The sequence below is a fragment of the Henckelia pumila genome, chromosome 2 (genome assembly GCF_033568475.1).
Source record: "Henckelia pumila isolate YLH828 chromosome 2, ASM3356847v2, whole genome shotgun sequence".
NCBI classification, from domain to species: domain Eukaryota; kingdom Viridiplantae; phylum Streptophyta; class Magnoliopsida; order Lamiales; family Gesneriaceae; genus Henckelia; species Henckelia pumila.
In genome coordinates this window covers 182443842-182515930 of record NC_133121.1, presented here as the reverse complement: position 1 = coordinate 182515930, position 72089 = coordinate 182443842, and the positions used below count along the sequence as shown (strand labels likewise).

Here is a 72089-nt window from a genome sequence, read left to right as displayed (position 1 = left end):
CTACGGGCACTTTGTTGAATTTCAAAAGTTAAACTGCATTATTAAGGATGCCTCTGGTAACATTATTTTGACAGGAAATCGATATGGAAACACTTATAAAGTATGCTGGAATATTTAGTCTAGCAAATCAGTTTGCCTCGTAGCTTCCAATTCTAAGCGCAACTAGATTTGGCACAAGCGACTGAATCATCTTAACTTCAAATCAATTGCCAGTCTGAGTAAGCTCGAGCTAGTAATAGGACTGCCTAAAATTGATTTTTCAAAAGACAAAGTTTGCTCAGCTTGTCAATATGGGAAGCAAGTTAGGTCATCCTTTAAAAACAAAGGTTATAACTCATCTTCCCGATGCTTGGAACTTTTACAAATGGACTTATTTGGTCCAATCCTAGTAACAAGCTTAGGGGGAATGAGGTATACACTTGTCATCATTGATGATTACTCACGTTTTACCTGGGTCATTTTCTTGAAATCAAAAGACCAAACTGCTTCTCAACTCATAAAAATCTTTAAAAAACTATTTAACAAAAAATCAAGCAGAATCAGGAGTGACAGAGAAACTGAATTTGTCAATCAAAATTTATCTTCATTTTTAGAGCATTATGGAATCAAACATGAATTCTCAGCAGCTTATACACCACAACAAAATGGTGTTGCAGAAAGAAAAAATCGTACTCTTAAAGAAGCCGCGAGAACCATGTTAGTTACTCCAAGATTTCTCAAAAATTTTGGGCAGAAGCTGTGAACACTGCTTGCTACACTCAGAACAGATCAATGATATGCAAGAAATTTTTTAAAACCCCATATGAGATCTAGAATGGCAGACAACCAAATGTATCATACTTTAAGATCTTCGGGAGTAAATGCTTCATCCACAACAATGGTAAAAATCATCTGACTGCATTTGATGCAAAGTCAGATGAGGGTATTTTTCTGGGATATTCCTCAATCAGTAAAGCTTACAGAGTCTTCAACAAAAGAACTCTAAATGTTGAAGAATCAATCCATGTTATTTTTTATGAAGATCTTACTATTGATGTTGCAACTAATACTCATCAACTCTCAGATATATTTCAAGAAATACAATTGGACAACGATAATCAGGACAAAAGTGAAGACGAAGCTTCACCACCCACAAGAACTCAATCTCCTGAACCGAAACTAGTTGATCCAGTAGTTGAGGATCTTAACATTGATCAATCAGTTGATACTCACCAAACTCACACAATTGAGGATATTGAAGAACAGCACCATGAGACCACAGAGCTTGACCAAAATAACGTAACTAGTCAAGATCCAGAAGCACAAGTGATCAGTGGAAATCAGTCTAATACTAGACTGAAATGGTCCAAAAAGCATCCACTCAATTCTGTTATTGGTAATCCTTTAGCACCTCTAAGGACTCGAGGACAAATGATTAAAGAACTTCTTCACGCAGCCTTTATATCTCAAGAAGAGCCAAAGAAAATTGAAGAAGCATTGGCTGACAGTTTTTGGATAGATGCAATGCAAGAAGAGCTAAATCAGTTTACTAGAAATGCAGTCTGGGATCTCGTTCCAAGACCAACACATCAATCAGTCATTGGCACTCGATGTGTCTTTAGAAACAAGCTCAATGAAGAAGGAACTGTGGTTAGAAATAAGGCAAGATTAGTAGCTCAAGGATACAGACAAGAAGAAGGAATTGACTATGACGAAACTTATGCACCAGTAGCTAGACTGGAAGCAATAAGAATATTTCTTGCGTATGCTTCATTCAAGAACTTCAAAGTTTATCAAATGGACGTTAAAAGTTCTTTCTTGAATGGAAAACTCCAAGAAGAAGTATTTGTTGAACAACCACCAGGATTCACAAATCATCAATTCCCAGATCATGTGTATCATTTAAATAAAGCTCTTTATGGACTGAAATAGGCTCCTAGAGCTTGGTATGACACTCTAACCAAATTTCTTCTTGAACACGAATTTACTATAGGCACAGTTGACAAAACATTGTTCAAATTTACGAAAGGCGATCACACTCTATTAGTTCAAATATATGTTGATGATATCATCTTTGGGTCAACTAACCCCAAATTATGCACTAGATTCTCAAAGCTAATGCAGGAAAAATTCGAGATGAGCATGATGGGTGAACTGAATTTTTTTCTTGGATTACAAGTTCGACAAATGGACAATGGAACATTCATAAGCCAAACTAAGTATACCAAAGAATTAATCAAAAATTTTGGTATGGAAAACTGCATGGTTGAAACAACTCCCATGGGTGCATCAATCAAACTTGACAAAGATGAAGGGGGAATATCAGTTGATGCTACAATGTATCGAGGTCTAATATGGTCATTGCTTTATTTAACAGCCAGTATACCTGACATTGTTTTTGCAGTATGTTTATGTGCAAGATTTCAATCAAATCATAAGCAATCCCACTTCATAGCTGGAAAAAGGATACTGAGGTATCTAAAGGGAACTCAAAATGTTGGCCTATGGTATGCTAAGCACAACTCCTTCAATCTAGTTGGATACTCAGATGCTGATTATGCTGGATGTAAACTGGATAGAAAAAGTACTAGTGGATCATGTCAATTCCTTGGGGATAGACTGATTTCATGGTTTAGCAAGAAACAGACATCCATTGCTACATCTACAACAGAAGCTGAATACTTAGCCGCAGGAAGTTGCTGTGCTCAACTGCGCTGGATTCAACAACAATTGAGAGATTATGGAATTGAAGAACATGACTCCCCAATCTTTTGTAATAACACCAGCACAATTGCAATTACTTACAACCCCATTCTTCACTCGAGAACGAAGCATATCAAAGTTAGGCATCATTTTATCCGAGATCATACACTCAAGAAGAACATTCGACTGGAGTACATTTCCACAGAGCAACAGACAACAGACATCTTCACAAAACCTCTCCCAGAGTCTAAGTTTTCTTTCTTTCGAAATATTTTAGGACTTATTAATTTAGATTAAAATTAGTTTATCCATTGCAACTTGTCTACACAGTTTAGTATGATCTAAACTGAATTCTCCTCAAGGTCTTTAAACTAACTCTCTGGTGTTATTTTAATTGTTGATAATTCTTTTTTACGCATATTTTAAGGGGGAATTTCTTTTGCAGGTTATAATATAGACTCACATCAAACAAAATAAATTATAAACAACACATTCAAAATAAAAATGTACTTTATTAATAAAATCCTTTTACAATATCTATTTCTATATCCACAACCATTTTCAGAAGGCGAAGATGCTCCTCCAAAGGGTCATCTTCCACTTTTTCCAGGCCATGGAGAAGGGTTACCACCCTTAACTCCTTCTTCAAGAGCAGGAGTTGTATGCCCTCACGACCAAGGACATACGCAGTATTGTTGATTCCAAGCACTTGTTTGTATTTCTCTAGACGTCGCACCTCCTCAGGATCAAGTGCATCGGGACCTCTAAACTGCATCCGAATCAATTTTGCTCGAAAACGAGCAACTTTCTCCTCGACAAAACTCTCATGAGCAACCCTCCAACTATCCATTTCTTTTGCTTAAATTTATGTTTATTTGCACTTCACTATTTTTCTGTCTTATAGAAACTGATAGTCCGGATATCGAAGAGTCTTTCGCATTTATTATATTCAGAATATAAAAAGTCTCTTACATATAAACTTTCACGAAATAGGAACTATTTATGACAAGAAAATATCTGAAATACTGATTGCATGTAATCATTACCTGATAACATAGTTTCTCATGCCCTTTAGTAGTTCAGTTTACCTTCACTTAGTTAACTACATTACACAATATCAGTTTAGGAAAAATCAGTTTATACACCATATCAATTTAGGAACAATCAGTGAATGAACAAATTAAGTCTAGTTAAATTTACTTATTTTATTAAAACTTCAGAATCAAAAAGGTTACAATCACACACTTTTTATCTCCCTCATCTTGAGAAAAACTTCATAACTCCAGCTTGTCACCCATGCTCGAAGAGGAACAACAGTAGGATCAGTTAGCTCATCAGTTGCAATGCGAACCAATGTGATGTACTCTTTACTAAGCATCATATAGAGAATATTTTTATCCTTAAAATATCTCTGGGTGTAAAAGTATCCAGTGATATTGTAGGGACCTCGGGTTGCTAATCTTGTCTTAGGGCAGCTAATGATTAATTAAACAATTAATCAAACAATTAAAGAATAATAAATCAAGTGCAGAAAAAAATTTATTTATTTATTTTTTTTAAAAATCTCCGAGCCTCGCTCGATCGGGCAAAGTCAGCCGATCGAGCGAGAAAAATATCAAATTCTCGGGTCTGCACATATATTGGCCTCGCTCGATCCGGCAAAGTTAGCTGATCGAGCGAGCAATAAAATCGAATTCTCTGCCCATGAAAAACAGGCCTCGCTCGATCGGTAACTTTTACCCGATCGAGCGAGCCGTCTTTTGCTCAAATTCTGCTGCTGATCTATTGCTATCAAAACTGTAGTACAAGGTATAAATTCTCATCCAAATCAATTCTAAGCATGTTATAAAATCTGAGAACATGCATATAATCATTTACAACAACTTGAGCATCTAATCATGCGATTCTTACATCAAACAAATAACGTAAAAGGCATTAAATTGTAAGCTACACTAAAGTCATAAGTGAGCTTCCAGTCTATAAGTTCATATCAAGTTTGATGCTATCTAACTACCATTATTCTGCTTAAAACCCGAGTCCACACTTGCTACATCTCTCTCCCGAGCTATCAAAGTCGTCTCAACAAAGCTCCTGCCCCTCCTGTTGCAATGCACACATACAAAACAAAGCAATAGCCGGATACACTCCGGTGAGAAATCATTCTCGATATAATCGACATATAAATACGTTAAATAAATTCATATCAACTCTAAACATATCAACTCAAGAATAGAGTAAAGATAACGCATATATCGACTCAACTTCAAATCAAAACTCATTTATATAGCGCGCTTATCTCAAGAATTGATTCTTATCACTTCGTTGCCATCAAAATTCGTATCCGATCTTGACATGGATATCTATCTATCGTAGCCATTCCGGGCTAGAAAATAAGGTCACCCTCCAACCTTGGCATCGAATCAATTTATATCATCATCGTATCAAAATCATATCGACTCAAAATCAAAGATCCACTACCTGGGATGGATCGACAACATCAAAATCAAATCGAAACATAAACAAGTATGTGGTTTTGGCGGAAGAACTCAAGAAGAATCGATCTTGAGTTTCAAACTTCCTGACTCTCGATGTAGTCATTATACCTTTCATTCTCGAGTTGACGATGTTCCACATCTGGATAGAAAGTACCACAACTCATAGCAAATCTGCTCATTCAAATAACATTCGATCTTCAAGGTAGAACAACTTCAACTATCAGCATTTCTTCTTCGGTTTCAAGTTGAGGTTCTTGAGTCAATAGTCTCTTATTAAACTCTGAAACATATAATCAAAACATGTATATCAAACCTCATTCTATTCAATCATTTCAGAATTGAATCAAAATCATCAATATAGATTCAATCAACATCATTTCAAACTTCAACTCCTTTTTATTCGATACAACTCGGAGTCATGAATCATTAGCCTTAGAAACTCAACTGAAATCGAGAAATACAAATGCCATAACATTCATAACATCTAAACAACTATCTCAACTCAGTTATAGGCTATCAAAACGATGTCAAAACATCAACCGGTGGCGTAGCGATTGAAAATCGGGAACCGACTCGATATCGAATTCATTATAAACTTCTTATCAACTTCTAATCACTTCATATCATTCATACTTCACATATCAGCAGCTATAATCACATGTTAACAAGTCAAAAACATGCTGAAACCATGACAAGTTCGTTTCTTAATTCATTTCCAATCCGACTGCGATATCGAACGACATACGAACTCAAAAACACAACATAGTTTCATAATCTGATCTCTACCATATTTCGTTCTTCAAAACATGCCGAGATAACAAAATACTTACATCAAATCGAAGCTCTCATTGCAAGGATTCCAGAACATCTTTCGGAATTAAAATCGGACGAGCGAAACAAAAGTTATCGACGTTTGAAAATCGAAAAGCAAAGGAAATGGAAGAGGGTTCGAGCTCCTCTGTTCTACCTTCTCAAATTCTGAAGTTTTCTGAAGAATACACGTTTCAAGCTGATAATCAACTTAAAATCAGATATGTATTGCATAAATTACAATTTAATCCCTCAAGTCTTTAATAATTGCAATTCGGTCCTCGGCCTTCGTTTTAATTCAATTTCAATCCAAAATAATTTCAGAATATTAGAATTAAAATCAAAACTCTAAATATTCCCAAATTAAATATACTCGGATTAAAATTAAATAAATTCGTATTAATTAAATAATCCCGACCTTTTGCATTTCACCCCTTCAAACTCCGATAATTTCAAATCAGTCTCTGATCGGGTTTCATCTTCAAAATTAATCTTCGTTAATTCCCAAAACATGGAATTTAATCTTAAATCCCATAAATATTCAAATCGAATATTTATTCTATTAATTTAAGAATTCTCGGAATTTAATTCTCAAAATCCGTAAATTCTCAAATTAAATATTTTGGCTCGGAAATTAAATCTATCATTTCCATAAATGCTCAAATCAATATTAGCCCATAATATGGAATTTAATTCTCAAATCCCATAATTAATAATTTAATATTTTCGGGTCTTACAATTCCTCCCCTCTAAGAAATGATTTCATCCTCGAAATCGTATTCATCCAGAATATCAAATCTAATAGACTGAATGATTATCTGAAGTGATTCTCACTTCAATCATCCACTCTGTATTTCATATCTCACTTCATCTTTCAGTCTCTTGTCAGATTATTACTTCGAATCTGCTTCTATTCTCTTGTAATCAGTATCTATTCAGTTGTATTTTAAGTCATTGAAATGACTTTGTTCTGAGCTGTTTCTTTCTTCAATCCAGGATTTGTCGAATAATCGACTTAACTCAGAATCTCGTCAATATCTATCTCATTAAATGAAAGTACATCGGAAGAATCTACTGATACTTCTTTCACTCTCACTTAGATACTGAACTTATTCAGTTGAAAAGAATACATTCAGTCAATACAATCAACAATTCCGTCTGACATGTCATTCAATGCAATTAAGCTTTGGTGACGCCTTGATTCTTTCTCTATATCATTCTATACAGAGTATAGAACATAAATCAAGTCTACACTGTCATTCAGTTCATCGCTTCTAAATCAGTATTCTCATTCATATTCTGAATCTGTAAAACAACTCTGCTCTGTCTCTATTCTGAATTGAATGATGTTTCAAGAATAACTTTTCCACTTAACGAATCAGTTTCAGCTTCAAAAGTTATATCTATCATTCAATTACTAATTCTAATTCTTCTTCTCTGTTTTCATTTCATACAGATTCATCTTCAACATCTTTGTGTCTCTCAAATCAAATCTGATCTAATATGAACAATCATGTCTGATCTGATGTCATATACTTCAGTAGTATCATTTCAACACAAAGAAATCGGATTTTCTTTCATTATATCATCATAACATTATCTCATTATATCATCATAACATTATAATTCACATAAACTGTTTCATCATGGTAGTTGCGCAAAATATTCTTTCAAATCACAATCTCATAACAATTATGGAGTTTCTAAACTATCACTGAACTCATCTGGTCAACGATTTTCAAATTCATCGGAAACTCTCTGTACGTTTAACTTCGAAAACGTACTAATTCGGTTACTTCTATTTGCTTTATCTTCTGATAAAACAATTATTGAATGAATATTGAATTCATTATTGTGCAATTCTTCAAATTTTGATATTTCTTGTCGAAAATATCAAACACAATCATATTATCTGTCACAATAAAAATTCATCTATTCTGATCTGAGGCTTCAATTCATATTTCTATATGACATTCTATACTGAATTCTCATCACTTCAGTTTACTTTCTGTGTTTCTTTCATCTTCTAAACAGTTCTAGATTGCTTTCAATCAAAAATCATTCTGATTGGTCATACATTCATCTGAATATTCAAACCAAAATACACAAAATCTGAAATCAATTGATCGAATGCCTGTTTCATTCTTCATTTCTATATCTCAATTGAATTTCAATCACTTGATCTCATCTCAATGTGCTTTAATCCTTCCAAATCAATTCTCACTTAATTTGGATTACAACAATTCTGATTGTTTTAGTATCTATCTCGATACTTCAAGCACATAAATTCAAAAGATCAATCAATCACGCATTCATCTCTTCTCTTCGTTCTATTTCCCAAATCTCAATTGGAAATTCTATCAGTTACGAGTCCAAAATATTATAATATACTGAATGTATACATCAACAAATCAGTAATTTTTGAAATTCAGAATCAAGGAAACTCACTTAAGTCAAGGTCATTCACAGAGCAATATGAATGACAATATGCTAAGTGAAAACAACTCACTAGCATCTCAACTCAAGACAAGTAAATCAATTCAGACCCTAACAAAGAATAAGAATCCATCAAAATCGATTGAGGTCGGTACCAAAACCTCGAAATTAATATCAAGAATTTCAAAAATCATGATTTATGATGTAATAACTTCACTAAAATCAAGTAAAAGACTCATCTGTAACTGATTTTCATATCATCATCTATTTTGTAAACCTCAAAAGCAGTAGTCAATTCACAAACTCATCAATTCTCTGATAAATTCCAGTTCACAACTTAAACTAAAGTCAAGAATCTTACTGAAATGTATCTGCCATCTCTACTCATCGGCATATCTTTCCATTCTGGTTTAGATCATTAACATATCTAGTGCATTGAATATACTGATTTCGACATATTTATGTAATCAAATATCATATAGCAAACCGAAATCACAGAATCTTAATTCGAGATTCTATATCATCATATTCAATTGCACATTATGTTCTTACTGATCTAATTTAATCGCTTCTTATCATCAATTCTTCTACTAATCTGTATTCGATTATTGCATCATCATCTATCATGCAACATAAACAGATATTTCAATACGAACAAAATCATCTTCAGTTTCAGTTCATCGAAGCAATCGTTCCATTCTTCAGTTCAATTCACAGTCTCTTTTCTGATACAGAGGTGATCATATAATAAGCTTCCAGCTATCATGAATCTATTGCACCAATAATAGACAGGTCAAAACAAAATAAATCTGTTACCTGAAATTTCATTCTCAGGTGCAATTTCATTCTGATTCTCTGTATACTTCTGGAATTGAAATTGTAGCTAAATATGTGTTTCTCTCACACACTATAGCATCTTTACAATTTCAGTCCTTTTGCTTCATCATTCAGCTTCAGTTTTATTAAACAAGACTATGTCTTTCATAACATGTTTCAGTCATCAACATTTATTCAGACATATTTTTCGAATTCAAGCCATAATTAAACAACTCAATCTTGAGCTTATGATCATTTACAATTCAAAGAATCATAGTAGGCTTGAAAATTCTAATAAAACATTCTTCAATATTCAAAATATTCAACTTCGAGATGGTATATTTTTCTTTCTCATCATTTCTATCTGTTGTGGCAAAGAACTATAACAAAATCATATTCTAAGCACTTACCAACAAATTAATATACCTCTGTTCTTTCATCATTTCTTCATCAAAATTCATCAGCTGATTGCTAGGTTTCGAAGTTGGTAGACAGTCAATCTAATACATCATTCATCTGTCTCTTTCAGTTATCTGAACGATTAATCAGTTCTTCATAACAACTTCTACCTGCAATACATCTAGTCATTCTCTGATATTCTGTTCTGTTTAATCAGAGATACTTCATTCAGCTGAGCAATAATACAGTTCTGTTCAATCTGACCATGCCATTCTGTCAGTCTGGCCATAAAACTCTGTCAGTCTGGGGTGCTTACATCACCCAAAGAACATTGTTTTCTTCGATTCTGGGTGCTTACATCACCCGGGGAAATTCTTATAAAAACATCGATAAGAATTCAAAAATTTACAAATCAGTAAATTAATCAATTAAATTTCAAAGATAGATAAAAAATACATGCAATGTATTAAATCATCGAATCAAATACTGCATAATCATGCAATACTATAAATGCATGTGACTCACTCTACCCCGCTCAGCTTCTATCTCAGTCCAGAACCTACGCTCTGATACCACCTGTTGTGGGGACCTCGGGTTGCTAATCTCGTCTTAGAGCAGCTAATGATTAATTAAACAATTAATCAAACAATTAAAGAATAATAAATCAAGTTTAGAATTTTTTTTTTTTAAATCTCCGAGCCTCGCTCGATCGGGCAAAGTCAGCCGATCGAGCGAGCAAAATATCAAATTCTCGGGTCTGCACATATATTGGCCTCGCTCGATCCGGCAAAGTTAGCCGATCGAGCGAGCAATAAAATCGAATTCTCTGCCCATGAAAAATAGGCCTCGCTCGATCGGTAACTTTTACCTGATCGAGCGAGCCATCTTTTGCTCAAATTCTGCTGCTGATCTATTGCTATCAAAACTGTAGTACAAGGTATAAATTCTCATCCAAATCAATTCTAAGCATGTTATAAAATCTGAGAACATGCATATAATCATTTACAACAACTTGAGCATCTAATCATGCGATTCTTACATCAAACAAATAACGTAAAAGGCATTAAATCGTAAGCTACCCTAAAGTCATAAGTGGGCTTCTAGTCTATAAGTTCATATGAAGTTTGATGCTATCTAACTACCATTCTTCTGCTTAAAACCCGAGTCCACACTTGCTACATCTCTCTCCCGAGCTATCAAAGTCGTCTCAACAAAGCTCCTGCCCCTCCTGTTGCAATGCACACATACAAAACAAAGCAACAGCCGGATACACTCCGGTGAGAAATCATTCTCAGTATAATCGACATATAAATGCGTTAAATAAATTCATATCAACTCTAAACATATCAAATCAAGAATAGAGTAAAGATAGCGCATATATCGACTCAACTTCAAATCAAAACTCATTTATATAGCGCGCTTATCTCAAGAATTGATTCTTATCACTTCGTTTCCATCAAGATTCGTATCCGATCTTGACATGGATATCCATCTATCGTAGCCATTCCGGGCTAGAAAATAAGGTCACCCTCCGAGCTTGGCATCGAATCAATTCATATCATCATCGTATCAAAATCATATCGAATCAAAATGAAAGATCCACTACCTGGGATGGATCGACAACATCAAAATCAAATCGAAACATAAACAAGTATGTGGTTTTGGCGGAAGAACTCAAGAAGAATCGATCTTGAGTTTCAAACTTCCTGACTCTCGATGTAGTCATTATACCTTTCATTCTCGAGTTGACGATGTTCCACATCTGGATAGAAAGTACCACAACTCATAGCAAATCTGCTCATTCAAATAACATTCGATCTTCAAGGTAGAACAACTTCAACTATCATCATTTCTTCTTCGGTTTCAAGTTGAGGTTCTTGAGTCAATAGTCTCCTATTAAACTCTAAAACATATCATCAAAACATGTATATCAAACCTCATTCTATTCAATCATTTCAGAATTGAATCAAAATCATCAATATAGATTCAATCAACATCATTTCAAACTTCAACTCCTTCTTATTCGATACAACTCGGAGTCGTGAATCGTTAGCCTTCGAAACTCAACTGAAATCGAGAAATACAAATGCCATAACATTCATAACATCTAAACAACTATCTCAACTCAGTTATAGGCTATCAAAACAATGTCAAAACATCAACCGGTGGCGTAGCGATTGAAAATCGGGAACCGACTCGGTATCAAATTCATTATAAACTTCTTATCAACTTCTAATCACTTCATATCATTCATACTTCACATATCAGCAGCTATAATCACATGTTAACAAGTCAAAAACATGCTGAAACCATGACAAGTTCGTTTCTTAATTCATTTCCAATCCGACTGCGATATCGAACGGCATACGAACTCAAAAACACAACATAGTTTCATAATCTGATCTCTACCATATTTCGTTCTTCAAAACATGCCGAGATAACAAAATACTTACATCAAATCGAAGCCCTCTTCTCAAGGATTCCAGAACATCTTTCGGAATTGAAATCGGACGAGCGGAACAAAAGTTATCGACGTTTGAAAATCGAAAAGCAAAGGAAATGGAAGAGGGTTCGAGTTCCTCTGTTCTACCTTCTCAAATTCTGAAGTTTTCTGAAGAATACACGTTGCAAGCTGATAATCAACTTAAAATCAGATATGTATTGCATAAATTGCAATTTAGTCCCTCAAATTTTCAATAATTGCAATTCGGTCCTCGGCCTTCGTTTTAATTCAATTTCAATCCAAAATAATTTCAGAATATTAGAATTAAAATCGAAACTCTAAATATTCCTAAATTAAATATACTCGGATTAAAATTAAATAAATTCGGATTAATTAAATAATCCCGGCCTTTTGCATTTCAGCCCTTCAAACTCCGATAATTTCAAATCAGTCTCTGATCGGGTTTCATCTTCAAAATTAATCTTTGTTAACTCCCGAAACATGGAATTTAATCTTAAATTCCATAAATATTCAAATCGAATATTTATTCTATTAATTTAAGAATTCTCGGAATTTAATTCTCAAAATCCGTAAATTCTCAAATTAGATATTTTCGGCTCGAAAATTAAATTTATCATTTCCATAAATGCTCAAATCAATATTAGCCCATAATATGGAATTTAATTCTCAAATTCCATAATTAATAATTTAATATTTTCGGGCCTTACAGTTATCATGTAGTACATTGCCCTTTGAGCTATCTCCTTAGCATCCTCAAATTTTCTCGTAGAAAATTGAGCATGATGATACATATGGAGCTCTTCAATTTTTAGCCAGACCTTCATTAATTTTTCAAAAACACGTTCTTCAATCTTCCTCTTCTCAGCTTCAAAATATTTGTCACAACATGCTTCACATGCCACATACGGACTTTGACCAAAACCAAACAAGGGAATATTATCACTCATTTTTTTTAGCTATCATATAACAACTTTACCTTTTTTATAGGTTTATCTGTAGCGTGTTTAGAGGAAAATACGTGTACTATCTCCCGCCTTACTATACTATTAGATTTGAATTTTAAATTCCTCTGAAAGCCACATCATTCCTGTATCGTATTGACCAAGTCTCCTGATTTATTTTACAATAACTAAGTTCTTCAAAGAACCCTAAACTTCCGACTAACTTCTCTTCCGATTACTCTATTGATTCACGGGAAAAACTCTCGATGGCTACTTCATCTGCAGTTTACATTCTCAATGCTCTTGGAGTTGATTTTGACTCACTAAACGGAATGGGCAAACCCGAAATATCCAAGGTCTGCACTATTTTGGAACAATCTGGACTTCGCAAATTCCTGGATATCAAAAACTTGAATATCTATCAAAACGATCTCCTATCTCTATATCATAAAGGTAAGCTCGGAGATGATGGAATTTTATTGATATCTCTCGGAGGACATACGGTTCAGATCAGCGAAGGATTCTTTGCCAGCACTTTCAGTTTACCTACGTCAGGTAACACTGATTTCAGCATTATCTCAACTACTGATATCACTGAGATGCAAAGTCTGTTTTCGGGATCAAGTCAACCAATTTCTCTATCTGGACTCAAAAGAGACCTTAAACCTGAATATCAAATCTTAGCTGATATTGTTGTCAAAAGTATTTTAGCCAAAGGAGGGTCCTTTGCTAGGCTAATTGTTGGAAAGTTTAAAGTAATGACGGCTATCATGAAAGGTGTAAAGATCAATTGGAGTAACATTCTCTTCAATATCTTTGTTCGAATGATGACACCTACAAAGCAATCTTCTAGTTATATTCTTCAAGCCAGTCAACTTCTTGAAGCCCTGGGAATTACTCTTCAAACTTCCTCCCAACTGCACAAGTTTAGAATTCTGAATCATGAATATCTCGCAAGCTTTCAATACAGAGAATCAGCTGACTCAATGATTGCAAAAGTACAGTAAACACCAACGAAGAAGTCTATCAAAAAGAAAAGAAATCTTGTCATTTATGACAGTGATGAAACTGACAGTGAAGAAGTGGTTAAACTGCCTCAAACCAAGCGAATAAGAACGTTACAAACAAAGGCTGTAACTTCCCCATCTAAATTGATCATTTCCTTGGTTCCTAAACCAGCTAGTTTGATCTCAACTAAAGATACTCACCTCATTGATAAAACAGCTAAGGAGTTCACAACCAAAACTGATCCAAAAGGAAAGCAACCTATGATGATTGAACCATTTCAGCGCCTTCAAACATCTCTAGAAATCCCAACACCCGAAGATTTGAGCACCGTTGTTAAAACTCAGAAAGCTACCCTGCAGTTTATCTCACCAATTATAGCTCTGCCTCCAGCAACACCAATTGGTGGTCTATCCTCGAAACAAATTGTTGAATACACTCACTCAGGCTTGGACTTGGTTGCAGGAAGTTCACAATTAGCATCATCCTCAGACCCTGACAGACCATCCAATGCCATTCAACTACAAATTGACTTGACCATGGATGAAGTAATTGAATATGCTGAGAAACGCACTGCTGAAATCTTTGATACTTGGCATCAATACAGGACTTCTACATTAGCCAGGCACTTCACCAAGAAAGCTGAGCTATCTAAGTTTGTCAAAACTGAAGAGATTGTGCTAAGAGTAGTCAAGACTGCCAATATTCAAGACGCTTTGATGAGAAGAAAAGTACTTATATGATCTATTACGGATAAAGAAGCTAGGAGAAATTGTTGGTGAATTTTAAAGCAATTATGATCTATGTGCTAGAACTTCTTATGAAGACAGAGTCATATTCACTCAACTGCAAACTGATCTTATCCAAATCCAAACAAAAGTCAAATTTTGGGAGACTGATCAAAATTTGGAGATTCCAGAAGCATTTGAATGGAAGAAACACAAAACTCATTCCTCATCCAAACCCAGACACAAGAAGAACAAGAAATGTCATACTTCAACTGAATCCTCCAACCAGTCTATTGATCAGGCGTTTGATGAACTTCAAAAAGAAACTTCAGTTGCTCCGGATACAACCATTGAGCAGCAATTACACTCTTCAGATATTGACAAAACTCTACCTGAGCTTCAACTTATGCATGTTGATGAAGTTGTCTCTTACATTGAGACAGAGAATAACTCAATGTTATCAGCGCCAACTATAGAAGAATTTGTATCTCCCGTGTTTCTTCAAAAAGAACTTGAAGAACCTCAACAAATCATCTTGGACACACAATCTTCTCCAATTCATGATCAAACAGACGATTCATTCACTTTAACTCAGATGGAAATCTCAGAACCACACCTGTCTCAAGTAGATGAGTTATCAAACCCCGTCGAATCAGTTATGACAGAACCTAAGGAAGTCAGTCAGACTTTGGACAATCCATCTCAACTTAATGACACACCTATTCAAACAGAGTCTGTTGCGGAGGAAGCACCCTCTAAACTCACTTCAACTGATGATTCTTTGGTTCCACCAGTTCATCTTGAGGACAAGGAGTTGCAAGAACCGATGAATGAATCTTCCCCAAATGAACAAATTATCAATGATTCATCTTCTCCTGCCAAAGCTATTGAGACAGAGACTTTACCTCAAACTCTAGCAATGATTGTTCAAATAGCTCCTGAATCATCAACTCATCTGGACAAGGGTAAAGGAAAGGTTGAAATGCTCACAATTACTCCTTCATCTCCTCCTAAAGGACAGAAGCAAGATTTTTCCAAAGTACATCTCTTATTCTCTGACAAAGGACTTCCATCTCCAACATCCACAACTGAAGATGATTGGTATCAAACTCTTTCTCAAATTGAGAACTCAGTTTATGCCATGTCCAAGACTGTCACCAGTCTTAAAGAAAATCAACAAACTACAGACATCAACATCTCCTTTTTGAGACAATCGATGAATGCTAAGTTTGGAAAACTTCAGGAAAAGCTTGCATGTAAGGACCCGATATTAATATATTAATTAATTTGTGTGTTAAAAATATGTATTTATAAATATCGGTTTATAGACGATATTAAAATGAATATGTTATTAATAAAGCACACAGGAGTTGAAATAACTCGAATCGGGTCAAGTTTGAACCCCGAATGAATAAAATAAGACACACATTAAAGCAATACATATCTAATTAAATAGATATGGATATATATATTCAGACTGTTTCTCTCTCCTCCATCCGCCTGCATCGCATCTCGCGTCTTCTTCTTCATTTCTTTTGTTTCTTTTCTTCAAATTTTCCTATCGCTTCAAATCTCCGTATCTCCTTCGTTTTTGGCCGGATTTCAAAAGTAAATATAGTTCTGGAATCCTCTCGACGAGAGCTATCTTTCGGTACCTATATTTCATATTTTTATTGAGATTTCCGGAAACCCGTCGCACCAGCCGTCGTCGTTCACCGCCGTTCGCCGTCGCCGATCGCCGCCGGAGTGTAGAGGGTTGTTGTTTCGGTTGATTAGACCTCTAATTCGAATATTTGAGGTAGATTTCGAGATTAGTGTTTTGAATTTTGGGAATTTTGATTCAATCGACTTCCGATAATTAATATTTGATTTATTATTGGTTGTAGGTATTATATCGGACTCGATTGGAGGTATTGGCTATTTTTCAGAAATTATTCTAGCATTATTTCGAAATTTCAGATTATTTATATTTTGTTAATTCGACTTTTAGAGTCGTATATTCGATATTTGGTCATTAATAGGATGTTTTAATATTAAATATGAATTTTAGGATTTATGAGCAATTTTTCTGGAATTACAGATTCTGAAAATTTAGGATTGGAATATCCGAGAAATATTTGGGATAATTTCTATGGTAAATTAAGAATTGGTTGAGGTACGCATGAGCTGTTTATATTACGACGCCTATAATGGCATGTAATGATATTAAGTATTTTGTAATGAGTGATAACGTGTTTTATGTGCTTATGTGGATTATATGATTGCATTCACTCATTTTACTAATTTTTCATAGCACGTTGAGCCTTGACTCCTTTGATTGCTATTGATATTGATCTCTTGAGATGTATTGAGTCATCGATGGAGCGAGTGACATTATTTATTGCACTCCTGAGTTAGCACGAGACCGAGCGGGTAGCAACCGTGCTCTCGATGCTACGTACGACACTCCTGATGACAGCATGAGGCTGGACGGGTCGCTCCTGTCACCCTCCGATGCTACGTGTATGGATTAGCAGTGATGATTTGAGGTCCGTTGCGTTCCTGGCACGGGTGGCCACTGAGTTTATTGTGATACGATTATTTGGACTCCTTTTGGTATCCCTTATTTCATTGATACCTGTCACGCATTACATTGCATTTTGTTGCATTGTACTTGATTTTATTCATTTCAGTTATATTTGTCGTAATTTTTATAGTTCGTCGTACTGGGGTCCGACCCCTGTTTTCTTTTTATGTTGTGGTTGTTTGTGATTCCATAGCAGGTTATCCAGGGGGATTTGACGCATCTGGTGAAGCGTCATCTAGTGGTACCCAGTGAGGCGAGCGTGGAGTCGAGTTCCCAGATATATGTATATATATATATATATATATATATATATATATATATCAGTTTAGCGAGTTTTATATTTGCCGGGGTGATGCCCTCTGTATCTGTATAAATAGTTTTGGACCTTGTTTTGAATTGTTATTTGTGTGATCGAGTCTTGCCGGCTCTGCATGTGTTTAGTCCTGGCCAGTGCGGCTATAGGTTTGTAAATTGGAGTTGTGACTCTATTTTCGAGTATATATTACTGGTTGTGTTGTACTGGTTTTTGGGATGTCCTACTTACAAATAGGTCATGCCGAAATTTTTGTAGGCCCAAACGCAAATTTTTAACTCGTTTTCGCTGTTTACATTAATTAATCCTGGTTGTTTGATCATTAAATATTAAATCAGGACACGGGCCCTTTCATTTGGTATCAGAGCGTATACTGGGATATGCTCGAACTAGAGTCTAGGACACTCGAGTTTAGACACTAACAAAATGGTTGCGTATGTGTGTGACTACTTGTTCTTACGTGACGTACTTGTGGTGTTTATTTTTGAACGTATTTGTTAGAACCAGTAGTTCTTGGCTTTAGAATTAGTTTATGAATTCTATTAGAACTCTGAGTTCCTATCATAGTTTTCTGTTTGTTAAGATATTTTTGCCTGTATTTAAATCCTTGTGTCTTGTAGAATGGCACCAGGAGGAAGAGGTAGAAAAGGGAAGGAAGTTGTAGAAGAGTCTGCAGCGGAAAATGTTAGAAATCTTGATGATATTGTCAGGGGAAGACGTGGTCGACCATCTGTTCAGCCTCCGAAAGATGTGGAATTAGAGGTGGAACAACAACCACGGGTAAATCCTGACAAAGGAAAAGAGATTCAGGCTGAGGCTGATCCAGTAGCCCAATTGACTGAGAAAATGGGAGGAATACGATTAATAATTTCTCAATTTCAGGAGTTGCGTCCGCAAAAGTTCTTTGGCAATGAAGGAAGTGAGAAAGCTGCTAGTTGGTTGAAAAGTCTCAACAATATGTTTAATGGATTAGAATATCCTGATGACATTCGACTGAAGTTAGTTCCTTTTCAGCTGAAAGACCGAGCGCAACTGTGGTGGGAAATGACAGCAGAAACACTTTCTGATTCTGGTGAAAAGATCACATGGGAAGTATTTTGTAAGCAGTTTTCACAAGAATATGCACCACCATCATACTATTCTGCTAAAGAAGATGAATTTAATCTGTTGGTGCAAGGCAATAAATCTGTTGCTGAATATGCTTCTCAGTTTTCTGCTCTTTTGCCTTATGTCCCACATGTTGCAAAGAATGATCGGTCAAAACTTTCACATTTTCTGAAGGGGCTTACACGAACTATCCACACATTGGTAACTACAGGAACTCCATCAACTTATATGAAAGCCGTAGAAAAGGCAAAGAAGATTGAAGCAAGTCTACTCAGGGGTGAACCACAATCAATCCCAGCAGCTAGTCCTCAAGGAGCTGGAAGTAGTTCACAGACACCAATGGGTTTACCTTCATATCAGCCTATTTAATATTCTCAGCAAGCAAAAAGGCCTTGGTTTAAAGCTAAGGGGAAACCATTTAAAAAGAAACAGCAGTCTAGTTCATCGAGTTCCAGTGGTAGTCGTGCAGAAAGTTCAGTTGGATCGTCTGGTAGGGTGTACTGTGACAGATGTGGTGGTAAGCATTTGAGTGCACATTGTACAGGATTTCCAGGAACTTGTTATACTTGTGGGCAGGCTGGACATTCGTCTCAAGTATGTCCAAATGCTGGAAGACAGCAATTTCAGCCACAACAGTTTGGCCAGTTTTCTGGACGACCATCATTCAGACCATATGCTCCTGTACCACAGTTTGCTCCTACACAGCCTTATGTTCCAGTACAGTCCACTCAGCAGCCTAAGTATCCATCTCCTCAGAGTCGGTAGCGTTTTCCAGGTCCACAGCAGGCTCAAGTCCATGCTATGACTCAGGATCAGGCACAAGATGCACCTGGGGGAGTTATTGCAGGTATTTGTTATATTTTGGAGTATCCTGCACGTATCTTGATAGACACAGGAGCATCTCATTCATTTTTATCTGTTACATTTGCTGATGAGCATGAGATTGCTTTTACTCCGTTATTGGATACTTTGTCTGTTGCTACTCCTGCTGGTGTTTTCTTGATGTCTAATGAGATAGTTTTGAATTGTGTGATTAGATTTGAGGATAAGATAATGATAACCAATCTAATCAAACTAGCTATGTCTGATTTTGACTGTATCTTGGGTATGGATACACTGATGAATTATAGAGCTACAGTTGATTGTTTCCATGGCATTGTGAGATTTAGACCGTATTATGGCAATAAGTGGAATTTTTATGGTAGTGATTCACAATCTCGCATTCCATTAGTATCGGCAATGGAAATGTTTAGATTATTGTCGATAGGAAATGAAGGATTTATGATTTATGCTCTAGATGCGACGAAGGAAGAGAAATTGAAAGTTTCAGATATTCCTGTCGTTAAGGATTTTCCTGATGTATTTCCTGATGAGATTCCGGGTTTTCCGCCTCAAAGGGAAATAGATCTTAGCATTGAATTAATGCCAGGGACAAGTCCTATTTTCCGAGCTCCATATCGATTAGCCCAGCAGAATTGAAAGAACTCAAGACGCAATTGCAAGATTTGCTGGAAAAAGGTTATATTAGACCAAGTGTATCACCTTGGGGTGCTCCAGTCTTTTTTGTGAAGAAGAAAGACGGAACGATGAGAATGTGCATCGATTATCGGCAATTGAATCAGGCTACTGTGAAGAATAAGTATCCTTTGCCACGAATTGATGACTTGTTTGATCAGTTGCAGGGTACATCTGTATATTCTAAAATTGATCTTCGTTCCGGATATCATCAACTTCGAGTTCGAGAGGAAGATGTTTCCAAGACAGCATTTCGAACGCGTTACGGACATTATGAATTCTTAGTTGTGCCTTTCGGGTTGACTAATGCTCCAGCGGTTTTTATGGATTTAATGAATCGTGTGTTTTGGGAGTTTATAGATCGATTTGTTATCGTTTTCATTGATGACATTTTGATTTATTCTAAGTCAAGGAAGGAGCATAAAGAACATTTGACATTAGTACTTCAGAAACTCAGAACATCACAATTATATGCTAAGTTTTCGAAGTGTGAATTTTGGCTGGACAGAGTATTATTTCTAGGACATGTGATATCAGCACAAGGGGTATCTGTCGATCCTAGTAAAATTGAAGCTGTTCTTAATTGGTCCAGACCAACCAATGTCTCTGATATTCGTAGCTTTTTGGGTTTGGCTGGATATTATAGGCGTTTCATCAAGGGATTTTCTGAAATAGCTAGGCCTATGACTATATTGACGCAAAAAGATCGACGTTTTGTGTGGACTGAGGAATGTGAAGCTAGTTTTCAGACTTTGAAAGAGAAATTGACTACGGCTCCAGTACTAGCATTACCTTCAGGCTCAGGTGGATTTGTTGTCTGTACAGATGCTTCTTTGAATGGACTGGGTTGTGTTTTGATGCAAAATGGACGCGTGATTGCGTATGCATCTCGTCAATTGAAACCACATGAGACTCGTTATCCAGTTCATGATTTAGAATTGGCTGCCATTGTGCATGCATTGAAAATATGGCGTCATTATCTGTACGGTGAACAGTTTGTGATTTATTCCGATCATAAGAGTCTGAAATATTTATTCACACAGTCTGATTTGAATATGAGACAACGTCGATGGTTGGAATTAATTAGGATTTTGACTGTGATATTCAATACCAGCCAGGAAACGTGAATCAAGTTGCAGATGCTTTGAGCAGAAAAGTTCATACTAAGATGTTGGCATCTTTAACTATTTCTAAAGTTCATGAGCATTTGAGAACTTCAGGATAGACTTATCGAGCTAAAGGTAATCATTTCATAGTTTCATCTATTCAAGTTGAACCGCGAATAATTTCAAAAATCAAAGCAGCACAAAAGACTGATCCATATATTCATCATTTGAAAGAATTAACTCCAGCTGGTCAGTCAGGGAAATTTCTTGTTGCTTCTGATGGATGTTTGCGTTATAATGGTAGACTTGTGGTTTCGAATTTGATAGATTTGAAAGACAATATACTACAAGAAGCTCATTGTAGTCGACATAGTGTACATCCTGGAATTAGAAAGATGTATCATATCTTGAAAGCCCATTACTGGTGGGAAGGTATGAAGAATGATATTTCTGATTTTGTGGCTAAGTGTTTGACGTGTCAACAAGTTAAAGCTGAAAGAATGAGACCAGGTGGTATGTTACTTAGTCTTGAAGTACCACAGTGGAATTGGGAACACATTACTATGGATTTCGTGACACACCTACCTCGATCTAATCGTGGTTGTGATGCCATTTGGGTTATTGTGGATAGATTGTCTAAATCTTCCCATTTTATTCCATATGATCGTACTTGGACATATACGAAAATGGCGAAAATGTACATTGATCAGATAGTGCGATTGCATGGTGTGCCAGTTACTATAGTATCAGACCGTGATCCCAGATTTACTTCTAAGTTTTGGTCTAGTTTGCAATCAGCTTTGGGTTCTAAATTGGCCATGAGTACTGCCTATCATCCATAGACAGATGGTCAATCTGAAAGGACTATTCAGACACTTGAAGTTATAACGAGCTGTTGTGATGGATTTTAGTGGTGGTTGGCAAGAATCTTTAGCTTTGGTGGAATTCACTTACAATAACAGTTACCAAGTATCTATCGGGATGGCACCATTTGAAGCCTTGTATGGCAGAAAATGTAGATCTCCGATCTGTTGGGAAGAAGTAGGAGAACGACAGTTGTCAGGACCAGAGTTTATTCAAGAGATGAAAGAAAAAGTTGAACTGATCAGGAAAAGAATGAAAGCAGCCCAGGATCGTCAAGCCAGCTATGCTAATAACAGACGTAGACCTTTAGAATTTCAGGTTGGCGATTTTGTTTTCTTGAAAGTATCACCATTTCGTGGTACTATGAGATTTGGGCGTAAAGGGAAATTAGCTCCTCGTTATATCGGTCCATACGAGATTGTTGAGAAGATTGGTATTTTAGCGTATCGTTTGAACTTGCCGCAGAGTTTGTCTGCGATACATGATGTATTTCACGTATCTATGCTGCGGAAGTATGAACCAGATCCTTCTCATATCTTGAGGGCTGATGATGTGGAGTTGGATAGTTCCCTTAGCTATGTTGAGTATCCAGTGCAGATTCTTGATCGTAAAGAAAAGCAACTGAGGAACAAGACGATTCCTTTGGTTATGGTGGAATGGAGTAGACATGGGAGAGAAGAAGCTACATGGGAATTGGAGTCTCGAATGCGTCAAGAATGGCCTCATTTGTTTGACAATGTCATGAATTATGCCATGTACTCTGATTTTCCTATGTACTATCAGTGATAGATGCTTGACTATGTGTATAAGTTTGATGTGTGTTTTATTTCGAGGACGAAATCTTGTTTTAAGAGGGGGAGAAATGTAAGGACCTGATATTAATATATTAATTAATTTGTGTGTTAAAAATATGTATTTATAAATATCGGTTTATAGACGATATTAAAATGAATATGTTATTAATAGAGCACACAGGAGTTGAAATAACTCGAACCGGGTCAAGTTTGAACCCCGAATGAATAAAATAAGACACACATTAAAGCAATACATATCTAATTAAATAGATATGGATATATATATTCAGACTGTTTCTCTCTCCTCCATCCGCCTGCATCGCGTCTCGCGTCTTCTTCTTCATTTCTTTTGTTTCTTTTCTTCAAATTTTCCTATCGCTTCAAATCTCCGTATCTCCTTCGTTTTTGGCCGGATTTCAAAAGTAAATATAGTTCTGGAATCCTCTCGATGAGAGCTATCTTTCGGTACCTATATTTCATATTTTTATTGAGATTTCCGAAAACCCGTCGCACCAGCCGTCGTCGTTCACCGCCGTTTGTCGTCGCCGATCGCCGCCGGAGTGTAGAGGGTTGTTGTTTCGGTTGATTAGACCTCTAATTCGAATATTTGAGGTATATTTCGAGATTAGTGTTTCGAATTTTGGGAATTTTGATTCAATCGACTTCCGATAATTAATTTTTGATTTATTATTGGTTGTAGGTATTATATCGGACTCGATTGGAGGTATTGGCTATTTTTCAGAAATTATTCTAGCATTATTTCGAAATTTCAGATTATTTATATTTAGGTAATTCGACTTTTAGAGTCGTATATTCGATATTTGGTCATTAATAGGATGTTTTAATATTAAATATGAATTTTAGGATTTATGAGCAATTTTTCTGAAATTACAGATTCTGAATATTTAGGATTGGAATATCCGAGAAATATTTGGGATAATTTCTATGGTAAATTAAGAATTGGTTGAGGTGCGTATGAGCTGTTTATATTACGACGCCTATAATGGCATGTAATGATATTAAGTATTTTGTAATGAGTGATAACGTGTTTTATGTGCTTATGTGGATTATATGATTGCATTCACTCATTTTACTAATTTTTCATAGCACGTTGAGCCTTGACTCCTTTGATTGCTATTGATATTGATCTCTTGAGATGTATTGAGTCATCGATGGAGCGAGTGACATTATTTATTGCACTCCTGAGTTAGCACGAGACCGAGCGGGTAGCAACCGTGCTCTCGATGCTACGTACGACACTCCTGATGACAGCATGAGGCTGGACGGGTCGCTCCTGTCACCCTCCGATGCTACGTGTATGGATTAGCAGTGATGATTTGAGGTCTGCTGCGTTCCTGGCACGGGTGGCCACTGAGTTTATTGTGATACGATTATTTGGACTCCTTTTGGTATCCTTTATTTCATTGATACCTGTCACGCATTACATTGCATTTCGTTGCATTGTACTTGATTTTATTCATGTCAGTTATATTTGTCGTAATTTTTATAGTTCGTCGTACTGGGGTCCGACCCCTGTTTTCTTTTTATGTTGTGGTTGTTTGTGATTTCATAGCAGGTTATCCAGGGGGATTTGACGCATCTGGTGGAGCGTCATCTAGTGGTACCCAGTGAGGCGAGCGTGGAGTCGAGTTCCCAGATATATGTATATATATATCAGTTTAGCGAGTTTTATATTTGCCGGAGTGATGCCCTGTGTATCTGTATAAATAGTTTTGGACCTTGTTTTGAATTGTTATTTGTGTGATCGAGCCTTGCCGGCTCTGCATGTGTTTAGTCCTGGCCAGTGCGGCTATAGGTTTGTAAATTGGAGTTGTGACTCTATTTTCGAGTATATATTGCTGGTTGTGTTGTACAGGTTTTTGGGATGTCCTATTTACGAATAGGTCATGCCGAAATTTCTGTAGGCCCAAACGCAAATTTTTAACTCGTTTTCGCTGTTTACATTATTAATCCTGGTTGTTTGATCATTAAATATTAAATCAGGACACGAGCCCTTTCATTGCACTACTGGATAAGCTCCTAGAAGATTCAAATCAATCAACTAGCTCATTGTCTCATCTGCAAAACTCTCATCAGTCTTTGGAGACAAAAGTTGACAACTTGAATGACTTTGTTCAAACACTTCACAATTCAGTTCAGTCCAATTTTCAAGGAATCTCTCGGCAACTGAACTCGTTAGCTGACTTATCTCAGAATATCTTTCGAGCTCAACATGAATCTCGGGCTCTACAAAGCTCTAATTCAGCGGCTCATCCACCAGCTCGTAGTTCAGCATTTCACAGACCATCTTCCGATCGGCGATAGTTCTTTTTCTCTCACATCAAGAACATTATCTTATCTACTCTAGTATTTCTCAATTTATCAAAAAGGGGGAAAGAGTTCTTACGACCTTGATTAACTTTGCATGACAATGAAAATTAGTTTTTGATGATAAACAAATATATATCAGTTTATGATGATGACAATGAATATCAGCTTATGATATGACAAACTGAAATGTTTTGATAAACAATAAAAAGGGGGAAATTATTGGAAAATTTAGTTTTGGTATTTACAAAACAAAGCCAAACTACTTAAGCATCTACAGAAAACCAAACTGATATACAGAGGTTGATGATGTCATGATGACCTACAGATACCGCGACTAAACTGAATCTATCAGTCACGCTAAAGGAACACAATTCAGTTTACCTTGCTAAACTGAATTCATCAGTCCATCCTTACTCAACTGATTATCTCAGAGATACAAAGCAGTTTACCTTGCTAAACTGAATTCATCAGTCCATCCTTACTCAACTGATTATCTCAGAGATACAAAGCAGTTTACCCTGCTAAACTGAATCTATCAGTGTACCATTGCCCAACTGATTGCGCAAATAAATTCATAGTACTTCCGGATAAGATCGTCCATACTCTGACATATCTGCAGAATGTAGTGCCGCGATACTAAGGGAATGTCGGCGTCAGAGATCGTTGATGATAGTGACAAATCCAACGGGAATAATTTGAATCCTATCTGAAGAACACTTTGAAATTATGACCGTTGCAAACCAAAGCTTATAAATAGGGATCTTGATCAAAGTTCAAAAGGGCTGATATCTCTGCTATTGCTAAAATTTCAAAGAAGCATCTTACGCTCAAGACTTGATCAAGAAACTCGAAAGCACAAACACTCAAAAGCATCATTCTGACCATTGAAGGGTCGATCTTTGTGCTAAAAGATTTCGAGTTGTATTTATTCTACTGTAAAATCAGTCTAGGACTGAAACCAAGGTGATATACTAGGAGTTCTTGTTTAGGCAGTGTTTAAGTCCTAAATCGGATTGGGTTTGTGCAAATTGCTTGTATAAATCAAAGTCTTCTAGTGAATCCTTCCGAGATGGAAGAAGGGGTGACATAGGAGTGTTTGAAATCTCCGAACACCTATAAACAATTTCTTGTGTCATTTCAGTTTACCATTCATCCTCATACTTCATACCTACTCCTAAACTGATTTACACTAAGTGTTTTAAATCTGTAGCTTGACATCTTTCCGCACACCTTCTGTTTGCCAAACTACATTCGACACTAAGATAAGCCTTGAACTCATTCTTAAATCGATCGAGTTCCATTTTACTTAGTTAAAACTGCTTGAAAGTATATTCAACCCCCCCCCCCCCTCTAGACTTTCAACCGATCCTAACAATAGCGTGTATTAGCTTTGGTATCCTTTAATAGATTTGAGATTATGCATGAGTCCAAGACAATAAAAATAAAATTAATCATGGTACGAACATTTGTTACGATGATTTATGAGAACTATTGAACGAATTATCAATAACTTTTATGATATTAGGATAGAAGTTTATTTTAAATTGAATAGTTGAATTTATAATTTTATTTGCTTTCTATTATTGTTATTATTATTTATTATTTTTGTTGGAAAATGTACTCTTATTTATATTTTAATAATTAATTTAAAAAATTAGCAAAAAAAATTGTGATAAAAGAGTTGAAATAATAATTAACTAAGAAGAAACTAATTAATAGCTTAGTATTTCGATGACTGTTTTATTTACGTATCATGAATTTTTGTTTGAAAGATTAAATTCCAAATATTGACAATGAGACTTATAGTATGAAAACTTGTTATTTGGTGATTCAAATTTATTTAGTTATTATTGTGTGAATGTTACATTTCATATATTAGCAATGAGAAGAGTTTATTTCTTTTATTTATTATGATAATTTATGAGGAAAATTGAATAAATTATATAAAAATCACTTGATAATATTATTAGAGTTGGATTTGAATCTTAAATTGGTTATTTAGGGGAAATATATTTTTTATCCTTTTATTTGCATTTTTTTCACTTTTGGTCCTATCAATGGTGAATTTTTATTTTGAGTCCTTCAACTTGAATGCTTCTCATTTTCGGTCATATCACGATGCATTTTCATTTGTAGTCATGTACATTGTATATTGTTTTTATTATTTATCCTTTAACTTGTATTTATTTTAATTTATTTTCTCTTTTTTATGACTATTAAACATGATAGACTATGGTAAAAAAGTATCAAAAATAAAAATAAAATATAAGTTAAATAACAAAAAATAAAACAATATATAAGTTTCATGAATAAAAATGAAAATATATCGTAACATGACAAAAAAAACATGCGAGTTATAGGACTAAAATACAACGTCATCATTAAAAGAACCAAAAATTAAACAAAAATGAAAATAAAAAATCAAAAGTGTATTTCTCCCGTTATTTTTATCATATTTTTTGTTGAAAAATGTACTTTTATGTATACTTTAATAATTTATAATAAAAATATTATTTAAAAAATTTAATAAAAGAGTTAAAATAATAAATAACTTAAATTAAGCTAAATAGTTTAGTAATTGTTTTAATATAATAGTTTAGTAATGTCATGATTAGGTTGTTTATTTATTATTAATTTTAGTTTGAATGATTATATTTTCAATATCAATAATGATACGTACATAATGAAAATTTGTTAATGATTATTGTATTATTTCAATTGATTTTCAATAATTCAAATTTATGACTATTACTATGAGGCCATAAAAATATGACTAAATATAATTATAAAAATAATAAATAGATATATTATATAGACAAAGTGTCCCACGTGCTGTTTGCTCATACAATAAAAATGTAAGGATTTTATGAAAGTTCGAATGCTAAGTTTTTACATCTTCTATTCTTATACTTCTAGAAAGATTTATACTAGAAGATTTTGATTTATACAATCAATTATACAGACTCAATCTAGTCAACTCTCGATTAGAACTCTTGCTAGTAACACAATATAAAACAATCTATCTAATCATAACACATTATGTTAGAGTTACAATTACAACACCACTTCAATCTTCAAGGATTTGTAGGGTTTTGAGTGTAGCACGACTCATCCAAAAGATCAATCTGTTTTCACAATAAAGTGTGCTGAAAGCTAGCTTGAATGTTTGAGCTGGATTCTTCAAAATAGCTTTAAGCTTTTGTACGAGACCTTGACAGAGAATTGTTGATTATTGTCATCCTTGATCTTTGAATATTTATAGACAAGAATCAAACGTCCATAAAAATAGTCCGTGTAATTCTGTTAAAAAAATTGCTGAAATTCAAGAAGAGTGTGCCATATGTTTTTGTATTCTTCCCAAAATAGTGTTGTGGCTCGGGTCTATTTGGACTGTAGCTTTTTTTTTTTTTTTTGGAGGTTGGACTGTAGCTAAATACCGTATCCAACGACACTATTTAAGTTTTATCTTGATCTTCAAATAATGAGATCACTTTCTCACATTTAAATAGTCAATTTTTCTAATTGTTCTGCTTTGTCTTTGAATAGATAGATTGAACTGGTCTTGATCGATTATGACTGAGTGTACCGGTCATACCATGTCTTCCGGATCAGTTTACCTATAGACCAATTTTCATATAAGTTTTGATCAGTTTACTATAAGTCAATCTGTTCGGTATGTCTTTGTTACATTACTTTTATCATCACCAAAACTTGCTTACTTTCACTTAACAAATTTCAATATCATCAAAATCAATATTGATTTTGTTTTTTGTGGATTTTTATAAAAAATAATAATAATAATACTATGAAAATAAAGTAAATAGTTTTATATATATATATATATAGACTTAGCAAAAAGTTTTATGACTTCCTACTGTGCGAACTATTCCAGGAAACTGCATTGTCACCCGCAAAAATAGCTAATATATTGATTCCAAAGGGTGTCAATATCATGGTCACTTCATATTACCTTTCTAGCCAACAAATAGAAATGGATCTAATATTTTGAAGATATTCAACCAACTTTACATTACCAATTCCATGTTTATGTTAGTTGAAAGCCAAAAAAGGCCTAAGAAGGAAGAACTTCCATAGTCTCTGTTGAGTTTTGAAGAATAAAAATGGGCTAAAAAATTAAGCTTGTGCAGAGAAGAAGAATTTTAGCAGCAAGAGCTTTCATTCAAAGATTGAGATTGATACACGTACAAGAAGCTTGCCTATTTAAACTAGTGGATATAATAATATATTTACTGTCTAAGACATTGGCTACTATTCTAAGTCACAAAAGTCAAACATCCAGTACATTAAAAATAATTAATTACTACATTTCTCCCCCTTAATGTACTGATCTACAACTCCAAGAAGCTCTCTCATTTTCAGAAACTTGTCTTTGGGAAGAGCTTTGGTTAGAATGTCTGCAAGTTGATCTTCAGACCTGCAATAAGTGAGCTGAACTTCATCATCTTTAATTGCTTCTCGAATGAAATGATACTTGATAGATATCTGTCTTGTTCGACTGTGAAAAACTGGATTCTTCCCCATTGCAATTGCAGATTTGTTATCACAAAAATAGTTCGGTGGCAGCTTCTTGTTTCATTCCAATATCTTCAAGAATTTTTCTCAACCAAATAATTTGAGAAGTCGCAATAGCAGCTGAAACATATTCAGCTTCGGCAGAAGATTGAGCAACCGTTTGTTGTTTCTTTGATACCCAAGAAAACACACTTGAACTAAGAGAAAAAACATAACCTGAAGTACTCTTCATATCATCCAAACATCCAGCCAATCACTATCACAATATCCTTCTAATTTCAATTTGCAACCTCTCCAATATTTAACACCAAAGTTGGTTGTTCCTCTAATATATCTCAGCACTCTTTTTCCAGCTCCTAGATGTGCTTGACTAGGATTGCTCATAAATCTCGACAACAAACTTGTGGCAAACATGATATCCGATCTTGTGGCAGTTAGATACAATAACTTTCCAACCAAACTTCTATACAAAGTAGCATCAACCTTTTTCTCACCATCTTCCTTTTTTAGTTTCTCATTCACTACCATTGGAATAGTAGTTGGATTACAATCACTCATGCCAAACTTTTTCAAAATATTTTCAGCATATTTCTTTTGGCAAATGAACACACCATCATTTTCTTGATAAATTTCCATACTCAAAAAATGATGAAGCAGCCCCATGTCACTCATTTCATATTTTTTCATCATCTCATTTTTGAACTCAAAGATCATATTCTCATCGTTACCACAAAACAAAAAATCATCGACATATAAGGCAACAACAAGTATCAATTTACCTTGAGTTTTCACGTACAAGGTAGGCTCACTTTTGCTTTTCTTGAAACCTTGATGGTTGAAATATGAATCAATTTGGATGTACCAAGCTCTTGGAGCTTGTTTGAGTCCGTATAAAGCCTTTTTTAACCGGTATACTTCATTTTCTCTTCCTTTCACCACAAACTTTGAATGAAACACATCCAAGCTTTCTTTCTCCTTCATTTTCAGATTTTCTAACTCTATTCTAAGATTTAGAAGTTTAATGCTTCGTACCTTCTCATCTCCTTCAAATTCCTTTTGAAGAATGTCCCATGCTTCTTTTGATTTTTCAGCTTTCATGATTCTTGGAAAAATCGAATCTGCTACAGCTTGCTGAATTTTTTACAAAGCAGCCGCATCTCTTTGTTTTGATTTTTTTAGGTCCTTTATTTGAACTACTGTAAGTTCTTCCGATTCTTTATCATTGTAACCATCTTGAACAAGATCCCACAAATCTAAAGATATGAGCAGAGTCTTCATCTTCTTGCACCAAAACTCATAGTTTTCTCCCCCAAAAATTGGAAGAGCAACCTGCTGTAAATTGCTTGGGTTTGCCATGATTTTTGCTCAAGGAACCAGATTTTTTAAGGTGGCTTTGATACCCAATGTTGAGTTTTGCAGAATAAAAATGGGCTAAAAAATTAAGCTTGTGCAGAGAAGAAGAATTTAAGCAGCAAGAGCTTTCATTCAAAGATTGAGATGAAGCTAAAGTAGAAAGTGTTCGAGAATAAAAGTTGAAAGCTAATACAAGCTAAAGTTTAGTATTTAAAGAATAATTGCTTCCAAGCTTAATTTTTTTAATTAAATGACAATCATGACCTTATTTGATTATTTAATTTTTGATACTCACACTATAAAAAAAAGATCATGAATTTTATATATTATTATTACATTACGAATTTTGTATCAAAATATTTTATTTTTTATAACATGAATACTTGAAAAAATATATAAGATTAATAAAAATAAAAATGACAAATTTGTATAAATATACAAGATATGTACACAAATTTATGAAAATGCAATATATACATATATATAAATGCTTGTAATAATAATGTAAAATTTAAAAATATTTTTTTAAAAAAATGGTTGTAATAAGAATTTAAAATTTAAATTTTTTTTTGAAAAAATGCTTGTAATAATAATTTAAAATTAAAAAATATATATTTTTTAAAAAATTAAAGCATATGTTATATGATAAGTTTATTAAGGGTATAAATGTCAACTTGTAATTATGTATCTTAAACAAAAAAGCAGAAGCAAAAAAAAAAACATCAAAATTTGCCTTCTTGCTTTTGGGTAAAAGTTGTAGAAACTAAAGCAGAATTTAACATTTACAAACACTCAAAAGCACTTCTATACAGCTAGAAGGTAAAAAGCTTTGTAGAAGCTCTACCAAACACTCCCTATGCATCCACCAATTATCTATCATGGAGATTACAAATTGAAGCACTCCTAGTCGACTATGATCTATACAAATTTGTTGATGGATCTAACATCTGCCCCACCCGCATGATTACCCAGGGTAAAACAACTCAACCAAATCCAGAATAAGCTAATATTCGGCGCAAATATTGGTTCACTCACACCATCACTAATTCCGCTCGTACAACATGCATGCAACAACCTCCTGTGAAGCATGGACCATACTCGCAAACACATGCTCGCCCCTTACGTGGTCACATAAATGTTGTCAAATAATATAATAAACAAATGTATTGGGATGGAGGGAGTGTGAAGACTAAAAATTTCAGAAGCACCTCCCCAACCGATGGAATTCAAAAAAACAAGCAGCTGATTTGGGAGAGGGTGTAACAACCATAGTAATAGCCATAGTAATGGAAAATGATGGAGAATTGTAACAGCCATTGTAACATCCATGGTAATGGAGATTAATGGCTATTATGGAAGATAAATAACTGTTAATAGGAGGCCTTTGGCAGCTATGTGAAGCCTATAAATAGGAGATTAAGCTGATGGAAAAGAACACACAAATTCGAGCATATGCACTACCCAAGTTTCTGTCCAAATCCTGAAATTTTCAGCAGCAGAGAAAACGTCATTCCCATCGCTAAAGTGCTTTAAATCTCATCTCCACCGTTCATATTATACCCACACATGTTTTGCACAACATATCCAAAGTTTAGCCCAATCCAACGGTTAGATTTACGTAAAAGTGCAACCTTTACAATTTATCAGGGCAATCTTGATGAGTTTGTGGAGAGTATTTCCCTGTTCGACAGCCATCTTCATGGTCCATGATGGAAACTGATCTCCATGGAAATTTTTAATGGTTAAACCCTTTAAATTTGGATGAGGTTGGAGGCCTTCCAGAACTTCACAATCTTTGTTGTTTCCTTCCCTTGATGATTTGCTCCACACGAACTTTAAAATTTCTAGATTTTTCTTCCCTGATAAACGTGCTCTCTCTGATTCTTCTTTATCACCCACTTTTTCAAGATTCCATATCCTTAGTTTCCCCTCTAGATTCTTTAGACATCCCAGCTCATCAATTCGACATCCCTCCTTGTCGCTCACGATAAAATAGCTTAGTGATCGGAGAGAAATTAGGTTCCTCAATTCAGGTGGCATCCATGAAAGAATCTCTATGTAGAAGCCAGAAAAAGCAAAGTGTCTCAACCCAACTAAAAACTTCAGCTGCTTAGGAAGCTTCCTCAGGTTCTGGCAACCAAGGAGCCTTAAAGTTTGCAAATTGAAAAGTTTACAAATAGAACCTGGTAACTTCCTTATTCCACTATCAGACAAGTCGAGAAATCTCAAATGTATCAATTTGCCAATTGAACTTGTCAATTTACCAATACGTGTTCCATGTAGATCAAGAACACACAAGTAGGGGTGGGTTTTCGGTATACCGTATAAAAAATATTGGTATGAAAAAAATTTATACCGATACCGATATCGAAATTTCAAAATTTTTGTATAGAAAAAATCCATACTCATATCATATAGATACCCAAAAAAAATTCGATAAACAAAAAAATGTCTATATAATGAAAAAATTTCGGTACGGTATGCCAAAAGGTCGGTATTTTGGTTCGGTATCCCAGTCCTACACACAAGTATTTGCAATCTGGAAACATGATATATCCATTGAACTCGGCACCCTCGAATTTGTTCAGAAACAAATTTAGCATACAAGTTGTCTGCTCCTTCATGATACTGTTGCGCACATAGTCGAATGGTAAATATCTTGCTCGAAGGGTAACTTCTTCACCATTAGCAGATTTCACATTCTCCACCGAACACGATAAGTCATGAACAAAATCGTGCATCTTGCTATATTTGATTCTTCCATACTTATCCATTATTGGCTCGTGTAGGAAAAAGTTTTGCAACAGAATATTGTAAAACTTGTCGCCTAGAATCTCCATTTGATAACCACATCTATCACTATTTCCAACGAGCAACCCTTCTGCCATCCAAAGTTTGATCAATATCTCTCTTTCCAGCTTTTCTCCCTTGCTAAAATTGGAACAATATGCAAAACATTTTTTAAGCAATGATGATGGTAATCGATCATAGCTGATTTTCAGTACTTTCATCAGAGAATCCTCAGTGGCACTGGAATTTGAAAACCCACTTTCATGTTGAAATGACTTCCAATCATTTATTCCCTTTCCTCGTAAACTTCCCCCGACCACATTGGCTGCTAATGCTAGACCTTGACATGCAAGAGCAATCTCCTTTCCAATGGCTTTAAAATCTTGAGGAATTGGTTGGCCAAAAAAAGCTCTCGCCTTAATTATCGACCAACAATCATCAACTGATAAGAAATTTATAAAATGAACAGTACGTGTTTTGACATCTGATGTCATATGTTGATTTCGAGTGGTGACAATGATGAAATTTCCCTTCTTTGGGCTGATTCCCTATATACAATTCATGAAGCTCTCCCACTGATCATGCCTTTTGTCGTTCACATAATCGTCAAGTACGAGCAAATATCTTGCATCTTCCAGCTTGGATCGAATCTGTTCCAAGACAGTTTCCTCCCCTAGAGATGCCTGAACAAATGTTTTGGACAGGGATTCCAAGATTTTCACGAGCAAATCTTTGTTGTCAATTTCTTTTGATATATACACTGACCCAAATCCTTTGATTGAAATGCTTCGAGATGCTTTGATGATTGAATACATTCCGAGTTAGAGTGGTCTTTCCCAATCCTCCCATCCCAACAATGGGAACAACTGAGATCTCCAATTCATCTCTGGACTTGATCATATCATCGACGATCGCGGACACGACATCCCCTCTACCGATAAAAATTGGATCAGCTGCAAAGGAGTTACTTTCCACATAACTGTTGGCTTCATCGTTGATACGTTTCAACTTGTCATTCACATCCTTAACCCTATGCCCCATTTTACTGCGAAAAGCAACAGAAAAGGAGAAGGAACAACATACATTCCTCTTCATTTTACGACCAAGGATCTCGTAATTGACCTCGTCCAGCACGTCCACACCATCCAGATTCTTCAGCCACTGCATAACGGCCTGATCTTCTTGAATACACCGCTTCGATGCATCCTCCAAGATTGTTGCAGCGTTTTCAGATCATTCTCGAAGCCCCGGACGACGCCCATCTCTTCTCCAGCAACAGCAATAAGCTTCCCCAACAGAAGTTGAACAGCAGAATCGATCGCCACTTCAGCCATCTCTGTTTAGTTGTGAAATACAGATCTGATATTCTTTAGGAGCTAACAATGCAATGATGCAGCAATCAGTAACGACGATTTGCTATCTAAAAGCCAAAGCAAAAGCAAACGTGTTGGATGGTACGATTGGATATATTAAAATTTTCCTTTATACCACATTTTCTACCTTTCTACGGATCAAAATCCCCTGCTGTGCTCCAACCACACCATTCGGTGCTGTGAGTCACTTAATGGGCTTGGCTTTATAATACTTAAGTTTTTAAGTTAAATTTTTTTTTCCCTCGTTTTTCCTTCCACTATTTCACGTCATCCCCTTTTGGCCTTTTCTTCGTTTTTTCACTTCCATTCAATTTTTTTTACGGGAAATATAATACAATATCAGGTTCGATATTCTTGATCTTTTACATGTATAATTTTTTTTGAAAATTTTTTACTACCAAATTTTTTATTTTGTTTTGTTTATTTGTTTTTTATTGTGTTATTGAGACACATATATTAATTGTGTTTTTTTTTTTTTTTTGTGGTTACTGATGCTATATTTTAGTATCATCATTGTATGAGATTTGGGAACGAATTATACATATGTGTGTGTAACCATGTAAGATTAGGTTTCAGCTCATAATATTTAATAATTCTTGGTAGGGATGATTAATTTTTCTTGACTTCCTTGCTTGTGGCATTGATTTAACATTATTTTGAATTTTTTAAAAATAAAATATATGGTTCTGATCTGTATTAAATTAGTAGATTATATATATATATATATATAATTTAATCAATAATTATACAAAATCTTGAATATGCATCGGGGGTTTTAAATTATGAATATTCCTTTCATTTATGCATAGTTTAGAAAATTGGCAGTTATGTTTTTTTTTGTAATAATTAGTACAATACTAGAAACAAAAGTACTATTATAATCTAATCCAAGATTAAAATTCTTTTTATTAAGAATTTTATAGTTTCACTAGTAAGGTTAATATAATTTTTGTATGACTTTTACATCTAGTAGGGCGAATATGGAGAAATAAATGGCTTTATACATACCAACAAGATAATTAGGATATCTCATCATTGTATTATACATGACACGACTCGCTTGGTTTAAATTTTGATTGACACACACTACAATTGATGTAATTAACTTATCAAGTTTTGACTTATTGTTCTTGGATATTAGTTGAGAAAATATTATTCTTGTTAATTTGTTGAATTTAAAATGTAACAAAGAAATTTATTGCTTTTTCGAGATTCTTGATGGATTCTAGTTCAAATATTGAATTCAACCCAAAGATTGGTATGAAATTTGATAGTCTCGATGACGCTTGGAAGTTTTGGGTTGAATATGTTGGAAAAATTGGATTTGGAGTTAGTAAGCATTATTTTAACAAGAAAAGAACACCGGATTTATAACGTATTATAAATATGTTTGTTGCAAGGAGGGTGTTCGTAAAGAAGAGGAAAGAGATTCATCGACACTCAATCCTCGGCTTGAGATCGAACGAATTGTAAAGTAAGAATGAGTGTCACATTTGTGGACAGCAAGTATAAAGTTAATGAGTTTATCGAAGAGCATAATCACCCGCTTCATCTTCAAGAAACAGTTCATATGTTGGCTTCCCAACGTAAAATTACAGAAGTTCAAGCCTATGAGATTGATTTGGCAGAAGACGTTGGGCTTAAACATAAATCAATTTTTTTTGATGATGAGTAAGCATGCAGTGGTAATAGATGGTCATACAATGTTGGATGCTAAAAATTATATTCGATCCAAAAGACAAAGAAGTATGGTATATAGGGAAGTTGGTTGTCTGATGCAATATTTTCAACAACAATTATCTAAAAATCCATCATTTTATCATGATAATCAGATGGATGTGGAAGAACAAATAACTAATGTTTTTTGGGCCGATGCGAGAATGCTAATCGACTATGATTATTTTGGTGATATTGTGTCCCTAGATACCACATATTGCACATATCGTGCACACCGACCACTTGCTATCTTCTTAGGTTTCAATCATCATAGAGGAGCTAGCGGTGATTTTTTGTGTAGCACTTTTGTATGATGAGACTGCATCATCATTTAAATGGTTGTTCGAAACTTGTTTAGAGGCACACAAGCAAAAAAAGTCTCTCACTATCTTCACTGATCAAGATCAAGCTATGACAAAGGCCTTACAGGAGGTGATGCCCGAGATATTCCATGGATTGTGCACATGGAATTTAATGCAAAATGACATCAAACACTTGGGAAACTTGATGAAATATGGTTCTCATTTCTTAACTGATTTTAAGATATGCATGTATGGAATTGATGATGAGGCACGATTCGAGGAGACATGGAGTGTTCTACTAGCACAATATACTGTTCAAGAAAACACATGATTGCAGTCCACTTACAATATAAAGGAGAAATGGGCAGCTTGTTATATGAAGAAGGCTTTAATTCACACTTGGTATGAGGAGCACACAACTCAATGAAAGTGTCAATTTTGATATTAAAAGTTGTATGAAACCTGACTTATATATAATGAAATTTTTTAAGCACTTTGAACGAGTTTTGGAGGAAAAGCGGTACAATAAGCTAAGGTGTGAATTTGAAACACGCCAAAAATTACCGAGATTAAAGCTAGAGAGTTCTCCTATGTTGCGGCAACTTTCTGAGATTTATACTCCCACTATATTTCATCTATTTCAAATGGAGTTTGTTTTGTTCGCAGATGCTTACATAAAACATAAAAATGAGACTCAACCATTATTTGAATATGTTATTGGGCTAATCGATAAAGGAGAATGGAGGGTGGAATTTAATCCCAGCACCAAGATCATTTCATGTAGTTACCAAAAATTTGAGATGACTGGATTATTATGTTGTCATGCTGTGAAAGTATATGACGTGCTGAGCGTTACATCTTGAATAGGTGGACGAGAAAAGCTAGAAGTTGAGTGGTACACAATTACATGGGCAATGAAGTCGAAGAAGATTCTAAACGAGAAAGTGCAAAATGGTATAGAAAACTTTGTATGATACCCATAAGACTGGCAACTGAAGCATCCGTCCACCCATCAACTTTCACTTTGGTGCATAATTTGGTATGTGATCTAACCAAGCAAGTCATGGAAATTCTTCTGAATGAAGTGAGCCAAGAGGACAATGTTGGTGTCAGGACATCATCGATAGGACCTTCCATGATACAAGTCAAAGGATTCAAGAAAAAAATTGGTTTGAAAAAGTCAATAAGATTGAAGAGTTGGGTAGAACTTCAAGCAAAACGAAGAAAAACAAATTCGAGAGTCGAGGTAAATAGATTTATTATTGTTAATACTTTTTGGAAACAAATATTATCTAGATTGCTTACTTTTTACAATCACTGCATGACATTGGAACACACAATGAATTACCAGTATCTTGTTGAGCACCTCCGGTACCTCATGCATATCGTCAAACAACTGATAATCAATTCAATTTTACCGAACTATTGATGGTATGAACTTTAATGATATTTAGAATTTTTTGGCGCGTAAAAATTTTAAGTCAAAAAATATATATTAATTCTAATATTATGTGAAATTTTTTTATAATATTTACTCTTATTTAATGTAGGCACAATTTGATCATCCTCAAGATTCTCCTGAAGCCATGGATTTCAATGGAGATATATCCAAGTCATGTGAGTAGTTGTTTTTTTTTTTTTTTTGTAAGGAATAACGAATTAACAGTGTTTATTAAAATGAAGTCTCAAAACCTATGAATTATTTATTTTGATGGAAATGTGATACTGGATTTTAGTTTCTGATATGGCATGATGGAAATGTTCTAAATTTTAATTTAAACATTGACATGTTAGTAGTCTCATATTGTTAAAAATGTTATTCATTGACCCAAAAACAATAACAATACTGATCAAATCCGAAAACCACGATACCTTAAAAGGTAAAATATATTCTTTTATCTAGTAATATTTAATTGTAAAATAAATATTTTAACATATGAGAATTAAAGTGTGTATATTATTTTGTATAAAGTAAATTTAAAAAGAATTTGATATATATATATATAATTATTTAAAAATTTTACCGATTAATTAACAAAATTTTCGAAGAAGAATAAATATATGATTGAACATTTGAATTTAAAAAGAATTTAAAAATATTTTTACTATAAAAGTCTTCTCGTATTATTAAATTAGCATAATTAGTTCCTTTAAACGGTCAAACATAAGGAAAAACGAGGAAAAAAAAATTTAAACCTAAAAAACTTAATTAATATATAGCCCACATTAAAAAAGCTCATTAAGTGACTCCACAACACCAAATGCTATTGTTGGGCACCGCAGGCGATTTTGATCCCGGGTGCTTTTATAAATATTAGAAAGTTGCATATTCGTTACACGTGACAATAATTTTATTAGTTGATACCGAAGTTATCGTATTATATCTTAAATTGTTTAGTTTTTTTAATTAAGATTTGTGGTATCTAATCGATACTTTTATGTTTTATATCTTGGGTTTAATTTATTTTTTTAACTAATGACTTTAAAACAATAACATATATTATATATTTGTCGAGAAACATAAAAAAATACATTGATTTTTTGTTATAAACCGTAGGACTGGACGTTTTGCATTTTACTAAAAGCTATTGTTGATGATATATAATTGTGCAATTCAATATTTTAATCTGTGTAACAGTTCAAACACTACATTTTAATTGTTCTATATATCAAAGAGATAATTATCATGTACTCAATAATCTCCTTCCCAATAATTATGCTTGCAATCAATGTGAATCGAAGTCATGACCTTCACTTTGATACATATTTTATGACCAAATGCTTATTGCTTTTTAAAAAATTATAGTCATTGGTAACAATACTAATCCAATAATTTAAACTATGGTGTATCTCAAACATCATGTTTCGAATGTTCTACTCAGTATGAATAGTTATTACATTTCAACAAAAGCAATATCTTTTAAATAATAATTTTACTTCTATTGATTTGTAAGTTAAAACAGTAATTTATATGAGAGAAAATAATTTTTTTTAGTTCATTAACTCATCACATTTTTATTTTTAGTCAATTGAATAGTGAAAATTTTAGTTTTGATACACTAACTTTTAATTTCGACTATTTTTAGTCTAATTGTTGACGTGACATCTGACAAGTTGATAAACACGAATCCTGTAGTTTATTTGGCACTCTATTTTGATGTATTTGTGCTTATCTGTCATTTTTATTTTTAGTTTTGCGCATAAATCATCATACTTTCATTATTTGTAGGTTTGATTGGAGTTGGTTGAAGCTTGAATATTAAAAAAAAAGTCAAGCTATGCGATGCCACGTTAGAATTTGGCCGGAAATCAAGAAAAAAGTTACTAGGAATCAAGGGAATTGAAGAAAATATTGTGCACGGACCCTGTGCGAAGGTATGGAAGAGGGTTCGTGTATCTTCGAAGAAACAATTTTTCTTTTTTTTTTTGAACAAGAAGAAAAGAAACAGTTTTTCGAAGCAGTTTAATACACGGACCCTGTGCGAAGGTATGGAAGAGGGTCCATGTATCTTCGTAAAACGTTTGGGGCTGAAATTTTATTACACGAACCTATGCATGGACCCATGTTCGGGGTCCGTGCATGTCGCAGAGTCTGAAAAAAAATATATATCGCGCAGATTTTGGAAATTTTGGGACTCTTTTATTTTGGGCAATATTGGACACTTATTTTTGGGACGAAAAAGAGGGTTTTTAAAGAAAAGAAGAGAGAGGATAATGAAAAAACACTTTGGGAGACTTTTGCAAAATTTTCGGAAGACGACTAGAGCTTGGAGAGGAAGAAGAAGCGCACCACATAAGCCAGATCCGGCACCATCGCTGAGAATTTTCTTATTCTTCTTCTTCTATTTTATTTTTCATGAATTCAAACATGAGAATTTTATTTAGTTTTGATATTATGGAGTAGTCGTTCTTTGACCGGGGTCACGATAGGGCCAGACTATCGATTTTTGTTCATGTTTTGGATTGATTGATGTTTTGAATATACTTTATGTTTATTGATTAATATTGATTTAGATTTTTTGCTTTTAATCTGGCCAATTAATTGCATATTTGTTGTTCGATATTAACTTGAAAGAGAAGAGATTGAAAATAACTTCAAAAATATTAATCAACACATGATTAAACCGACTAGAAATAGTATTCGATTTCAGTGTGCGGTTTTAGGCGAAGGCTGGAATTTCATAGTTGCAAATGCGTTTTTGTTTGATTAAATTCAATTAGAAATAATTGAACTGTCAAATAAGAATATGATTATTAATTCTTGAAATAGATTAATAATTATGATAGGGAATTTCATCGTGAATATGTGTAATTTTTGCTTGATTAAATCCAACACGTGACAAGAATTGATGTCTGGTACTGTTGTGTGTTTCTGGTCATTTTCCTGAAATTTGAATCCGTCATAAATTTATTCTGCTCTTTTAATTTAATTAAAATCTTTGCTTTAGAACGATTTATTTTTATTTCCATTAGTTTAATATTTCATAAAAATCTCTCATTTTGATTTGCCTAGATTAAATTAAATAATTTATATCTTAGTAATTGAACAATAGTCACTGTGAGATTGACTTGGACTCAATCCAATTTTATTATAACTTAAACTAGTGCGCTTGCTAGTAATTCCCAATCGAAATCATCGATCAAGTTTTTGCGCCGTTGTTGGGGACTATTAGTTTAATATTAGGATCAATTATTTATTTGAGACTAGTTTTTATTTTTATTGCTTCTTATTTATTTATTAAAGAATAAATTTTTGCTTTCGTTTGGTGTTAGATTTGTGCACTTTGTTTTAATTTCAGGAGTTTAGCTTATGTTATATGAGCTGTGCTCGAGGTAGCAAAAATCTCGTTCCACTTGATTTGGAAATTGAAAGCACTCTTCGTCGCATACGTAGAGCACAGAGGCAGAATAACTTAGCTCTTGGTTTTGAATCTGAAGAGGAGTTAGATACTAATTATAAAACATAATTTGAAGAGAATCCTAAGAATATGGCTGAAGACGAGAATAACCGCACTTTGATGGAACTTCATCGACCATTGGTTGGAGGATAGGATCCAACATCATTCGCCCTGTAGTTCAGGCGAATACTTTTGAGTTGAAACCATCTATCATCCAGATGATTCAACTACAAGTCAGATTTGGAGGGTCGCTATCTGAGGATCCGAATGCTCATCTGGAACAAATTCCTGTCAATCTGTGACATCTTCAAATTCAATGGCGTGACTACTGATACTATTCGGCTAAGGCTATTTTCCTTTTCTCTACAAGGTAAAGCATTGGAGTGGCTTCGAGATTTACCAGCGGGATCTATTCTACATGAGATGGTCTAGTTGAAGTTTTCATGAACAAGTATTTCCCACCTGCTAAGGTTACACAACTGCAGAATGATGTCATATCTTTTAGGAAGAAGGATGGGGAATCACTGAATTCAGCATGGGCCAGATTAAAAAAGATGCTGAAAGTATATCCTAGCCACGGTCTCTCAATAGGACAACAAATTGAGACTTCCTACTATGGGGAGAATTCATCTATGCATTCTATGCTTGATGCAGCTGCCAATGGTAGCCTATATAGAAAAACTCCCACATCAACACTTGAAATCATATCAAATTTGATTGAAAGTAATGTTGGTTGTCAAGACAGCAAGTGAGAAAAGAAAGTTGGATTTCTTGAGATTGATGCTCTGACAGCAATTACATCAAAACTTGATGGACTGACCCATCAAGTGTCTCAACTGCAAGCTAATCAATCGACACCAGTAAAACAGGTGAATCAAGTCCAAGGAAGTACTGAGGCAGTTGGAGGATCAGCGAGTGGCATTCCATTCATGCCAGAATTATTTTTTGAAGGGCTGCCAGTTTTTGAAGGAGATTCAGTGAATTATATATGTAGGGAACCGAGGACAACAACGGTATAATCCATTCAATTTCTCATATAATCCAGGTTGGAGAAATCACCCAAATTTTAGGTGTAAACAGGCTGAAAATTTTGTCGAACCTCAATATTTTAATCCACCTCAGCAGCCTGCACATCAGAAACCACCACAGCAACCAGTTAAACCTCCACAAGGTGTTGAACCTTCTATGCCACCGGGTTTCAAACAATCTGAGAACAAGTCAAATCTTGAAGATATGCTTGAAAAATGCATAGCGAAGAATGAGATGAGATGGCAGAATCATGATGCTATGATGAAAAGAGTAAAAACTCAATAAGGACAATTGACGAACCAGTTCGCTACATGGGATCCAGGCTCACTACCTAGTGACATAGAAAAAGAATCCTAAGGGTGTCAATGCAGTCACAATAGCTGAACAAGTGAATAAGGAGGGTGTTGATGTTGAAAAATATGACAGGGAGAAAGAATCACTCAAGCAGAGAGGCGAGAACTCGAGGGAGAAAAGTAAGTCTCTAAACTCTAATGCTGATATTGATATAAATTCTCTCCATTTTCCTCAAAGAGCAAAGCAACTGCAACTTAATAATCAGTTTTTGAAATTTCTTGAGATTTTTAAGAAACTGCATATAAATATCTCATTTGCAGAAGCTTTAGCTCAAATGCCCTCATATGAAAAAATTTTAAAAGAAAATTTAACAAATAAAAGAAAATTGGTGGATTTTGAGGCAGTTTAGCTTTTGGAGGAATGTTCTGCAATTTTACAAAATAAATTACCTCCAAAGCTTAAGGATCCTGGTAGCTTCTCTATTTCTTGTACCATACGGAATTCATTTTTTAGCAAAGCTTTATGTGACCTTTGTGCAAACATTAATTTGATGTCATATTCATGTTTTGAGAAGCTAGGAATTGGTGAGATGAAACCAACTACAATTTCTCTACAGTTGGCTGACAGATCAACTAAATATCATAGGAGAATTGTAGAAGATGTCTTAGTGAAGGTTGATAAATTTATTTTTTCAGTGGACTTTGTAGTTCTGGATATGGAAGAGGATCATGAAATTCCTCTTATCTTAGGTACACCATTTTTAGGCACTAGGAAAGAACTGATTGATGTAAAATTTTGGCCCCAATTATATTGTTTACTCATACCAGGTCATATTTCATGACAATTTTTTTATTTACATTTTTTTTGACAAGAAACTTGTAATTTATTGAACTCGAAAAAAGTCTAACATTACAAGATTCATGCCAACTAGGAAAATTTCAGACACCCAAAAAAAAGGTATAGGAGAAGAAACAGAAAAAATAGCCAAATAGTGAGCGACTGAATTTGATGTTCTCCGGATATGAAAAAAAGAAAAAAAAACAATCCCAAGATCCACAATCAACTTATTAATCTCTGAAGCGCATAATCCCACATAGCTAAGATCACTATCTGACATTGTGACTACTTGCACTGCCAATAGTGAGTCTGAAGTAGCTATCACTTGTTTGAAATTTTTCTCTTAAATAATCTTGAGTCCTTCCTTAATGGCGAGCAAATCCCCCAACGTAATCGAACCAGGATTCGGTATAGATTGACCAAAAGCCAATAACGGCTGCCCCGCTTGGTTCCTTACTATTCCCCCAATACCACATCTATGATTATTTTCATGATAACTCACATCAACATCCAACCTAAGATGACCAAGAGATGGAGCCTCCCACTTAGTTGGCGATGAAACAGACTTCCCAACCCTTAAATTAGATGGGTCATTTATTGCCTGTTGGTAGTCATGCAACAACGCTTGGCCTGGATTTATAATATCATGCAGCACATTTCTGTCATAACTATGTAAGGCCCTACATCTCTCATTCCAAATACTCCAAGTTTGACAAGCAAATGCCTCCACTTGACTGTGGTCCCAATTGGCCATTATCCTCAAACAAACATCTTTCGTGTCTAGTCCCACAAACTGCTTTAGATCATTTCAGATTGCATTATTCTTCCAAAACCTCTTTGAGGCTGAGAAAAAGAACAAGGCATGGCAAGTTGTATACTCTGCCTTGTGACAAAGTGAGAAACAATATGATATCGGCACATGGTGGGAAGCAATATTAGTTTCAGTAGGAATTATGTTGTGAAAAATTCTCCAACAAAACACCCGAATCTTTGGTGGTATAGATAATGACCATACAAATCGCCACCAACCTTCCATCACAGAATTGTTCGGCTTATGTTCAACTGGTTTCTCAAGTCCGATCCCAACAGGATATCTGATTTGCACAGAATATTTATCCTTAGGATCTTTAAGGCCCGAAAATATTAAGTTATTAATTACGGAATTTGAGATTTATATTTCGGATTTGGGAAAATAGTAATTGGAGAATTTATGGAATTAGAGATTTAAATTTCGAGTCGAAAATATTTAATTTGAGAATTTTCAGATATTAAGATTTAAATTTCAGAATTCTTAAATTAAAAGAATAAAATATTTTAATTGAATATTTTGGAATTTAAGATTTAAATTGTGAGTTTCAGAAATTAAAAAGAATTAAATTAGAAGTAAAGAATTGAAGAAGGACCGGAATACAAATAGTAAGAAATTTAGGGACCAAAGTGCAATTTCCTATTGCAAGTGGAATACACTTGGACTATATATATTGTACTTCACATGTATATCATCATCTTTAGCCTTATTTCAGCAGAAAGTCGAGAGAGAGAGAGAGAGAGAGAGATTTCGTGGCCGATTCATTCATTTCAAATTAGATAGAAATTGATCCGCACGGTAGAATTCAAGATTGATCGTATATTTGCGATCACGGCTTTGAGTGCTACGTTTTGACGTAAGTTTCATTAAGATTTATCATGTTTGAATTTTAAGATGTTGTTAGAATTAAGATTTGATTGTATAAACGTGTTCTAGTATATACGATAATATCATATCTAAGTCGGATCGAGAAAAGATGGTCGTTTGAACATGTTTTTGATTTTTGGAAGTATTTTTGAATTTCTGAAAATATATGCTGCTGGATTTCGAGATTATGTTGATGAATTGATAAGGATATTGAGTTTAGATGGTATATATATTGATAAATATGCCTTTGGAATTTCCGTTTCGAAACTGTTACGCCGCCGGTTTTCATTTTGATAAGATTTCAGCTATAGATTGAACTTGGCAATGAATATCAGATTTGATAATGATATTAAGCATGTTGTATACTTCATTTCAATTGGAAATTGAATTTATCGAATTTGATTCGACGAGTTCGAGCCGTTTGAAGATTGAATCAGGAATGAAAGAAACAAAGAGCTTGCACTACCAAGATATATATGAGCAAAATTTTAAGAAGATTTGATAGACTTGTTGTTGTTCAAAGATTTGCTAGAGTTTCAGAGATTTGAATCAAGACAAAGGTATGATTCGACATTAGCCTCGATAGGTAGAATAACTCGAGAACATGGTGGTTTTCGAGTTTCTTAAATCACATACGTGCATGATTACTTGCTCTTGCTTGATCCTACATGATTTACTTGATCTACTTGACTTAGTTGATCTAATTTCTTGATAAATGAGTTTGTTTGATTAAACATGTGTTCCTTGCTTGAGATTGATGCTTATAGATTTTTATGAGTTGATTAAATGTGGTAGAATTCTTATAGAGCTAGAATGCATTCATATTGAGCCACAATTCTTTCAAAACCTTGAAAGCAGATTTGAAAAAAAGATAGTGGACGTTTGGATTTATATATGAGTGGCTAGGACACAAATTGAGTCCTATTGCCAGAGTTCCCAGTATAGTGTCCAAAGTCGAGGGAATAAGAGCTCGTCACCACCCCGATCGGGAGAGTAGGTGGGAGACTTGATTTGCTCTCTTTCCCGGGATCCCAAAGAGATGATTTTAGAATTGACTCTACAAGATTTGTACTCCCTTACCTTTCAACCCGCATTTGTATCTTTATGATTTTGATTATATATATGTGGAAGAAGTCCAACATGTAAGGGTATATAATTTGATATTCGAATATGCTTATAGAAGTTGTATGTATATCCTTCTAAAGATTTATTATAGCGGAAGACTAGACTGATATGTTTACATGCTTTATATACATGTCTTTCATAGGAGTTATCCAGCTGTTGCTTTGTTTGTATGTGTACATTGCATCAGGTTGGGTCAAGAGCGAGTCAAAGATGACTTGTATAGCTCGAGATTGAGATTTAGAAGTGGAGACTCGAGTTAAAAAGTATATTTTGTTGTCAAACTCATGTTCTTGAAGTCTTAGAATGGTTTGAGAACTTAGAACTAGACTTGAACTTGTTATTATATTGTAACTTGAAAACATGTATAAGATTCTTAAACTTTGAGATACATTTTCTACTTTGTTTCTTGTATATAGATCATCTTAGAATTGATTTGGGATCGTTAAATGTTGAAAACAAGTATAAAATGGTAAAGGATAGAAAAAGAAAAGATTTGAACCTTCTGGCCGAGCAGCTCTCACTCGAGCGCATGAATTGCCGCTCGAGCGAGGCTGTTTATTTTTTTGGGCAGAACTTGGCTCGCTCGAGCGGCAAGAAATTGCGGCTCGAGCGAGGTACTATTCACGAGAATTAAAAAAAATTATTCATTTAGCGACGTGTTTTCGCGTCGCCAATTGTAAGGTTTCGCGTTGCCAAATGTCCTGGAATATTTTTTTTATTTAAGCAAATTAATATTCAGATTGCATATTTCTAATTAATTATGCTTAAATTGTTTAGACTGAATGATTATTATAAATATGAGATTAGCACCCGAGGTCCCCATAGGATCAGAACTCCATAAACATTTATTTTCAACATGTCCACATGATAAGGAATAGAGAGAATATGAGTGACTATGTAGGGTTTGCACACATCCCTAATAAGAGCCTCATTCCATTGGGAGTTGGAAATCAGAGATTGTACCTCAGTACCAATTGGGAGATGAAAAATATAAGTATTAAGCTTCGAGCATAATGCATAATGTTGGAATCCATTTGTCTTGGAAGATATCCAATGAACGGCCATCACCAATCCGCCAACAAAGGCCCATTTCCAATAGATCCCTGCTCCATCTAAGCAATCTCCATATAAAGAAAGGATTGTTATCAAGCGGCGCATGCATAACATCCATATGCTTAAAATAACGAGCCTTCAAGACTTTGGCTAATAAAGAATTTGGGTTCTGAATAATCTTCCATTTCTGCTTTTCTAATAACTCTTTATTGAACATCTCCAACTTTCAAAATCCCATCCCACCAAGGAACTTGGGGAGACAAAGGAATCCCAAATTTTCCAGTGCGTTTTTCTCTTTTCATTATCTATTCCCCACCAAAAATCTGAACATTCTTTTTCAATTGAATCACAAGTCACTTTAGGAATTCGAAAACACGACATTGCATAAGTTGGGATGGCTTGCAACACTGATTTAATAAGGATCTCCTTCCCACCCACTGAAAATAGCTTACTACCCCATCCCTTTATCCTCCGAGATACCCGCTCTACTAGATATCCAAATGAGTTAAAGGAAGGGGAGGAACGTGTTACTAAGTGTCTTGTGGCTGGGTGGGGGAAACACTTTTATTTATAAATAGATATTTTGGTTATAGTGGTTTTGAGGGTTATAGTTATACTTTGTGAGCCCCTTGCATTGGCTTTACCACATTTTGGTACACAACAGATTGAGTGCAAAAATGAATCCGACTCATCAATTCGATTCGAATCCATCCAAAATCGAGTTAAATTTGAGGGTTTATCGGGTTCGAATCAATCTGACCCAAAAAAAGAGTTGGGTTATTAAAGTGGATTTTCCATAATAGTTGTGCTTTGTCAGCCCCTTGCATTAACCTCACCTTACTGCAGTCTGGTATCGTAAGTAAATCAATGAATTAATATTAATAATTTAATGAGGTTACATCGTGTAGGGCCATTTAAAATAATAGCCTTAAGTTGGATTTTATTTAAAATAATAGCCTTTGCAAAATTTTATTTTGGTAAATAGCCTTTAATAGTTTAAGGTGTGAAAAGTTACTTTGTGATTATTTCGAATCAAATGTCGAATCGGATTCGAAATCTGATTCACTTGATTCATCAAGTTAGTAAATATTTTCATCGTCTGATGAAAACTCGATTGTTTCAACTGGATAAAATTCAATAGTATATAATTCTTCTAAAAGTTTAACTTTGTTTTTCCTCTCGTTTTGTTTTGGACATTCATTTGCATAATGTCCTTCTACATTGCACAACCAACATGTGCAATTCTTTCCTTTTCCTTTTGGGCAAGGCGGTTTTTTGTTATCAAACTTTTTATAAAATTTTCTTCTATAAGGTTTTTTGAAGAAATTCTTTTTAAATTTCTTTTTTTTATATAAGGAATAAATTTTCTATTAAATGATTTATAAGGTTTATTAGATTTATTTTGTTTCTGTCGTTTTAAATGTTTATGTGGCATATTTGTTTTACAACCATATTTTTTTACTGTAAATTTTATTTTGTCACAACAAAGTTTATTGTTTTGTTTGTAGGATTTAGATATTCTTTTATTTAGCGTTACTTCATGGCATCTTTTTGTTATTATATATTTGATAAATTTAATAGCTCCTCCCAAAGTTTTAGCATAAGAGCTAGTTAAAAATTCATCTTTACTATTTATTGGAATATTAGGTATTTTATTAAAAATACTTAATTTATAATGTTTTTTTATCAGTATCTATTAGTTGATAATAATTTGTTTCATAATCACAGATAAATTCTTTTAGATAACATAAATTGGATAATTTAATATTATCTAAGATAAAAATTGCTCTGTTTTGTTCTATATTTTTTGCTACTAAATTAGCATCATTATTAGAAACTCCTAAAAATTCTTGGTATAGGGCATCAATAAATAGTTCAAAATACCTATGTCATGTCATTCCTTGGCGTAGATTAGTTATTACTAGGTTTTCAGCCCAAGTTCTTACTGCTCCTACCAAAGTCATTTTTATCATTCCATGAGTTAGTACTTGTATATTCTCACTATTATCCAATAATGGTGTTAATTGAATTCGTACCGATAATTCATTTGCCCAATGATCTATCCTTGATTTTTTTTTTCTTTTGCAATAGAACAGAATGTTTTGTTTTACAAATCGTATTGTTTTTTATTCTCTAAGAATATCTCTAACATCTTTATAGGTTCCAGAATATTGGTCTCTGTTATACTTAAAGTTTTCATTTGTGGTTCCACCACCACTACCTCCTACATTCATTCGTAGAGTTAATTGTGGTCTAGAATCGTCTTCTGATTCTGATTCTAAAATATTCATATCTCTAAATTGTTCTGATTCCTGATGAGAATGATACAGTTCTTCTGTATTTATTCTTATTTGCACATAATCAGATTGATCAGTTTCACTAAACATCTTCATATATATTTAGTTTTTCCATAAATAAGAGGATTTATATACCAGGATTCGATTTTGAATGGTTCTTCCTCTATTTTCCCTTTTCCTTTATCTTTTGGAAAAACTTCCTTTAGATAGCTTAATATTTCTTTGCTATGTTTTTCTTGTTCTATTATTAATCTGGTCGTAGAAAAATCAATATATTCTTTAAAATTTTTCTCTAATTCTTGTATTATTAGATTAATCTTATTAATTTTATTCTCTAACTCATCTAAATCTTTTTTTAATTTTATTAAGGATGTCATTACGATGAGGTTGATTCATTAACACTGGCTTGTTTAATTTTAATAATATTTTGGTTCATGGTTCCAATCTTTTCAAGAATATCTTCACCATTTCTAGAAAATGATAATGATCTTCTTGGTAAAGAATGTTTTGTTATTTTGAGGTCATTTGAACTCCATCTTTTACAGAGATTTATTTCTTCAATAAATGTCATTCGAGGATGTTCAATTCTCGTAATATTTTCAAACATTCTTTCAACAGAAATGGTTGGTTTCGTTGAAATTATTCCTGTTTGAGAACTATTACTCATTGCTACCGACAACATAGTTTATATTTATTGGATGGTTTTTTGTTAACATAAGATTATTTCTATAAAAGTAATAATCTAGTGTTAAAACATCATTTATGTTTTTATCAAAAAAAGATACTCCCTCCGTCCCATATATAATGTTGTTGAATCCGACATTTTGGTGATAACAAACAACAACTCATTGTATAGGAATGTGCTGCCAATTTTTTGTATTTCAGGAATCTACTACAACTCCTACCGCAACCGTCTAAACCCTTCAAGTTATCTACCGGAAGCTTGTCAACCGCCTTTGTCTCTCGACCGGTTGCAGTCACAAGCCTATCGACTGGTTATTCAAACCAGCAGAGGATAAATCTATCTACCGGTAGAATGCCAACTGCTTATCAAGATATCTCAAGACAAATACTTGAGACAAGACGTTCATTGCAAGATCTTTTATCAAAAAAAGAACCGGCGTATCAGAAGATCTGTTGACTCTTGCATCGAGACAACAGGTTGCACTAAAATGGCAAAAACGCATAATGGCTACAGATAAAGCATTCGACCGTTTATACCAGTTTTGGACCCTGGAAGTTGTCTGCATTTAAAGAAGTGTACAATCTTCATGCAGAATCATCAATGCATTTATGAAGCATTAAATGTGCATTCAATGCAGCATCAGAACGTTCAAAATAAAGACGTTGATGATTGACCTATATAAAGGAAATATTGCTCAAGAAGTGACAAGAAGACAAGCAACACGAAAAATCTCAATCAACTCAATCACTTGAATACTATCAGAAGTCCTCATCTGATATACTGAGGCAATACTTTAGCACACTTACAAGATCATTCACTTGCTGCTCAAATAAACCCTCGCCTACAGTTTACATATCTGATCTTCAAGGATCATCCTAGGGTTTCCAAGCCTCTCGACCGCTCTGCAGTTTGAGAAGCTCAACCGGACTGTATTCATTATTGAAGAGACTTGAAGCTACTCTGAAAGCTTCCACCAGTCTGATAAGAACTGAGAATCTTATCTGTGTAAATCTAGGAGTTTCGGATTAGGCATTGGATAAGTCCTAAGTCTGAAGTGGGTGTATTGCAAGACGTTGTAATAACCAAAGTCTTCTAGTGAATTCCTTCCTAAGTGGAAGAAGGGGAGACGTAGAAGGATTAAGCCTTCGAACTTTCATAAATCGTGCCTTAGTCTTTACTGCATATTTATCTTATATATTGCTCATACATCGTGTTATAAATTGCCTTTGCATCACTAAAACCTCTGAACTATTTCCGCACTATTTAAGTTGTTCAAACCGTTTTAGAAGTTGAGAAAACAGATCAAGTGAACTAAACTTCACTTGATCATTTTGAAAAGAAAGAAAATAAGTTTCAGAGTGTATTCACCCCCTCCTCTACCCTCTGAACCAATCCCAACAAGTGGTATCAGAGAGGGTTCCTTTCTCAACTGCTGATCTAAAGTTTTAAAATCATGACTTCTTTCAACAAAATTCCTATGTTTTCTAAAGAAGATTATGATGACTGGAAAATTCGCATGCAGGCACATCTTGCAGCACAGGACGATGACATGCTATATGTCATAACAGACGGTCCTATCAAAATCATGAAGGTCAACCCAGCTCTAACCGTTGGTGCAGGACAAATGATTGAGAAACCAAGAGCTGAGTGGACTACTGAGGACAAAAAGAAGGCCAATCTTGACAATGTGGCCCGGGACATCCTATACAAAACACTGGACAAGAACATGTTCAGCAAAATCAAGTCATGCTCCACAGCAAAGGAGATTTGGGAGAAGCTCACTCAGCTGTGTGAAGGAAATGACCAGACCAAGGAAAACAAGATCACCATGGCCATTCAAAAATATGACAATGCCAAAATGAAGCCATGGGAAACCATGGCTGAATTTGATTAACGGTTCAGTAGTATCATTTGTGATCTTATTGCTTTAGGAAAAACTTATACTAACCGTGAAATTGCTGTGAAGGTTATGAGAGCTTTGCCCAAAGAATGGGAGATCAAGACAGTGGCCATGAGGGAGTCAAAAGACTTAAGCAAAGTTGAACTGCATGATCTCTTTGCAGATCTCAATGCCTACGAGTTCGAGCTCAACATGAGGACAGAAGATGAACCATCTACCTCTCAACCAACTAAGGCCTTAACCTCAACGGTGATGCGTCCACCGGTCGAGGAAGCTCCAAAGAGATCAGCTGAGCAAATCAGCAACGAAGCCATGACACTCTTTGTCAAGAAATTTGGTAGATTTATGCGTAAAAACAATTCTAAATTTAAAAATTATCATAAATCGGACCATACAGACGATGGTTCTACTTGTTTTAACTGTGGCAAGCCAGGCCACTTCATTGCAGATTGCACCAAGCCTAAGAGCAATGATCAGAAGCAATTCTTCTAAAGAAGAAGGGGCAAGGAGGACAAGAGGACGTTTAGAAAAGGAAGAGACCAAAGGGTTCTAGTAGCAGACGAAAGCAAAAGCAAGTGGGCTGAGTCTGACTCTGACAACCCCAATACCGGAAGCTCTTCAGATGACAGCGATGATGAAAAGGTGGAATGCCTTATGGCTGACATCGAAGAAGAAGCTGAGGAGGTATTTGACTTTGGTTCACCTGAATTTACTCACAGTGATCTAGTTACTGCTTTACACGAAATGGCTAATGAATACAAAGCATTATCCAAGGAATTCGAGGAGGTAAAGGCAGAAAGAGCTGACCTAAAAGATAAGTCAAGCGAATCAAGCTGCATGAAGCGAAAAGAGCTTGATGGTCTTAAGGTCAAGCTAAGTCTGCTGGATACTGAGAATGACACCTTGAAAAGAGTGTTCCAAGCAACCTTGACTGAGAACAAAAAACTACTTGAAACAATTAAGGCTTGAAATAAATCTTCTGTAACCATTGACAAGATTCAAGAAATCCAAAGACCGGCACATGACTAAAACGGTCTAGGGTTTGGAACAAATGAACAGTCTATGGAATCTTGTATTCAGTCAAGCCTGGACAAAGGCAATCTTAACAAAATAAGATTTTTCAGGTCCAGCACGATATATGAACATGATGAGTGCAGCTTTGACAAAAATCAGAAAGTATCTAACGAACGAAGATCTAAGCATAGAGGGTTGGGATATGTGGATCCCCAGATCTCTAATCAAAGAGGAACTTGGATTAAACCAAAACCTAATGAAAGAAGAAAGTGAAACCAATCTAATTTCAAAAGGCCGTGGAATGAGTCTAACTACTCTAAGAGAAGATGGTCAAAGGAGAAGCCTTACCAGTACTTTAATTGCAGGCCAGTTCAAAAGAGGTACAGGCTAACTGATAAAGATCAAAAAGGCAAGCAGCACACAGCAACCTCACAAGCACACACATTTACTGCTTATCGACCGCACAGATTTCTGGACACACACACGGGCAAACCTGTAAGGGTGTTCCAGGTGTGGGTCCCGAAAGGGCAAATCCGACATGGACCCTACTAGATATGGGTACCAAAATTTCTTCACTTTTTGCAGGTACTAAAAGTCCAAACGGGCGAGAAGACCACTTCTATCAAGGACACTACCTGGTACCTAGATAGTGGTTGCTCATGGCACATGACAGGGAATCCAGAACTTCTAACAGAAGTTGTGCTGTGCAAAGGACCAAAGATCAGCTTTGGAGACAACTCCAAAGGTAAAGCCGTGGGTAAGGGTAAGATTATCCATGGTAACATCATTATTAAAGATGTGTTGCTTGTTGACAAACTGTGCTATAATTTGATAAGTATTAGTCAACTATGTGACAATGATCATTCGGTGGAGTTTCACAAACACACTTGCATCATCAAAAATGACAAAGGTGGGACTCTTATGACCGGTGTAAGAGACCTAAACACCTACAAGGTAAACTGGTCTTGCTCACATATTCTTCACCTACTTGTCTTACTGCTCATCATGATAAACATTGGTTGTGGCATAAGCGGTTAAATCATCTAAATTTTAAGTCCATCTCTAACTTGAGGAAGCATGATTTGGTTTCTGGTCTGCCTGAAGGAGATTTTATAAAAGACAAAGTTTGTCCTTCTTGTCAACTAGGAAAGCAGGTGAGAGCAACCTTTAAAAATAAAGGGTGTATGTCTTCTTCCAAATGCTTAGACTTACTTCACATGGACCTATTTGGTCCTATACCAGTAAGAAGCATAGGGGGAATGAGATATGCTCTTGTTGTTATAGATGACTTTTCTCGATTTACTTGGGTCATCTTTCTCTCTTCAAAAGATCAAACTGCACCTCACCTGATTAAGCTTTTTAAACGCTTGCAAAATGAACAATCTACTGTGATAGATAGAATCAGGAGTGATAGAGGGACTGAATTTTTAAACACCACTCTTATGACTTATCTAGATGATCAGGGAATCAAGCATGAGTTGTCAGCTGCTAGATCCCCACAGCAAAATGGGGTGGCTGAAAGAAGGAACCATACTTTAAAAGAAGCAGCCAGAACTATGATTGCTGATTCAAATGTTTCTCAAAGGCTTTGGGCAGAAGCAGTTAACACAGCTTGCTATACTCAAAACAGATCTATGATTAATAAACGATTTAACAAAACTCCATATGAGATCTGGAATGGCACAAAACCTGATATTTCATACTTCAAAATTTTTGGGTGCAAATGATTTATCCACAACAATGGCAAAAATCATTTGACAGCCTTCGATGCCAAAGCAGACGAAGGAACTTTTATTGGTTACTCAGCCGTTAGCAGAGCTTATCGAGTGTTCAATCAAAGATCACTAACGGTCGAGAAAACCATTCATGTTGTTTTTGATGAATCTACTCTTTGTACAGAACAAACTCAAGGGAGCATAAATGATCTGAGTCATAGACTGGAAAACACAAATCTACAGGAAGAGAGTTGTTAGAACCTAATGGGGGGGGATTTAGGTTCTATTGACAACTTTAGCAATTTAAAGCGATTATGCAAGTACGCAAGCGGAAGACTTAAGCAATAAAATAATAAGTGCGGTAAATAAATGCGTAATGTAAATAAAGCAGTAAAAGGGATAAGAGATGTTTATGGAAGTTCGACGATAAATCGTCTACGTCTCCCCTTCTTGGTTAAGTCGATTAACCAAGGATCCACTAGCACTTCGAACGTCTTGGCCTTGATGGCTCCAAGGATAGCCTTACAACTTGACACGATCACCGCGCCGATACAACTCAACACTCTTGGCCTTAAGGGCTCCAAGGATAGCCTCAACACTCGTAAAATACACTTGGCTTCACACACAAGTGTTTACAAAACCGAGCAACCAACTTACAAACTAACAACCCTCGATATTACAACCCCGAATACAACTCGATATGTGAATATATTTTGAACACTCAAAAGGGGCTACAAATTGCTCAACAAATGGCTTGAATGATGCTTGAGAGGATTGAGAGACTTGAAGATGTTGGGATGGATTGAATGGCCTCGGAATGCCTCCTTTTATAGCTGAAATTTTGGCATCGATCGAAACTTCCGATCCCTGCATCGGAGCTTCCGAAATTTGAATTCTGAGACACGCGGGTGTACAGGATCGGAACGTCCGATCCACTTCGGAGCTTCCGATCGGCGCAATAAATATGGTGTCGGGCAAAAGTCTTCCGGACAAGATTATCAGGCGGCCGTTCAGGATCGGAACGTCCGATCACGTTCGGTGCTTCCGATCGGCTTCACTTCGTTGCCTCCGATCTGCTTCCGAACATTATAATATTCCATAGAAAATGATCGGACCTTCCGATCATAGATCGGAGCTTCCGAACCTCTTCTTCGTAGCTTCCGTTCTGCATTCCGAACACTATAAAAATCCCTGAAATAGATCGGAGCTTCCGAACCATGATCGGAGCTTCCAATCCACCCTTAGCTTCCGAAGATGCTTCTGATCATGATCGTAGGTTCCGATCTCCAATCGGAGCGTCCGATCCCGTAGCAGTAAACTTCTTCGAATTTTGTTTCTGATCTTGAGTATGAATTTAGTCTTAATTCATCTTGAAAATTTTAACTCTGAAATAAGCTCAATGTAAATATTAATAACATTTTAACCTAGTTTTGTTAATCATCAAAACATAGAGAAATAAGACTTGTTAATGCATTAAAAACATTAATCTCATAATTCGAGATTTATATGCGTTTAAGGCGTAACAATCTCCCCCTTTTTGATGATCACAAAACTTGGTTAAAAACAGGAGATAAAATATACGATAATTATAAACAATTTTTTTATAAGCAACAGATTTTAACGGATAAACAAATTTTATCAGATAAACAAATTTTATCCCAATTAATATTTTAACCATTAATTCTCCCCCTTTGTGATAAACAAAAAGTAATGAAACATAGAATTAAAAAAGTACTCAACAATTTCATTTACAATAATAAATTTTTAATACAACGCAAGAAAGAAAAAATACAAATAAAAATAAAATAAAAATCTAAGAGTCATCATCATGCTGCGGAGGAGGGTAGCGAGCGGCGAAGTCATCAAATCGAGTCTCCAGAGAGGCAACTCTAGCAGTCAACTCGGTAAAATGAGTGTGCATACTTGTCTCAATGCGATGAAGAGTCTCGAAGAGTCGGTCGCTAGGAAATTGGTTTATTGGTGTAGGAGGAACCTCAGGAGCCTGGAAAGGAAGATCACCAATGGTAGACGCAAAGGCCTCAAAACTGGAAGATGATGGAATATCAGTGTTGGGCGGACCAGTCGGAAAGCCTTTGGTTTGGATAGAGTGAGGAAGAGAAGAAAAATCTCGATGAAAATCAGAAATAGGAGAAAATCTAGAAAAAGCTCGACTAGAATCATCAACCCATCGAGAATACACAGGATTCCAAGATAAATCCATCCTGATAATAGACTGATGGTTGATGATATGACTCGACTGGATTTCAAGAGAAGGGATCCCCTCAAAATCAATATCAAAACGACTCAAAATCCGGTTAATAAACCGGGCAAAAGGAAAGGAAACCTTTTTAGCCGTCGTTGCCGTGTGATGCATAGTCTGCATAACAAGGCGCGGAAGGTTAAAAGGTCGAGAGGAGATGATATGAAAAAGAATATACAAATCCAGATATTTGCAAGTGGAGAGGTCTCCACTGCGGGGAACTATGGATGTGGTGATGAGTTTTTGAATGATTTGGAAATCAGGACAAAGACTCTTGAGATGGATTCGATCGTCAGCAGCAGTGGCTTGACGACCGAGAATAGTAGAAAGAAAGAGATCACGATCAAAGTTTGGATCATTTTGTGGCCAATTTTGGGAAAAGTATTCACCAGGTCCATTCTTGGGAAGATCAAACCAGGAGGACAGATCAGCAGAAGAAAAAATGATATGCCTACCTTGAACGATGGTGGCAATGGTGATATCACCATGCCCTAATTCAAGTTCAAGGTTGGCATAGAACTCGTGAATCAGTGGAGGAAAGATTCGGTCGGGGACAGATGGCTGGAAAAAGGATTCCCAATGTTGAGCATTGATTAAGTTCAACAGTAGGAGATGAGATTGGGCCAAGTAGGTAGTATCTAAGATACGACCCGGATGAATCTGACGATGTAAATAATCATCAGGAGTGGGCCTAGACACAGCTGGTTGGGTAGGATCACGGACAATAATAGGACGACTAGAACTCGCCTGATCGCGACGGCGTTTGACAGGCATTTTTATGGGTTGGAATCGGATGAAATAGAGATAAGAGAAGAAATTTAGGTGCAAGAAATCGGAATGAGCGATCTGATATTTATAGGGGATGGAACGATCGGAAGCTCCGATCTGGATCGGTCGTTCCGATCGTGTGGTCCACTGAGGTAAGGCCACGTGTCGATCGGAAGCTCCGAACAGGCTTCGGACGTTCCGATCCTGAGGCGGTAATTAAAGATAAGGCGGTGAAAAGTAATTTAAAAAGTCGGATTAGATGGGGATCGGACGTTCCGATCGTGATCGGTGGTTCCGATCGGCATCTTGGAGGGAAAAATTACCGCGCAAGATGAAAAGTGGCGGGATACAGATCGGAGGTTCCGATCTGGATCGGTGGTTCCGATCTGGAGCGGTGGTTCCGATCTGCCTTAGGAAGAATGCATGATTTCGACTCTTTAAACTTTATTTTATTTAACATTTAAGCAAATAATTCACATAAAAATGTGAGCTTCTTAATTTTGAATAAATACAATTGATTTGTATTATCCAAAATTAATTTGCTCGAATTTAATATTAAGCTCCCCCTTAATATGACATTAAATTTTAATTTATGCCTACAAGTGATTACAACTCAATCATGCCAAGTTCACCACGCAAACGAATAAAAGTATTTTCATCTAGTGGTTTTGTAAAAATATCAGCAATTTGATTAGTTGTGTCAACATATTGAAGTTCAACTTCATTTCGTTCGATGTGGTCACGAATAAAATGATGACGAATGTCAATATGTTTGGTGCGCGAATGTTGAATCGGATTCTTTGTAAGACAAATGGCGCTAGTGTTGTCACAGAAAATAGGGATTTTTGAAAAAGAGACGCCATAGTCGAGCAATTGATGCTTCATCTAAAGAATTTGCGCACAACAACTACCGGCAGCCATATATTCGGCTTCGGTCGTTGATAACGCAACACAGTTTTGCTTTTTGGAAAACCAAGAAACCAAACAGTTTCCTAAAAAGAAACAGGTTCCACTAGTGCTTTTACGGTCCACCTTATATCCACCAAAGTCGGCATCACAATATGCTTTTAAATCAAAGAAAGAATTTTTCGAATACCACAAGCCGAGATTTGGAGTATTTGAAAGATATTTGAAAATGCGTTTTAAGGCGAACAAATGTGATTCCTTTGGACATGATTGAAATCGTGCACACAAGCAAACACTAAACATAATGTCCGGTCTACTAGCAGTAGCATATAATAAGGAGCCAATCATACTACGAAAGGAAGATTGATCTACAGTTTTACCATTTTCATCCTTGTCGAGTCTGATTGCTGTGCTCATAGGTGTGGATGATGATTTGGTGTTTTCCATCCCAAACTTCTTTAGAATCTCCTTAATGTATTTGCTTTGGTTCACAAAGAACCCATCTTTACACTGTTTGATTTGCAATCCGAGGAAATAGTTAAGTTCCCCCATCATGCTCATCTCAAAGTGTTCCTGCATAAGCTTGGAGAAATCTTGACAAAGAGTTTCGTCAGTAGAACCAAAAATTATATCATCAACATAAATTTGCACGATCAAAAGATTATTTTTGACATTCTTGGTAAATAAGTTAATGCCGATCTTTCCTCTTGAAAAACTATTTGAAAACAAGAAAGTAGACAGTTTATCATACCAAGCTCGAGGAGCTTGTTTCAAACCATACAATGCTTTGTTTAGTCTAAACACATGATCAGGCAAAGAAAGATCAACAAAGCCATCAGGTTGCTCAATATAAACCTCTTCTTTCAATTCACCATTAAGAAAGGCACTTTTGACATCCATTTGAAATAACTTAAAATTTCTAGAGCAAGCAAAAGCAAGTAGCATGCGAATGGATTCTAGTCTAGCAACAGGCGCATAAGTTTCATCATAATCTATGCCTTCTTCTTGACTATATCCTTTAGCAACAAGCCTAGCTTTATTTCTAGTGATAGTGACATGCTCATCAAGTTTATTCCTAAACACCCATTTAGTACCAATGATAGATCTATCATGCGGTCTAGGAACAAGAATCCAAACATCATTGCGTTTAAACTCATTCAACTCATCTTGCATCGCAATTATCCATGCATCATCTAACAAAGCATCATCTATGCATTTAGGTTCAACATGCGAGACAAAGGCAAGATGATTACAAATATTATTAAGAGAAGAACGAGTGGCTACTCCCTTTGAAGGACTTCCGATGATAAGATCTATTGGGTGATCTTTGTGAAGCGTCCACTCTTTCGGAAGTGGTGTTTCCTCAACGGAAACATCTATATCATTTAGGCTTGAGGAAGCCAACTCTTCTTCGAGTAATTCTACATCATCAATGTTAGTGCGAACAATAGTAGACATAGATTCATCAAAAATAACATGTATAGATTCTTCAACAAGTAAAGTGCGTTTATTAAAAACTCTAAAGGCCTTACTTGAGGTAGAATATCCGAAAAAGATACCTTTTTTGGATTTGGCATCAAATTTGCCAAGGTTGTCCTTACCATTGTTATGTATGTAGCATTTGGAACCGAAAGCTCGAAAGTAAGAAATGTTAGGCTTTCTCCCTCTCCATAATTCATATGGAGTTTTCTTGAGAATTGGCCTTATTGATACACGATTAATGATGTAACAGGCAGTGTTCATTGCTTCAGCCCAAAAATATTTTGGTAGAGAATGCTTACATATCATGGTCCTCGCAATCTCCACAAGTGTCCTATTTTTCCTCTCAACGACCCCGTTTTGTTGAGGAGTCCTAGGACAAGAAAAATTATGACCGATGCCTTTCTCTTCACAAAAGTTTGAAAAACTCTCATTTTGAAATTCAGTTCCGTGGTCACTACGGATCTGCTTTATTGAAAGATTTTTCTCATTCTCAACTCGTTTAACAAAAGTTTTAAAATAATCAAAGGCATCATTTTTGTGGGCTAAAAACAATGTCCAAGTGTAACGTGAAAAATCATCTACAATGACAAATGCATAAAGCTTCCCTCCTAGGCTAGCGTTCCTCGAAGGACCACATAGATCTAGGTGAAGAAGTTCAAGGGGCATAGAAGTAGATATAAAATTTTTGCTTTTAAAAGATTCCCTTGTATGTTTGCCAAGTTGACATGCATCACAAATAGAATCTAATTTTAAATTGAGTTTTGGCATACCAACAACTAAATCAAGTTTAAAAAGTTTTTCTATGGTACTAGGACCAACATGACCTAGTCGTCTATGCCAAAGAATGTTGTCATCAACATTCAAGGATACAAGGCTTTTAATATTTGATAAAGATAAATTGTTTAAAGAAACCTTGTAAACATTTTCACTTCTATATCCTTTGAAATTTATGGATTTGTCACTAATAAATGATACAGTGCAGTGTTGGGGAGTGAATTTGACTTCATAACCTCTATCGCACAATTGACTTATGCTTAGTAGATTATGCTTAAGCCCTTTCACTAGGAGTACATCATCAATTAGGCAAGAATTAGATATACCTATTGAGCCGATGCCTTCAATGACTCCTTTGTTGTTGTCTCCAAAGGTGACTGTTCCCTTTTCCTTAGGTTTGACTGATTGGAGTAGATCCTTGTTCCCCGTCATATGTCTAGAACATCCACTGTCTAGATACCATATGCTAGGGAGAACAGTTTTCCTAGTTCCCTGAAAAGAATTGTTTTGGTACCCTTTAGTTCTTTTGGGTCCACAATGTTAGAAAAAAGAGATACAAAATAGACTTCTAAGAGTTCAGTCTCTCATAGCAACATCATCGCCACTTTCTAAGAGTGCTCCCAGTAGTAGGTAGGGCATATGGCCACTTTAAAAACCTATTTCCTTGGACAGAGCAACGTTCAACAGGGAGACCAGCCGCAAGTCAAGGCATTTTTAAGCCGGTCTATATTGAACTCCCTTAGATTGTGATCTCATAATGCCAACTAATGAGTTGTTAAGTACTCTTAGGCCTCCATTTCATATAGCTCTTTTGAACATATTGATATTTCAATGATCTGCATTTATGTCTAACATGACCAGATTTGCAACAATAAGAACAAGTAGGGGGTGATCTCATCTTAGCCTTAGCTATTAGACTAGCAAAGTCTATAGACTTCTTACCATAGCCTATTCCTCCCTTATCAAAGCTACATTTCTGCATGCTAAGTAGGTTGTTCAATTTATTGCTACTCACATTGAATTTATCGAATGATTTTTCTAGGTGATCTAGGTCATCCTTAAGTCTAAGGTTATCATGCTCCTTAGTTTCTAATTCCTTTTTAAGATTTCTATTCTCTTTTCTAAGAACCTTAGCCATATCAAACATATCTTTATAAGCATGTAAGAGTTCATCGTAAGTAGGTACCTCGTCATCGTCGTCAGAGACGATGTCATCACTCTTAGCCATGAAGCAGAGGTTTGCTTCCTCGTCGTCGTCGTCGCTATCACTCCAGGTAGCTAGTAGGGCTTTCTTCTTTCCTTTGTCCACTTTCTTCTTGAGTGGGCATTCATTGGCGTAGTGACCTTGTTGTTGACAGTTGTAGCAGGTCACTTCTCTTTCAGGTTTCTTGTCTTTTTTGAATTTGTTTCCTCGCATGAATTTCTTGAATTTTCTTGCGAGGAGAGCCATGTCATCATCGTCATCTTCTTCGACTTGTGTAGTCAAAGCTATCCCTTTGTGCTTGACATCTTCTTTCTTTGATTCTTTTCTTGTGGACACTTCTAACTCATGGGTTTTTAGGGTCCCATGTAGTTGATCAAGATCATAGGCGGCAGTGTCCCCTTTGTTGGATTCGATGATGGCGGTTATTTTTGCATCCCATTCTTTTGGTAGGGCACGAAGAGCTCTCCTCCAAACTTGCTTGGTAGGATATTGTTCTCCCAATTGTGCTAACTCATTGATGATTTGAGTAAGCTTTCGGAACATGGTGTCAACATCTTCATTGGATTCCATCTCAAATGTTTCGTATTTGAGTTGGAGTAAGTCGATCTTTGTCTCTTTCACTTGGTTGGTGCCTTCGTGACATATCTCTAGCTTGTCCCATATCTCTTTAGCGGATGAGCACATCGATATCCGGTTGTACTCGTTCATATCTAAAGAACAATGCAAGATATTCATAGCTTTAGCATTTTGCGAAATTAATTTCATGTCCTCTTTTGAAAAGTCATCCATTCCCTTAGGAATTTCAACCCCATCAACTATTTTCATAGGTGTATAGGGACCTTTCACCGTCACTTTCCATAGGTCATAGTCTACGGATTAGATATATAGGGACATACGATTTTTCCAATACCCGTAGTTTATGCCATTAAAAAGAGGAGGACGATTAGTAGATTGCCCTTGAGCATAATCACTCGCTAGGTTTGCCATAAAAAGGATTTGAAAAGTATTTTCAAATGGCTCTGATACCACTTGTTAGAACCTAATGGGGGGGGATTTAGGTTCTATTGGCAACTTTAGCAATTTAAAGCGATTATGCAAGTACGCAAGCGGAAGACTTAAGCAATCAAATAATAAGTGCGGTAAATAAATGTGTAATGTAAATAAAGCAGTAAAAGGGATAAGAGATGTTTATGGAAGTTCGACGATAAATCGTCTACGTCTCCCCTTCTTGGTTAAGTCGATTAACCAAGGATCCACTAGCACTTCGAACGTCTTGGCCTTGATGGCTCCAAGGATAGCCTTACAACTTGACACGATCACCGCGCCGATACAACTCAATACTCTTGGCCTTAAGGGCTCCAAGGATAGCCTCAACACTCGTAAAATACACTTGGCTTCACACACAAGTGTTTACAAAACCGAGCAACCAACTTACAAACTAACAACCCTCGATATTACAACCCCGAATACAACTCGATATGTGAATATATTTTGAACACTCAAAAGGGGCTACAAATTGCTCAACAAATGGCTTGAATGATGCTTGAGAGGATTGAGATACTTGAAGATGTTGGGATGGATTGAATGGCCTCGGAATGCCTCCTTTTATAACTGAAATTTTGGCATCGATCGGAACTTCCGATCCCTGCATCGGAGCTTCCGAAATTTTTATTCTGAGACACGCGGGTGTACAGGATCGGAACGTCCGATCCACTTCGGAGCTTCCGATCGGCGCAATAAATATGGTGTCGGGCAAAAGTCTTCCGGACAAGATTATCAGGCGGCCGTTCAGGATCGAAACGTCCGATCACGTTCGGTGCTTCCGATCGGCTTCACTTCGTTGCCTCCGATCTGCTTCCGAACATTATAATATTCCATAGAAAATGATCGGACCTTTCGATCATAGATCGGAGCTTCCGAACCTCTTCTTCGTAGCTTCCGTTCTGCATTCCGAACACTATAAAAATCCCTGAAATAGATCGGAGCTTCCGAACCATGATCGGAGCTTCCGATCCACCCTTAGCTTCCGAAGATGCTTCTGATCATGATCGGAGGTTCCGATCTCCAATCGGAGCGTCCGATCCCGTAGCAGTAAACTTCTTCGAATTTTGTTTCTGATCTTGAGTATGAATTTAGTCTTAATTCATCTTGAAAATTTTAACTCTGAAATAAGCTCAATGTAAATATTAGTAACATTTTAACCTAGTTTTGTTAATCATCAAAACATAGAGAAATAAGACTTGTTAATGCATTAAAAACATTAATCTCATAATTCGAGATTTATATGCGTTTAAGGCGTAACAAGAGTGACAGTGATCCATATCCTCCAAAGAAGGATGATCCAGTTCCCTCTACCGTGTGTGATCAAACAAGTCCAGAAGAGGATCCACCGGTTGATAACGATCCTCCTGCCAATGATGATCCAGTAAACGAGGACGTTCGTCAACCAATTGATGACAACCCTTTAGGGAATTATTTTAGGTGGAACAAAGATCATCCACCTGGGTTGGTCATAGGTGACCCTTCTGCTCCTCGAAAAACACGTGGTCAAATGATTAATGAATTCTTGCATGCAGCTTTCATATCTCAAGTAGAGCCCAAGAAGATAGATGAAGCTCTATCAGATGCCAGCTGGATTGAAGCTTGCATACAGCGCTTTGACAGATGGCATCATTCCCGTACTCACCTGACGCTTGCTCAAATATTTCCTAAGTGGAAAGCTCTGAACGTTATTGAGCAGAAGATGCTTCTTTTTGCTGACACTGAAGACATCGTGGAGGCTCTGGGAAGAATACAGCTCATCGACTTGAAGCTTCGAGGAAGCCTGATATCTCTGTTTATTACTGAGCGTCTCAAGAACTTCAAATCCAAGAGTCCTACCGCCACCGATGACTTTGTGATTTTGACTGGACTACAGAATAGTCTACGTCAAATCACTCAACTACTTCAGCACTTCCAAGCTCTTAACAACGTAAAGACGACAGCTTCAGCAGCTTGTATACAGTCTTATGGACTGGAAGCACAGGTGATGATGAAGACTTTTCTTACCCAAGATCAGGGTGAAGAAGACGTCTCTGCTATTACTCTTTCAGATGGGATTCTGACCGGTCTCATCACTGCTGACCTGTTTCAATCATCCGCTCTAAGATCGAGTGTGGCAGCATCTTCATCGGTCGACCCCGCCTCAACCGCAGTCCAAGCAGTAATTCAACCGGAAGCAGCTGTGACTGCTCACTCATCTCCAGCGGCGACCGCTCACACCTCTCCCAGTCGTCTACAAGATTTTTTAGAAGTGATTGAACAAGAAATTCCTGTCACCTCTGTGACAGAGGCTCCTTGCAGCAGTGAAGCAGTAGTGCCCCCAACAGAGATACCAAGCACTATTGTATCACTTGCACCTCCAGAACAGCCAGTGACTGATGCTGACCCAGCACTTCAACCGTCTCCATCTACTGAAAAGTTTGTGGAAGATCTCCTAATGGATAACCGAGTGCTGATCCTGCTACTCCACCAACCATCTTGGCTGCAGTCGAGACCCCTACATCTCCAACTGTACCACTATTGGAAGGTACATCAGCTAGCTCACCAGCCAGATCACCAGCACCACATCATCTTGAGTCTGGCCCGGATTCACCAAGGAATGACACACAGAGTCAAATGCTTCAGACTGATGACTCATATATTGAAGCCATGACAGCAGCTCTGGATCACACATTGATAAATAGGCTTCATGAGCTCATGCAAACAGTTCGATCCTTTTCACAAGACATCACAAACACATCCTCATGGGTTGAAAATTCACGCAAGACGATGATTCGGCATTTTGAGACCGTGTCTAGAGACCTTGCTCATCTGTCCAAAGAGATCACTGCCCATCATCGCACTCAAATCAAAACGCTCTCTACCGTCTCCGAACAAGTTGTCAGATCCGAAAACCGCCTTCATAGGCAGTTGAATGATCGGATGGACACTATGCAAGCTACTCTAATTGCTCAACTAGATGCAAAAATTGATACTATGCAAGCCTGCCTTGGCACTCAACTCACTGAGATCATCCTTCGACTCAACCAAGGTGATGCCAAAAAGGGGGAAGAAGAGCAACGAAGAGCAGCAGAGGCAAGAAGACGTGAAGAAGAATCCAGAAGAAAGGAAGAAGCCGACAGAAGAAGAAGAGAAGGCGATAGGTCAGGAGGAGCCAGTTGGTTCAAAAGATGAACAACTTGTCTCTTCTTTACTTATCGCAGTTGTATCTCATTTTGTTTTTCTTCAGTAGGTGTAATAAGAATGCTTATTGTAATTAATGAAATTCATTCTCTCAATGAAGTTCATTTTAATGCTTTCATATTGTTTTCGGAGCACTTAAGTTTTGTCATCACCAAAAAGGGGGAAATTGTTGAATCCGACATTTTGGTGATAACAAACAACAACTCATTGTATAGGAATGTGCTGCCAATCTTTTGTATTTCAGGAATCTACTACAACTCCTACCGCAACCGTCTAAACCCTTCAAGTTATCTACCGGAAGCTTGTCAACCGCCTTTGTCTCTCGACCGGTTGCAGTCACAAGCCTATCGACTGGTTATTCAAACCAGCAGAGGATAAATCTATCTACCGGTAGAATGCCAACTGCTTATCAAGATATCTCAAGACAAATACTTGAGACAAGACGTTCATTGCAAGATCTTTTATCAAAAGAAGAACCGGCGTATCAGAAGATATGTTGACTCTTGCATCGAGACAACAGGTTGCACTAAAATGGCAAAAACGCAGAATGGCTACAGATAAAGCATTCGACCATTTATACCAGTTTTGGACCCTGGAAGTTGTCTGCATTTAAAGAAGTGTACGATCTTCATGCAGAATCATCAATGCATTTATGAAGCATTAAATGTGCATTCAATGCAGCATCAGAACGTTCAAAATAAAGACGTTGATGATTGACCTATATAAAGGGAAGATTGCTCAAGAAGTGACAAGAAGACAAGCAACACGAAAAATCTCAATCAACTCAATCACTTGAATACTATCAGAAGTCCTCATCTGATATACTGAGGCAATACTTGAGCACACTTACAAGATCATTCACTTGCTGCTCAAATAAACCCTCGCCTATAGTTTACATATCTGATCTTCAAGGATCATCCTAGGGTTTCCAAGCCTCTCGACCGCTCTGCAGTTTGAGAAGCTCAACCGGACTGTATTCATTATTGAAGAGACTTGAAGCTACTTTGAAAGCTTCCACCAGTCTGATAAGAACTGAGAATCTTATCTGTGTAAATCTAGGAGTTTCGGATTAGGCATTGGATAAGTCCTAAGTCTGAAGTGGGTGTATTGCAAGACGTTGTAATAACCAAAGTCTTCTAGTGAATTCCTTCCTAAGTGGAAGAAGGGGAGACGTAGAAGGATTAAGCCTTCGAACTTCCATAAATCGTGTCTTAGTCTTTACTGCATATTTATCTTATATATTGCTCATACATCGTGTTATAACTTGCCTTTGCATCACTAAAACATCTGAACTATTTCCGCACTATTTAAGTTGTTCAAACCGTTTTAGAAGTTGAGAAAACAGATCAAGTGAACTAAACTTCACTTGATCATTTTGAAAAGAAAGAAAATAAGTTTCAGAGTGTATTCACCCCCCCCCCCCTCTACCCTCTGAACCGATCCCAACAAATGTCTTCTTTGGATTTTCACACAGATTAAGAAAAATTTATTGGGAAATCAAATTTTATATAAACTTCCTATTTTATCCCTATTTAATGTATTAAAAAATGATTGCACAATTTTCAAGGTGTAGTTAATAGGGGTATGTTAGGAAATGAGTGTAAAAAAATATTACTAATTATGGTATATGACTATATATTTGGGACAAATAAAAAAGGAAACATGGACATTATAATTGGGACGGATGGAGTATATTGTATTGTGGATAAATACAAAATTTCATCTTTTTGAAACATAAATTTTCTATAATTTTTTCAAGGATTGAATCCTCAAGATTACGTATCCTTTTGTACGAACTGTGATTTCAAATGGTGTATCTATTTTTTCTCGGTATTGAGCTGATACAATTATTTTGATTCCTCCAGTATGAACATATTTTAGTTCAGATCTTTCTTTTTCACTTGTTTTTGCCATGATGATATCAATATCTTGAGTTGTTAATAACTTCAGAGTGTTAGACCACCGTAGTTCGTTATTTATTTTACATTATCGTTCTTTCGTACGTATTAAATAATAAATTAAATTCTTTCTGGGATTAATAAGATTTCAAATCTTACTTAATATTCCAGGTTTATTTATTAAATTTGCTTTAGAATTAAAAAATCTTGTTTTCTGAATTTCAGCAAACTTACTTTGATTGAATATAATATTCAAATTATATTCCTGATTTTCTTCACTAAATTCGATTTGAAGGTTTTGTGGATTTAATAAATTTTTTTGTTCAGTCATTTTAACAAATATATGAGCTTCTTATTATCATTAAATCTTTTACTAGATCTTCAATTGCTTCGATTTGATCTATTAAATGTTGATAATCTTCAAAATTATCAATTGTTGACGTTAATGATTTTAGATGTTTTAATAATTCGTTATTAAAATATATTCTGTAATTTATATGTTGAGAATGTAAATTAAAGATATCAGATTTATATATTTTATTTAATTTTCATTTTGTAAGAATTATTATCTTTCGTAATTTATACTTTAGGAGGGGATTCCTAAACGAAAGGGTTATTGAATTCATTTATTCTTGAAATTCTAATGAAATTAGTTTTAAACCAGTCTCTGATACCAGTTGCGGAATTCATAATTCTTCTGTAACAGATCGGACTTCATTTATAACAGATAAATGATTTGATCCCAATTTGGTTTTATTCATTAGTTATTATTACAAATTTTAATTGATAAATTGATTAAATCAAATGGTTGCGGAATTTATTCATTATATTCTATTATTCATTAGGTTCATTATCTATTATTTATTAGGTTCATTATCTTCATTATCTTCGTCTAATGAAACTTCATCATATATTTCTTGTATAAAATGTTCACCAAATCGAACAATTATATAACTGTCCAAAATAAATATTCGTTGATTTATTGTATTCATTTCATTATAGATCTGAATGTATGTTGGATCTGTATTTTCTAAGGTTTTCATTTTATTCCTCAAATCTCTAAACTTTTTATTTAACATGCGTATTTCTTGCTTAAGAGATAAACCAGGTATGATAAAGTTTTAAATAATTTTTGAATTAAGGGAAGCATGAGGTTCAGGAAGGTTACCTTGATTGATTGATTCCTGGTTTTGAGCCGAGACCAAATCCTTGCTTTTCCTTAACGATCACCTGATCAAATGGTACGTGTTGTATGGATCTCCAGGTTTTCTCTTACCATGAATTTTCAATTATTGGCTTCCAGCCTTCTTTCTCCTTACGTCCTGCTTGTTTAGTTATTGGTCATAAGGCTTAATTTGTTTCTGATTTTTATGTTTCTTAGTTTTTGATAGTTTTCATACGTCTTGTATGAACCAGATTGTAAGAAACTTAAAAAGAGAGAGAGATGCTCAAACTTTCCTTATCATTTCACAAAACAGACTTCTCCTTAAATAGGCGTGGAGAAAATCTTAAAGACAAGAATTTATGGAGGGACCACTGACCGGCTAAATCGGTGTGATATAAATCTACTGGCAAGCGTTATAGGTCAAGTAATAGTAAAGTGGACTGAGAGTCCAAGTATCGATCCCACAGGGACTGCAGTCAATTCTCAAGAATTAATTATTTTACTTAATCTAGACAAAATAATAAAAAGTAATTTGATTTAAATAAAATAAGAAAATAAAATAAAAACTGCTTAAGAAATAAGAATAAAAAAACTGAAGATAAAAATAATAAAAACGAGACAACCAAGACACACGTAGGTACCGAACAAATCATGTAACAAGTAGTCGATTCAGGACTCAGATTTAATCTTAAATTACGGGAATTCTCCTATCTTGTTCAAAGAACTATTTCTAGAACAATCAAACCTATTCAAATATTGATGAACTAATCTTTCTTAATTCTAATCAAATTTGAATGCATTAAATATTTGTGAAAATTCAGTTTACACACAAACCGCACACTGAAACCGAATTCTATTTCTAGTCGGTTTTACCATGTGTTAATTATCAGAGTGATCGAAATCAATACCTCCTATGTCGACTTGGAATCGATTAACATGCAACAAACAGTTGATCAGACTATTCACAAGACAAATATAAATCTTACAATCAATAAAATAAAATCAACTCTGAAAAATCCCAAACAAACATCCAAGTTTTCTACATAAATTTGTTCGGCCCAATCACGCCGTCTTGGTTGAAAATAAACTACTCAATAATTAAAAAATAAAAATAAGAAGAAGAAAAGAAAAGAAGAAATCTTCTCTCCCAAGCCTTGTAGCCGCCTCCTCTGTGTTGTCTGCGCTCTGGAACTCCAAAACCCTCAAAAATATGTTATATCTTGTATATATATGGTCCGAAACGCCTACCAGTTAATTTTCTCTCAAAACAAGGATTTTTCGGAACACATATGATCCCAAAACATGCGCGCGCGCGCGCGCAGCATTAAAAGACAGAAGTTTGGACGTCCGAATCGCGCGCGCGCAGTACAAATTTTCTGCGCCAAGCAATAATTTTCAAAAATTCATATCTCAAGATCTAGCCATCGGATGGAGCGGAAATTTGGAC

The 72089-nt window shown here is 35.5% G+C and overlaps 3 protein-coding genes across 3 annotated transcripts; 1 reads left to right on the top strand and 2 right to left on the bottom strand.

Moving 5' to 3' along the window:
• Positions 1–32872: 32872 nt before the first annotated feature.
• On the bottom strand, positions 32873–35382 carry LOC140879119 (putative disease resistance protein RGA4). The gene is made up of 5 exons (XM_073282775.1): positions 35219–35382; positions 34862–35093; positions 34605–34731; positions 33785–34490; positions 32873–33404 (listed from the first exon to the last, which is right to left on the bottom strand). The coding sequence occupies exons 1-5, from the start codon at positions 35380–35382 to the stop codon at positions 32873–32875; spliced, it is 1761 nt and encodes a 586-aa protein (XP_073138876.1).
• A 2964-nt stretch (positions 35383–38346) lies between these two features.
• On the top strand, positions 38347–39064 carry LOC140879118 (uncharacterized). Its single transcript, XM_073282774.1, has 2 exons — positions 38347–38685; positions 38990–39064. The coding sequence occupies exons 1-2, from the start codon at positions 38347–38349 to the stop codon at positions 39062–39064; spliced, it is 414 nt and encodes a 137-aa protein (XP_073138875.1).
• A 5776-nt stretch (positions 39065–44840) lies between these two features.
• On the bottom strand, positions 44841–45251 carry LOC140879117 (uncharacterized). Its single transcript, XM_073282773.1, has one exon. The coding sequence runs from the start codon at positions 45249–45251 to the stop codon at positions 44841–44843; it is 411 nt and encodes a 136-aa protein (XP_073138874.1).
• Positions 45252–72089: the final 26838 nt, after the last annotated feature.

Bases quoted from the DNA above. Each gene is read 5' to 3' on its own strand.
- LOC140879119 (XM_073282775.1), bottom strand. From the start codon at position 35,382: ATGGCTGAAGTGGCGATCGATTCTGCTGTTCAACTTCTGTTGGGGAAG. The intron at 34,491-34,604 runs GTATATAGGGAA...ATTTCTTATCAG, and splicing joins GTGGGAGAGCTTCATGAATT to TTGATGATTGTTGGTCGATA. The intron at 33,405-33,784 runs GTGTGTAGGACT...GCAAACTTTAAG, and splicing joins TTTCCAGATTGCAAATACTT to GCTCCTTGGTTGCCAGAACC.
- LOC140879118 (XM_073282774.1), top strand. From the start codon at position 38,347: ATGGGCAATGAAGTCGAAGAAGATTCTAAACGAGAAAGTGCAAAATGG. The intron at 38,686-38,989 runs GTAAATAGATTT...TATTTAATGTAG, and splicing joins AAACAAATTCGAGAGTCGAG to GCACAATTTGATCATCCTCA.
- LOC140879117 (XM_073282773.1), bottom strand. From the start codon at position 45,251: ATGGCCAATTGGGACCACAGTCAAGTGGAGGCATTTGCTTGTCAAACT.